Here is a 67887-nt window from a genome sequence, read left to right on the forward strand (position 1 = left end):
TTTAGTAGGTCCAGCTTCTCTCACTCTTTTAGCCCCATTTCCCTTAGCCTATTCAGGTGATGAGGTCATTTCCTGTCTGTGATGGTCAGTTTCATATGTCAACTTGGCTAAGCTAGAGTACCCAGTTATTCAATCACACTAGATTAGGTGCTGCTATGAAGGTATTCTGTTTATGTGATTATCAGCTGCAATCAGTTGACTTTTTGTAAAGGAGATTATCCTGGGTAATCTGGATAAACCTGATCCCATCAGTTTAAAAGGCCTTGAGAACAGAACTGTTTCCCTGAGAACAAAAAAGAGAAGAAATTCCATCTGTAGACTGCCTGATGGCCTGCCCTATGGATTTTAGGGACTTTCCTGGCTCAGACGGTAAAAGCATCTGCCTACAATGCAGGAGACCTGGGTTTGATCCCTGGGCCGGGAAGATCCCCTGGAGAAGGAAATGACAACCCACTCCAGTACTCTTGCCTGGAAAATCCTATGGACTGAGAAGCCTAGTGGGCTACAGTCTGTGGGGTCACAAAGAGTCAGACACGCCTGAGTGACTTCATTTTCACTTTCACATGGATTTTAGATTTGACTATCCAATCCCTACAGCCAATTTCTTTCCTATTGCTTTTTTTTTTTTTGACTGGTGGGACCCTGACTGATACACTATCCTTAAAATTAGAACAAAACAATACACTGCTTGTGTATTCTTGCCTTGAGAACCCCATGAACAGTATGAAAAGGCAAAAAGGTATGACAATGAAAGATGAACTCCCCAGTTGGTAAGTGCCCAATATGCTACTGAAGAAAAGTGGAAAAATAACTCCAGAAAGAATGAAGAGACAGACCCAAAGCAAAAACAATGCCCAGCTGTTGATGTGACTGGTGATGGAAGTAAAGTCTGATGCTGTAAAGAACAATATTGCATAGGAACCTGGAATGTTAGGTCCATGAATCAAGGTAAATCAGAAGTGGTCAAACAGGAGATGGCAAGAGTGAACATTAATTTTAGGAATCAGTAAACTAAGATGGACTAGAATGGGTGAATTTAACTCAGATGACCATTATATCTACTACTGTGGGCAAGAATCCCTTAGAAGAAAAGGAATAGCTCTTATAGTCAACAAAAGAGTCTGAAATACAGTTCTTGGGTGCACTCTCAAAAACAGCAGAATGATCTTGGCTCCTTTCCAAGGCAAACCATTCAATATCACAGTAATCCAAGCCTACGCCCCAACCAGTAATGCTGAAGAAGCTAAAGTTGAAAAGTTCTAGGAAAACATACAAGACTGTCTAGAACTATCACCCCCAAAAGATGTCCTTTTTATCATAGCGGACTGGAATGCAAAATAGGAAGTCAAGAGATACCTGGACTAACAGGCAAATTTGGCCCTAGGAGTACAAAATGAAGTAGGGAAAAGGCTAACAGAGTTTTGCACCGGTAAATGCACTGGTCGTAGTAAACACCCTCTTCCAACAACACAAGAGAAGACTCTACACAGATGGTCAATAGTGAAATCAGACTGATTATATTCTTTGCAGCCAAAGATGGAGAAGCTCTATACAGTCAGCAAAAATAAGACCAGGAGATGACTGTGGCTCAGATCATGAACTCCTTATTGCCAAATTCAGGCTTAAATTGAAGAAAGTAGGGAAAACCACTAGACCATTCAGGTATGACCTAAATAAAATCCTTTACGATTATACAGTAGAAGTGACAAATAGATTCAAGGGATTAGATCTGATAGACAGAGTGCCTGAAGAACTATGGATGGAGGTTCATGACATTGTACAGCAGGCAGGAATCAAGGCCATCCCCAAGAAAATGAAATGCAAAAAGGCAAAATGGTTGTCTGAGGAGGCCTTACAAATAACTGAAAAAAGAAGAGAAGTGAAAGGCAAAGGAGAAAAGGAAAGATATGCAGTTTGAATTTGAATGCAGAGTTTCAAAGAATAGCAAGGAGAGATAAGAAAGCCTTCAGTGATCAATGCAAAGAAATAGAGGAAAACAATAGAAAGACTAGAGATCTCTTCAAGAAAATTCAAGATACCGAGGGAACATTTCACACAAAGATGGGCACAATAAAGGACAGAAATGGTATGGACCTAGTAGAAACAGAAGATATTAAGAAGAGGTGGCAAGAATATACAGAACTATCCAAAAAGTTCTTTATGACCCAGATAACCATGATGGTGTGATAACCCACCTAGAGCCAGACATCCTGGAATGTGAAGTCAAGTGGGCCTTAGGAAGCATCACTATGAACAAAGCGAATGGAGGTGATGGAATTCCAGTTGACCTATTTCAAATCCTAAAAGATGATGCTGTGAAAGTGCTGCACTCAATATGCCAGCAAATATAAAAAACTCAGCAGTGGCCACAGGACTGGGAAAGGTGAGTTTTCATTCCAATACCCAAGAAAGGCAATGCCAAATAATGTTCAAACTACTGCACAATTGTATTCTTCTCACACACTAGCAAAGTAATGCTCAAAATTCTCCAAGCCAGGCTTCAACAGTATGTGAACCGTGAACTTCCAGATGTTCAAACTGGATTTAGAAAAGGCAGAGGAACCAGAGATCAAATTGCCAAAATCTGCTGGATCATCAAAAAAAGAGAGTTCCAGAAAAGCATCTTTTTTTTTTTCCAGAAAAGCATACTTCTGTTTTACTGAATATGCCAAAGACTTTGTGTGGATCACAATAAACTGTGGAAAATTCTGAAAGAGATGGGAATACCAGACCACCTAACCTGCCTCTTGAGAAATCTGTATGCAGGTCAAGAAGGAACAGTTAGAACTGGACACAGAAGAACAGATTGGTTCCAAATCGGGAAAGGAGTATGTCAAGGCTGTATATTGTCACCCTGCTTATTTAACTTATATGCAGAGTACATCATGAGAAATGCTGGCCTGCATGAAGCACAAGCTGGAATCAAGACTGCCAGGAAAAATATCAATAACCTCAGATACACAGATGACACCACCCTTACGGCAGAAAGCGAAGAAGAACTAAAGAGCTTCTTGATGAAAGTGAAAAAGTTGGTTTAAAACTCAACATTCAGAAAACTAAGATTACAGCATCCAGTCCTATGACTTCATGGCAAATAGACGGGGAAACAAAGGAAACAGTGAGAGACTTTATTTTTGGGGGGGGGGGCCTCCAAAATCACTGCGGACAGTGACTGCAGCCATGAAATTAAAATTTGCTTACTCCTTGGAGGAAAAGCTATGACCAACCTAGACAGCATATTAAAAAGCAGAGACATTACTTTGTCAACAAAGGTCTGTCTAGTCAAAGCTATGGTTTTTCCAGTAGTCATGTATGGATGTGAGAGTTAGACTGTGAAGAAAGCTGAGTGCTGAAGAATTGATGCTTTTGAACTGTGGTGCTGGAGAAGATTCTTGAGAGTCCCTTGGACTGCAAGGAGATCCAGCCATTCAATCCTAAAGGAAATGAACCCTGAATAAAGGAAATCAACCCTGAATATTCATTGGAAGGACCGTTGCTGAAGCTAAAGCTCCAATACTTTGGCCACCTGACGGGAAGAACTGACTCATTTGAAAAGACTCTGATGCTGGGAAAGATTGAAGGTGGGAGAAGGGGACGACAGAGGATGAGATGGTTCGATGGCATCACCGACTCAATGGACATGAGTTTGAGCAAGCTTCAGGAGTTGATGAAGGACAGGGAAGACTGGCATGCTGCAGTCTACAGGGTCACAAAGTGTCAGACATGACTGAGCGACTGAATTGAACTGAGTACACTGCTTGATCCTGCATCTCTCTTTTATTGTATAGACTCTGTCTTCCCTTCTAAGCTTCTAAAAACGTTATTCTATATTCATCATCTCTACTCCCTCCCTTAGAAATTACTCTTTGAGCTACAGTCCCATTTATTTAACTGGTGAATTGGACATACCCTGTGGGCAGCCCAATGGGCAATCTCAAACTCAGTGCATCACAAGTTATCTCATGATTCCTGCCACCTACTTAAAATGGTTCTTTTGGGTGCCACATCTCAAACTCAAACAGTTTGGAAGTCATACCAGATGTTTAATTACCCAAATACTAGATATCTAAATAAGTCATCCTGTCCATCTTCAGTCCCAGTGTTTGAATTCAGGCCTTAATCATGTCTTGCTGCAGCTTTTATAATAGATCACATTATTATGTCCCTTCCTCTAGTCTCATTTTCAAATCTGTTTCCCGAGTGCTGCTCCTCTGATGCAAAGTGACCAAAATTGCCAAGCCTAAGACTTAGTGTCCCCTTTGCACTTTCAACAAGGGATCCCTAATGCAGACCACCTTCACAGGGACCTTTTAAAAAGCATAGATTAGAATCTTACTCAGACCTAATGAATAAGAATTTCCAAAGTGGGGCCTGAAATTTTTCTATTTTTAAAAGACTAGCCAGGTTATTACAATCAGCCAGGTTTGGGAATCACCTGTCTCCAGGGTAAATCCAAATTCTGTCTGTGATCTGACACCCCTACTCCCAGGTTAATTTCTCAGAATGCATCATGTTCCAGCAATACTGATTCAGCAAGGACTAATGATTTTTCCAACTCGTGTTGTTTACCATTTCTCTATCAAGAATGTCTTCTCTTATCTGCTTGGGAAAGTTCTACTTGCCCTTCAAAAACTCTACTCAAGCATCATCTAGTGTCTTAGCCAGTAAATATCAACAAACTAGTAAAATTGTTTACGCAAAGTATGCACAGTTCTCTGTATATAAATTTTCACCTCAATAGAGCTGTTAAGAACTTACTGAGGTCCTACTAAACACCACACTCTGACCTAAGCATTGTGATAAGCTACAATGGTAGAACTACCTTCAGTAAGCTCACATGTCATTGGAGGAAACATACAAATATACAGTATAATGCAGTGAGGTAATTCTGTGAGTCTATGGTAGGCTTAATAATGCCCCTAACAAGATATCTGCATCCTAAGCCCCCAGATCCATGAATATGTTTGTTTACATCGCAAAATATTATGTAGATATTAAGTTAAAGATTATGAGATGAAGAGAATATCCTGGGTTATTTTGGTGGGCTCAATCTGATCACTAGAGTCCTTTTAAGATGAAGGCAGGTGGAAGGGTGAAAGGAGACTGGAAGATGCTATGCTACCAACTTTGAAAATGGAGGATGGAGACATGAGTCAAGGAATGCATATGGCCTCTAGAAGGTGAAAAAAGAAAATGAATTATCCAGTAGAGACTCCAGAAAGTTCCAGCCCTGCCAACTTTAGTCCAGTGAGATCCATTTTGGACTTCTGGTCTCCAGAAATGTAACTGTATTGTTTTAAGTGATCATATTTGTAGTCATTTGTTACAGCAGCAATAGGAGGCTAATAAAGAGGCCAACACAAGGCATATGTACATAAAGGAGTACATAAAGAGAGTCTCTGTATCAAGTTATGGAATGAGAATGGGATGTTCAGAAGAATTACCCAAAGGTAATGACATAAGATCTGAGGGAGATTGTGTTTCAAGGAAATGACACAGAGTAATAAGTACAGAGAGCATGCAAAGCATTTCAATTTGGCAAGGCTATTTAAACAGTAAAAATAATATTAATTTTTCTAAAAGTAAATACTGTTTGCATGCCAGGCACTCTTCTAAAGCACTTTTTTAACTGTGAGCACTTTACAAGTATCTTGATTTTACCTACAGGAATACTAAGATTTGGAGGAGTTAGTTTAACTACCCTGAGATCATAGAGCTAGCAAACGGCAGATCTAAAATCAGAAACTTGTTGGTTTGTCTTCACAACCCACTAACTACCTCTCTAATACATTATGGTGGGGTCCTTAAGTAAGGTGGCAACAGGGTGAAGTGAAGTGAAAGTCACTCAGTAGTGTCCAACTCTTTGTGACCACAAGGTCTATACAGTATAGAATACTGGAGTAGGTAGCCTTTCCCTTCTCCAGGGGATCTTCCCAATCCAGGGATCGAACCCAGGTCTCCCACATTGCAGGTGGATTCTTTACCAGCTGAGCCACAAGGGAAGCCCAAGAATATTGGAGTGGGTAGCCTTCCCTTCTCCAGTGGATCGTCTCAACCCAGGGACTGAACTGGGGTCTCCTGCATTGCAGGAGGAAACTTTACCAACTGAGCTTTCAGGCAACGGCATAGCTGAAGTAAATCAAGTATCAGAAAGATATTGAGGTGAGGATCAGCAGAGCTTGGAATATCGTCTTGTTTTGGACATTGACAAAAGATTGGGTTGATGGAGAGTCAAGCAGCCTCCAATTTTCTGTGATCATAGTTTTGTTACTGAAATGCAAATTCATGTGCCCAATGCATAGTGAGGCCAAACAATACCAAAACGTTGGAGTTTGGAGTAGAGAAAGGTTTATTGCAGGGCCATGCAAGGAGATGGTGGTTCATGCCATAACAATCCCAAACTCCCCAAAAGCTTTCAGCAAAACCCTTTTATAGAAAAGGAGGGGGAGGGCCATGGTTGGTTTCAAATTTCTTGGTGTCAGATCTTTTATTCTGGAGGTCAGTCATGGTCAGGTAAAGAGTCTCCTGTGAAAACCTCCACCAAACAAACATTACTCTCTGTTCTGACAATAAAGGGCAAAGTCTCAAGACTCAACCTTCACCCTCTGAGGTCCTGGCTAAGAGGAGGGGGTTCCTAGGCCTGGTGGTTACCCTGCCCAGGAGGGTTCGTCCAGTACCCAGTCTGGGTCCTCCCACCAGTGCTGAAGAGGTAGCTCTCAGCTAGTGGCTCCCTCAGGGCCAGGTCCCCAGATCCTGAACAGCGGTCATCACTGAGGGAGCCAGGCACCCAGGATACAACTGACCCTCAGACTCCTCAGGCCACACAAATGTCAGTTAGGGGGCCCAAATCCTGCAGAATGTAGCCCATGCAGATGGCTGCTGCTATTATATCACAGAGAGGAAGACAGGAAGACAGAGGTTCACCACCACCCTGAGGCCTGGGCCCCGCCACTGGGCGTAGTGAGGGCTCTGGAGCCCTGGGGGACACAATCCCCAGACTGTTCCCTGCCTGCTCCCTCCCCCAGTTCACCCACTGGCCCAAAGCAGGGTGAGCTGGACCAGCCCCCTGGAAGAACAGGATCCATCTCTTACCTCACTTTCTACCCAAGGACCACACTACACTGACCCTTGGCTAAATCCCCTACTAAGGGTCACTCATTGACGGTTATTTGTTGGTGGGGCTCAGTGCAACACCAACCAAAGGCCTAGCAAGATCACTAACGGTCACTCATTGATAGTTATTTACGGGAGAGGCCCACTATGGCACTAACCAGTGACTGAGCAGGGCCACCTACCACTGCACAGTGTAATGGCACACAGCAGCCCCGTGTGCTAAGGGCTCCACTCTGTTACGGTTTTGCTGCTGCTTCCTTGGCTAACGTCAATTCCAAGGTGGCTCTAGCGGTAAACAATCTGCCTACTCAGGCAGGAGACTCAAGAGATGTGGGTTCCATCACTGGGTTGGGAAGATCCCCTGGAGAAGGAAATGGCAACCCACTCCAGTATACTTAACTGGAAAGTTCCATGGAAAGGGGCCTGGCTGGTTGCAGTCAACGGGGACACAAAAAGAGGGACACGATCGAGCGACTAAATACACACACACACACACCCCATCCTTGACTAACTCTTAAGTTTTCTGTGTTGCAAACGTACATTTTGTATAAGGCTCTTTATTCCATTTCTTCCTTTTCTCCTAATGGCTGAGGTGGAGATGGGGGTGTATGCAACTCAACTACACGTCTTACTTTTCACGTCTGTAAAAGGCCTTGAAGTATTTCCCAAACTGGTTGCGTCTCAGAATCCCATGGGGAAGCATAAACACAAGGACAAAGCCTCAACCCGTCCCGAGATTCTGTTTGTTTAGTACTGGGATAGGGCGCCCCCCAAATCTCCCAGGTGACGCTGATACACGACCACGTGGTTCAGGTTCCCCATACTTAGTCCCCGGTTCCCTGAAAGACTCCGCCCAGGGCCCCGCCCCCGCCCCACCTTTGCCCTCTACCTCCCGGTGACGTCGGCTCATCTCCGCTCCTTCGGTGCCTCCACTCGGCCTCGCCTAGCTCCGCCCCTCCCACTCCGCCTCCTGCCTCCCAAGATGGCTACCCTGTTGCCAGGCCCGGAGCCGTGGAACCGGGTGAGGATCCCTAAGGCAGGGAGCCGTAGAGCAGTGACCGTACAGGACCCGGATACGGCGCTAGGTGAGTGAGGCGCCGGGCTAGGGGCGCAGGCTTTTCCGGAGGAGGCGTGGGGCCGGCGCACGTGCGCGCTGGGCGGGACTTCCGGAGCCCGCGGGACACTGGGAAGGGCCGAAGGGTCAGGAACTGGGGAATTTGCCAAGGAGTCTCGTGGGGGCATCTGGCTTTACCGTTGTTCCCTGGATCCACCGTGTCTATCGCAGGGCCTGGCAGGGGCACCGAAGCCTCGCGACCCAGCACCGCACCGAAATGGGGGAGAGGGGCGGACACAACTGGTGTCAGGGAAAAGTGCTGCCTGGGAGCTCTACGTTTCACTCAGCCACCAAGAGGCGTGGTTAGCCCTCCGTCTCTGCAGCGCTCAGCCTCTGAAAGGCTGCGGGTCGTCACTCAAGCACTCTGCGATTAAGCCTCAAATTTCCTGGGTCCCCCGTTCCTTATCTGTAAAATGGGGTTAGTTTCCCGGAGAAGGCAATGGCACCCCACTCCAGTACTCTTGCCTGGAAAATCCCATGGACAGAGGAGCCTGACAGGCTGTAGTCCATGGGGTCGCTAGGAGTCTGACACGACTGAGCGACTTCAGTTTCACTTTTCACTTTCATGCATTGGAGAAGGAAATGGCAACCCACTCCAGTGTTCTTGCCTGGAGAAGCCCAGGGATGGGGGAGCCTGGTGGGCTGCCGTCTCTGGGGTCGCACAGAGTCGGACACGACTGAAGCGACTTAGCAGTAGCAGCAGCTATCACCAGGTCTTTGGGAGGATCTAAATGATGTCATTTAGGAGAGCGTGCTCTATCAATACTGTTCATACTGTTTATGGGGCTCTATCAGTGTTTGAATGGCATTGCGATTATTAGGCAGTAGGGCAGTAAGGTGGCGCTAGTGGGAAAGAACCCACCTTTCTTTAGGTAGAAGTGAGAGGCACAGGTTCGATCCCTGGGTCGGGAAGATCCCCTGGAGGAGGGCATAGCAACGCACTCCAGTATTGCTTGGAAAAGCCCATGGACAGAGGAGCCTGGCAGGCCCTAGTTCATAGGGTCGTACAGAGTCGGACACGACTGAAGCGACTTGGCACGCACACAGGTCAGTAAGAACTGGGTTGAGGGACTGAATCCCGGCTCTTCCCTCTGCTGGAACTGGGTTGAGCAGTAGGGAATGTCTAACGTTTCCGGGCCTCAGCTTATTGTCAAACGGGAATAACAACAGTACTTTATTCATAGAGCAGTTCTGCTGAAAGTGAGTATTATAGAGTAATAGTATAAAGTATTATTAATATAAAATAAAGTGAATATTTGGAACAGTGCCTGATATAGTAAATAATGTTCAGTCCAGTCCAGTCGCTCAGTTGTGTCCGACTCTTTGCGACTCCATGGAACGCAGTAAACCAGGCTTCCCTGTCCATCACCAACTCCCGGAGCTTACTCAAACTCATGTCCATTGAGTCCGTGATGCCATCCAACCATCTCATCCTCTGTCCTCCCCTTCTCCTCCTGCCTTCACTCTTTCCCAGCATCAGGGTCTTTTCAAATGAGTCAGTTCTTTGCATCAGGTGACCAAAGTATTGGAGTTTCAGCTTCACCATCAGTCCTAACAAGGAATACTCAGGACTGATTTTCTTTAGGATGGACTGGTTGGATCTCCTTGCAGATGATAGCTGTTATTAAATATTTATAACTTATCATCACATTCCCCTCGCCATCCATCCATCCTGCCCCATTTACAGATTAACGTTACCCCTTCCTCTGTTCAGAAATACTTTTAACAGGATTCCTGTTGAGCATGGAAATTCACCAAGTCTCTCCCCACCCCCAAGGCAGCTCATTCTGGCCTCAAATAGTTGGGAGAGTAAGAACGTTCTCTGTGTTGTGTAAAGTTTGCCTTTGTGTTACTGTCACTTTGGATGCTACTGCTACCCTTAAGAGGCATAGAGAACACTGTTAACTCTTATATTCACAGGTTTTCAGACTAGGAGGCTGTTATCTTGTTTTGCTAAATAAGCACCCTGTGTTTAGTCAGATATTATATAATTTCCAGTTGTTATAGTGATTTCTCTTTTCTAAATATATTCTTAAAGTGGTATTAGAGAAGTATATAAAAGTGTCCCACCTTCAACATACTTAAAAGTGTTCCAGTTCAGTTCTGTTGCTCAGTTGTGTCTGACTCTTTGCGACCCCATGAACCGCAGCATACCAGGCCTGCCTGTCCATCACAAACTCCTGGAGTTTATCCAAACTCATGTCCATTGAGTCGGTGATACCATCTAAACATCTCATCCTTTGTCATCCCCTTCTCCTGCCTTCAATCTTTCCCAACATCAGGGTCTTTTCAAATAAGTCAGCTCTTCCCATCAAGTAGCCAAAATATTGGAGTTTCAGCTTCAACACCAGTCCTTCCAATGAACACCCAGGACTGATCTCCTTTAGGATGGACTGATTGGATCTCCTTGTAGTCCAAGGGACTCTCAAGAGTCTTCTTCAACACCACAGATCAAAGCATCAATTCTTTGGTGCTTAGCTTTCTTTATAGTCCAACTCTCACATCCATACATGACTACTGGAAAAACCATAGCCTTGACTAGATGGACCTTTGTTGGTCAAGTAATGTCTCTGCTTTTTATTATGCTGTCTAGGTTGGTCGTAACTTTCCTTCCAAGGAGTGGGCATCTTTTAATTTCATGGCTGCAGTCACCATCTGCAGTGATTTTGGAGCCCAGAAAAAATAAAGTCAGCCACTGTTTCCACTGTTTCCCCATCTATTTGCCATGAAGTGATGGGACCGGATGCCATGATCTTAGTTTTCTGAATGTTGAGCTTTAAGGCAACTCTTTCAGTCTCCTCTTTCACTTTCATCAAGAGGCTCTTTAGTTCTTCATTTTCTGCCATAAGGGTGGTGTCATCTGCATATCTGAGGTTATTGATATTTCTCCAGGCAATCTTGATTCCAGCTTGTGCTTCTTCCAGCCCAGCATTTCTCATGATGTACTCTGCATGTAAGTTAAATAAGTAGGGTGATAATATACAGCCTTGATGTACTCCAGTGTTCTTGCCTGGAGAATCCCAGGGATGGCAGAGCCTGGTGGGCTGCTGTCTATGGGGTCTCACAGAGTTGGACACGACTCAAGTGACTTAGCAGCAGTAGCAGCAACAACTGGAATTCCATCACCTCCACTAGCTTTGTTCGTAGTGGTATTTCCTAAGGCCCTCTTGACTTCACATTCCCGGATGTCTGGCTCTAGGTGAGTGATCACACCATCGTGATGATCTGGGTCATGAAGATCTTTTTTGTATAGTTCTTCTGTGTATTTTTGCCACCTCTTCTTAATATCTTCTGCTTCTGTTAGGTCCCTACCATTTCTGTCCTTTATTGGCCCATCTTTGCATGAAATGTTCCCTTGGTATCTCGAATTTTCTTGTCTATTAGGTAGATAAGAAAGACTATAGCTATTTATAGTCTTTCCTCTTCTATGGTTTTCCTCTATTTATTTGCCCTGATCGCTGAGGAAGGCCTTCTTATCTCTCTTTGCTATCCTTTGGAACTCTGCATTCAAGTGGGTATATCTTTCCTTTTCTCCTTTACTTTTCACTTCTCTTCTTTTCACAGCTGTTTGTAAGGCCTCCTCAGACAGCCATTTTGCTTTTTTGCATTTCTTTTTCTTAGGGATGGTCTTGATCCCTGTCATCTTTGCAATGTCACGAACCTCTGTCCATAATTCATCAGGCACTCTGTCTATCAGGTCTAGTCCCTTAAATCTATTTCACACTTCCACTGTATAATCAAAAGGGATTATATTTAGGTCATACCTGAATGGTCTAGTGGCTTTCCCCACTTTCTTAAAGTGTTTGGTGTACCCTAAATGACTCTGTAAAGTATTCATATGAAAGAATATTAAAATCACGATAAAATGTGATATGATATACATTCTAGTTTATAGATATTTTCTCAATGATTTCATGAACTTGATATCATCTGTCACCGTTTTCCTTCCTTCCTATGTCATTTCTTACATACTTAGAAATGTTTACTTACGTTCTTACAGGTGAAGCTGATTGTGTTGTTATTGATTTCTTTAAAACAGATAAGGAAAGATGCTTCTTTTAGTGTATTTTTTGTAATAATATACTTAATGTAGAAATGCATGTTAAGTCTTATTACTAAATATCTCTGCATTAGACCTTTGCATTGCAGCTATAATTAAAGAATGCTGTCGCATTACATTGTCACTGAAGAGCCGAACCTTAGATGCAGAGACAGATGTATTATGTGCAATCCTTTACAGCAATCACAACAGAATGGGCCGCCATAAGCCCCATTTGGCCCTCAGACAGGTAAGGCGAGAGCCCTGTATTTAAGATAAAACATTTTTACTTGGTGAAGATGGAGATCACACTGCCACTTAACTTTTGTTATTTATGGAAATGGAAGTAAATTACTTGTGATTTACTTGGGCTTTCCTGATAGCTCAATTGGTAAAGAATCCACCTACAATGCAGGAGACCTTGGTTTGATTCCTGGGTTGGGAAGATCCACTGGAGAAGGGATAGGCTACCCACTCCAGTATTCTTGGGCTTCCCTTGTGGCTCAGCTAGTGAAGTATCTGCCTGCAATGCGGGAGACCTGGGTTTGATCCCTGGGTTGGGAAGATCCCCTGGAGAAAAGAAAGGCTACCCACTCCAGTATTCAGGCCTGGAGAATTCTGTGGACTGTCCGTGGGGTCGCAAAGAGTTGGACACAACTGAGTGACTTTCACTTCACTTTCACTTGTGATTTTTAAGTGTTAAGCCCACAATCACATGTGAGCTTTCAGTTGTTTTTCCCTGAAAGCATTTCAAAAATCAGTCTGTATTAGAAAAGAACTATGTTTGATTCTTTCCCAGTCTTGTTTCTAGTAGGTAGATAATTATGAAAAAATTTCTTCATTATATACAATCTGTAACAAATTACCACTCCTTTGTCTACTTTAAAGATGGAGTGATTTGATCAAAACAAAATGTTGGATTAAGAAACAATTTTCCTGAGCATAATCAAAATCCCCAAATCATAAAAAGAACAAAGTTGCAATTTATTTATTGTGGTGGTAAACAGTCTAATTGGGAATATATTAAATGAGTATATAACAAGTTGTGTAAAGTGTTCTGTGTATCTTTTGAAGTTTAAGACAAAATTGGGTCCTTCTAGCTCAGGGATTACATACACACAGATTACATACACATACTTCTAAGTTCTGTATATGCTAATTTATTTGCTCATTCATTTTATTAATTCTCCAAGTATTTTTGAAACTTTCTATGTGCCAGGCACTGTGCTTTGAGCTAGGTGTATGGCATAATCTCCAACCTTAAACAGATTCATGTTCTTTGGTTAGTTTTCCATTCACATTACTTAAAGCAAAAAAGATGATTTCTTCACCAAAGAAAGATTTGCGATTATGGTTTTTCCTAAGTTTTCTTCTCTGGAGCAGGTTTTATCTCCTGAGTCTTTAACTCCAAAACCAAACTTTTATCTCAGATTGAATCTACATATTTCTCCTCCTGGCTTCCAGGTTGTCAATAAATATAGTCAGAAAAATTTGGTGTTCTGTTTTCTCTGCTCTCCCATCCGGTTAACTGATCAATTAACACTTTCTCTGAATCTAGTCTCTTTTAGTTCTGGCTAAATTTTAAAACCTTGTCAATTTTTTGTTGTCTTGTAATTCTGACTGATGTTTCCTCCTTCAGTCTTTCCTCTACTGTGGCATGTTCACATGTACCAAATCCAGGTTAATCATCCTAAAACACAGCCTAATTTTTAATGGTTCTCCATTGTCCCCTGAATAAAGAGCAGACCTCTTAGCTTAACTTAGCAGATCCTTGCTGATCTGGCCTCTTCAGTTTTCTTAGCTCAGGCTTCTCTGTGGTCTTCATCGTCATATATGTTGTATTACAAGCAGCCTGAACTCTTTTGAGTCTTCCTACTCACTCCTCTGAGCCTTTGCTTACCTGGTTCTGTATGTTTACAATGCCCAAGCCCTCCATCACTTGATCCTCATGTCTGCAGCACTTACGGACAGTGAAATTTAGTACTTAACAATTTACTATCTTGTTTTAATAGTTTCACTATTAGAATCATGTTACTTTCAGAAAAGTTTATTAATACAATCTTGAGAATAATCTTACATTTACTTTGGTCCTCTTTATAGCACCAAGCACATCCTGGAATATAGTAAGAAAGAAAGAAAGAAAATGAAGTTGCTCAATTGTGTCCAACTCTTTGCGACCCCATGGACTGTAGCCCGCCAGGCTCCTCCATCCATGGGATTCTCCAGGCAAGAGTACTGGAGTGGATTGCCATTTCCTTCTCCAGGGGATCTTCCCAACCCAGGGATCGAACCTGGGTCTCACGCATTGTAGGCAGACGCTTTACCATCTGAGCCACCAGGGAAATCCAGTCACTGGTCATAACCTGAGCATAATCAAAATCCCCAAATCATAAAAAGAACAAAGTTTCAATTTATTTATTGTGGTGGTAAATAATCTAATTGGGAATGTATTAAATGAGTATATAACAAGCTGTGTAAAGTGTTTTGTGTATCTTTTGAGGTTTAAGACAAAATCTGAGAAATTTATTTGGCTGCATAAATTTCAAATTTTTAACCAGAAGCAACTGCTTTGGGCTACAGGTTTCTTTACCCTAAAATATGGTATTCTGTGTATTTCTATACTTTGTATTCAGTGTATTACTATACTTTGAAATTTTGAATTTGTTTTCGTGTTCACATCGTGGCTTTGTCTCTATTACACATAAACATGTGAATTTGAGCTGGTCTTCCCCTTTCAGGTTGAACAGTGTTTAAAACGTTTGAAAAACATGAATTTGGAAGGTTCAATTCAAGATCTCTCAGAGTCATTTTCTTCTAAGTAAGTAGTCTAGTTGCTTTCTAATGGGCTTTGTGGTGGGCTGGAAACCTGGTGTCTTGCTGTGACCTCACTTTGGACTTCCTTCATTATTGTTTGAATATAACCAATTATACCTTAGCTGTACAAATTTTATTTTAATAAAGGACCCCTGGTATTTGTGGTAATCTCCCTCTGTTGGCTTGTGGGGAGGAATAGTGGGACACTGAAACCTGGGTGATGATAAGCTATTTTGAAACATAAGTGTCAGTTAACTTCAGTGAGTCATTATTAAACTTAACTACCTCAAATTGAGCTTAAAGCAATTCTGTACTTATTATATAAGTGTTTTAATATTTAAGAATGAAAGTAACATACTTTTCTATTTTTGTCAAGTGAAAATCAGCCTATAAATACCAAAGCATGTGTCATCCCCAGCCAACCGGTGGTGGAACTGGTGTTGATGAAGATTTTGGGAGCCTGCAAGTTGCTGCTTCGCCTGTTGGACTGTTGCTGCAAGACATTTCTGTATCCTTAAATCATCTAAAAAACGTTTTTCTGAACTTCAGTTGTTTGGATGTATTTAATGGGCTTCTCAGGTGGCTCAGTGGTAAAGAATCCACCTGCTAATGAAGGAGCCACAGGAGATGCAGGTTTGACCCCTGGGTCAGGAAGACCCCCTGAAGGAGGAAGTGGCAACCCACTCCAGTATTCTTGCCTGGGAAATCCCACGGACCAAGGAGCCTGTTGGGTTACAGTTCATGGGGTTGCAGAGTCAGACGTGACTGAGCATGCATACAGGGATGAATTTAGTAGTATTTCTGTTTGAAAGCTAGGGAGTATGTAGTCTCTCATATTTTCAAAGTAGGAATTATAATTTATGCAAGTTCTTAAAATTTTGCTCTTTGGTCTCCTCTTCCTGGGAAGTGCCTGAAATAGCCATTGCCAGGGATTTCTACCTCTATTTAATATGTATTATCCTAAAGGCATTGACAGTTAGAAATTCTTAATCTTAAAAGCTAATCCTTAGAAACCAAATTTATTAATGAAGCCTCTAGCAGAGTGTATATTACTTTTTTTAAAGCTTCAATGACTTAGAACATGTTTTAAGGCTTTAACTCCTTAAAATTATGCATTCTGTGTTTTTTTTTCCCCATAAATGTAACTTAACAAAACATAAATTCCTTTGATTCTGTTTTCCAACTTTAACTTGATTCTTCAGCTTGACTGTGAAACATCTAGGTTTGCAAGAATTCATTATTTTAAACCTTGTGATGGTTGGGCTCGTGAGCAGATTATGGTATGTATGTACATACCTTTGAAATCCTTCATTTCTTTTTCATTTCTCTAACTCAGACTAGGTTTCTTATTAGTAGTCTTCATATTTGCTTTTCCATGGGATGTTGAAGGTGCAGAAATTCTGTTTCTGCATTTGATCAGAGTTTATTTGGGATGGATTAGGAAGCTAAGTGTTGTTATTGGGAAGCTAAGTTATGTCAAAAGACTAGGCTTTGAATCTGAATCCATGAGATCACTTCCACATTAACTAAGCAAATGAATTCCTGGGATTAGCAGCTGGAATTTAAAAAAAAAGGTTCCTTTAATCATTCAGCTGAGCCATTTAAAATGAAGGTGTTCCTGGGCAGTCTGTATCATTTATTTGTTTCTGCCACTAGATTTCTAATACTTAATGGCAATGACCTTCCTTATGTTTTCTAAATTGCTTTCTTCCACATGAACCACTACTGCTTTTTCAGCCATAGCTATTGATGTAAAGAACACTGGTAATACTAGTTGCAAACCAAAGAGAATTTCCCTTGCATCTCACAATATATATTATGGAGCTTATCTGATGGATAAGATTCAAAATCTGCCCATTTGTGATTAGCTATAATTTGAATGGAAACAAAAAAAGAAAAAATTCTTTCTAATCCTTAATTTCTGTCTTAATCTGTTTATCTCAAGTACTATTTTCAATCCTATTTTTTTATTCTGCTTGTTTTTAGAGCTAACAATGTTAGAATTACTTACCATATGTTAGTATGATTATCATGTTAGTAATGTTAGAATTACTACTCAATGTCAAACCATATTATTCTTCCCTATAATGAAAATAGCTTTGATTTTTTAATTTTAATAATACATGTTTATTTGAAGAAACTTTTAAAAATAGAATTCAAAGAACCTGAAATTTCCGTAAAATCTTATCCTCTAGATAAAACCACATTTAAGATTTTGGTGCACATCCTTTGAAATATCTCTCCATATAGTACTGTATTTGGTTTTATATAACATTTTGTACTTGGATTTTTCTGTATAAGCTGGACTAAATCTAGCTCTTTGCAAGTATCCACTGTAGCATTTTTTTTTTTTTTAATCTATAGTGGCAGACTGATAGGTGTTATTTTCAGCTTTAAATCTGTTAGTTATTATGTAGTCTGCAAATTATAATTACTGGCTAATTCATGAGCTCTTACTTCTTTCCCTAGGGTTCTGTATAAAGATGTTTTAAAAAGGCTGGTTTCTTTATATGAACCATTGTTTGGATTACTTCAAGAGGTCTCCAGGATTCAACCATTGCCTTACTTCAAAGGTTTTACCTTTCCTTCTGATATTGTTGAATTTTTAGGAGAGCCCTATTTTGAAGTCTTTAAGAAAAAAATGCCTACAGCCTTTGTAGCTAAAGGAGTAACTAAACTGCTAAATAAACTATTTTTAACAAAAGAGCAATCACAGAGGTCAGGTGAAGAAACTTTACTTAGAATTTCTGAAAAAGCTAAGCAAATGAAGATCAATATACAGAATAACATCGATCTTGGACAACCAGTAAAGAGTAAGAAAATCTCAAAAGGTAATTTGCTTTGATCTGGCTTATACTCCTAAACTCTCTTAATTTTAACTCACATTATCTTTAGAGACGTGTGGTATTAATAATGTGTGTTTTCTAAGCTTGGGCATGTTATTTCTTTCTATTGTAGCTTCATAGTTCTTTGCTTGCTTAACTCCCTTTGTTGTCATGTACTTAAGAATTTATTGTTTTGAAAATAGTATGCCTAATTTTTTTATCTGTGCTCTATCTCCACAGAAAAGTCATCAGAATTTGATGTGAGAGCTTTCTGCAAACAGCTGAAACAAAAAGCTATTCAGGTTTGTCTGGCTTATTTTAATAGCTTATGATTTCTGCTAAGTGTAGGTGCCACTTACCAAGGACAGAGGCTGAGTCTCACTTCTGGTTTTATCCCCTGCTCTAGGCATAGTGCCATCTTAGTTCTCAGTCTGCATCTGAATGAGTAGAGGCATTTCCAAGGGATCTGAGTGCATCTAGTTAATTCAGTTAATAGAATGCCTTCAGAAACATTTGACTAAGGGTTTTGCTAGAATTTTAAAATGATCCTAGGATCCACCATAGGAGTGGATTATACTGCAGCTTAAGAATATGGGCTTCGAAGTCAGACAGATGGTTTGCGTCCTGGCTTTGGTTTGTAGTAATTTGTGAACTTATGTAAGTTTCTTGACCTGTCCCTACCTCCATTTTCTAGAAACAGTATACACTTCACAGGGCTGTGCCAGTTTTAGTACATGTAAAGTATTCAGCACAGTCTCAAGTGTGGTAAGCACTTACTTGATGTTAGATGTTGTCGGGTACTTCCATCGTCACTATCATCATCATCATCTTTTATCATGAGGCTTCTATTTCTGTCTTTCTGTCAGTGTTAGAGCTGATATCAGCATTTGACCTCTCCTCAGCCAGTGTCTGTAAACTCTGTTTGTTCTGGATCTGACACGGATAAGAAGTTCTTTTACTCTTTTCAAAGTTGTTTTCTTCATGGGCTATTTCTTCCATTCTATTCAAGAATTCTTTTCTAACAAGTCAGTACTTTCTTGAAGGTTTACAAGGATTCCAGCTTGCATTTATGTTTTGTCCAGTTTACAAGTTCTGGAGGAAGATGTCATCATCACCATAATACTTATACTGCATTTACTCTTTGTCGGGCATTGTTTGGAACTCTTTATATGTGTAAACTCATATAATCCTTGCAAAAGTCTTGTGAGGTAGGTGCTGTTCTTTCCATGTTTCAGATGAGAAAATTAAGCCAAAGAAAGGACAAGAAATTCGTCTAGGCCAGATAGCAAATATGGGGCAGAACTGGGATTTGAACCAGGCAGTTTGGTTTCAGTGTTTGTCATTTAATATTATTTGTTGTTCAGTCACTAAGTTGTGTCCGACCTTCTGCAACTCCATGGGCTGCAGCACACCAGGCTTCCATCTCGAAATAGTTTTATCAGCTCTCTCTTAATAACTACAGCTCTCTGTGACTCCTGAAACTTTCTGCAGTTCATCACTTGTTCTATGTGAGCTGGTTCCAGCATCCCTCTTATTTATGACCAATCACTATTTTATTTTTAGCATTTAGCACCAATATGCTTAGTGTGTTTTTAGGCCAAACTTTTATGGATCACCAACACAAAGATTGATAGGTCTCTACCTTCTACTACTATTACTTGTTCTTCTTGAGAATGAGAAATTTGCAAGAAATGAAGTTTTGAACAGAAGATGGAAGCAGACCTAGTAGGTGGCATATTTCAATAAACAGTAGTAGTTGATAAAATTCAAACTTGACTTCATGCAGAAAAATGAAGTTGAAGAGACAGAGGTGCCACATCAAAAGATGGTTGAATTGGAATTGGAAATATTGCTCAGTTAAGCATTTTTAGCATACATTCAGCAGTCATCTGCATTTCCACATTTATCAACAACATTTATGACCCTTCATTGAGGAGGTGATGAAAAACAAGCTGTGGTAGTCCAGTATTAGAGGAAAAGGGCTTTTCAGCGATTTTGTTTCCCACCAGATAGACTTTGATCAATACTTAATTATGTGGAGTTTTCTTCTTATGTGTAGGTTAAATGGGCTTCCCTGGTGGCTCAGCGGCTGAGAATCTACCTGCCAATGCAGGAGAGGCAAGATGGATCTGTGGGTGGGGCAGATCCCCGGAGAAGGAAATGGCCACTTCGGTATTCTTGCCTGGGAAATCCCATGGACAGAGGAGCCCGGCGGGCTGTAGTCCATGGGGTCACAAACACAACAGCAACACAGGTTAAATAAATATGTATGTAAATGTTTATATTGTTACTTGTGTACAACTGAATTTAGCTATAGATGGGATCTGTTGTAGCACAGAGGGGAAAAAATCGTATTAGGAACAGTGAATAAAAATTTTTTTAAGCAAAGGAAAGGAATTCCCTGGCAGTCTAGTTATTAGGACTCTGTATTTCCACTGCAAGGGGGCACCAGTCTGATCCCAGGGTTGAGGAACTAAGATCCCCAAAGCCAGGTGGCAGTCAAAAAAATTTAAAAAGACAAACGGAAAAACAGAAAGCATAGGGAACTGGAAAAAACTTTTCTCCTTCTTTTAAAAAGATGCATTTTCAAATGTTGATAGTGTGTGAGTCAACTTCTCTCTCTTGTTATATGTCAGTAACGGATCCAATATATTTTTCTCGTTCCATATTTCAGGAGAAGAGCTTTGAGTTTAAATGTTCTCCATCCAAACTAAAGGCAACCAAACATTCTTCTCAGAAAGCAATAGGAACTCCCTGTGTAAAAAGTCTTGTGCAAAGATTCCGAGAGGCTGAGACTTTCACACAACTTTCTGAAGAAATCCAAATGGCAATTCTGTGGTGTAGAAGCAAAAAACTGAAGGTTCAGACCACCTTTCTGGGTAACAAACTTCTTAAAAGTAACCGGCTTAAACATGTGGAAGCTCAAGGCTCTAGGTAGGTATATTATAAAAATTACATTCCTTTACTTCTTCTGTTATCTTTTAAGGCAAAAGTATACATAGTCAGCCTTTTTAATGTCCAGTACCCTGGGGACTAAAATTGCAGTTTTGTTAGCTACTTTTATTGGACAGAGCTAAATATATATATCATTGGGAGGAAGTAAATTTGGTCAGTTGGATTTACTCTTCACCATTCCATCCTTTTATTCAAAAAGTATCAGGTGTGTCTGTGGTATGCTAACCTGCAGATAGAACTATGTGTAAGACAGATTTAATCCTCATGGAGTTCTGCCTCTCTGGTAGGAGAGATGGCCAGTCTGTTTGCAGCTTCAGTGGGATGAGGGTGTGAGAGCAGAAGATGCTTCCTCCTACAAGGCCACACACCAGACTCAAGTCAGCGTCAAGTAGCTTCCATTCACAGGAGCTAGACTCTCCATGTATTGCTTCATCCTTTTGTGATGCTTACATTCATAGCACTGCTTAAGGATGGTTATCTTTGTGAGCCAATATTGCTTGAATGAAGTTAGATATTTTAGGGCTTTATGTTTTTATTGAACAAATAATAGATGCCTGTGGTAACAATTTGAGACACAAATGGCCATAAAGGTCCTCATTCCCCTTGACAGGGGCAATACTGACCACTTTTTGCATATCCTTCAAGAAACACTCTGTGCATCCACCATAATTTCTTACTATATTTATGGACATGTATCTATTCAGGGCTTTATAATGGTTTCCATGGATGTCACTTGGTCACAACTTGTTAAATTTTCTTTAAAAATTTATGGAAAAACAATACCTGTTTTAGTAAAAAAAAAATATGATATATACTGAAGGTTTTATAGCAAGTTTTGACTAAAAGCTGTGGGAGAAGTTAAGGGTTTTTACATTATACTCTAGAGTGGAAGCTCAATTTAAAATGGAGCTGTTCTGTTCAAGATTCTGTTTAAACTCAGGGGTAGATGAGGCAGAGATGCTAATTAAAAGTTAATCCAGAGGGTAACAAACTGGTGGTTATTTGATGAAGCCATTATTCTGCACCCCACAAAAATGCAGTGCTCTTTCATTCTGCCCTGTTTTGATGTTTCAGTAACACGTTATATTTGTACTACATTTTAAGTTTACTTAATGTCCACAATAACTGTGACACAGGTGGTGGTATTCACATTTTATGGATGAGTTAATAAGAGGATTTTACTCAGGGAATTAGAGCTGGAGATCTTGAACTCAGTGCAGATCCTCTGATTCTTCTGGGTTTTTTTTCATCTATTTCCATTTCAGTTGGGAAGTCCACCTACCCTCTCCTCACTTAAAAATTACCACTTATAGTAAGACAAAATGGTTTGGAAACAGAGGTCATGGATTACTGCGTTAAAATGGGCTTCCTCAAAGTTCTATATTGGTTTAAAAAGGAAGAGGGTACAGTAGGAGGCACAGACTCAGGCTAATCGTTTGCATTCTGACTATCAGCGTGAGGCAGTTAGCAGGTTACCAGTGCTCCTGTGGCAGTATATCCTACTCAGTATATCCTATATCCTAAATACCTAACACAACCAGCCATTTGAGTTCTGAGTCCCCAGATTTGAAGATAATATGAATGCTGTCATTTTGCCTATGCCGGCATCCCTGTCTTCTCATTTTACATAAACTCCCTCTTCACTTTTACTCCTTTTTTCTTGTTCATTTCCTGTTATTATAGTGAATATGAAGTTGTTACTCCAGAAATGGGAAGATGCATCCTAGTGACTTTTCTATTTGTAATTCATCTTTTCCCCAGTTCCATTCCTACTACATTATGAATAGATTAGCAATTATCAGGAAGTAGCTCTGGCACTGAAATATGGCACTATCTCACCATTCTGCTGCCTTGCTAGTTGAAGGAGCTACTTTACTGTGGAAATGTAATGGGGACACATTTGCCCACAGTCTAAATCAGAGGGAAGTTGTGCTCTGAAAACACAGACTGGATATGAAGCTCCTATTTCCATGTTTTTCCTTATGATTCTGGAAATTGTACAGAGGCATAGGACATATATTTTAATTGGAAGTTGGTAAAAAGACGAAGTTTTTGAGAATGTTTTTCTGCATCTTAACAATCTAATTTCTTCTGTCCTTTAAAGTTTGCCAAAGAAGCTACAGTGCATAAAAACATCTATTTGCAACTGCCTTCTTCATGGCTTAGGTATGAAAACTTCGAAGCATCACCTGAGACAAAGAAGACCACAGAATAAATTTTCACTGAAAGGAAGGAAACAGAGAAAGTTGCAGTCGACTCTTTTAAAGGAAATCCAGCAGCCCCCTCAAGGGACTCAGAGTGCTACGGATGTCATTAAAGGGAGACTCTCAGATTCTACTGTTCGTAGGACTGATCTGTACCCTAACAATAAGCAAGGGTTGAATAGGAGAGTTTCAAATCCTGTCGTACAAACTAAGGAGACACAAACTCATGAAAAGCTTACAGAAAGCAATGAAAATGAGGCGGATTCTTGGACAGTGATGCAAGGAAATAAACATAATACATCCGGAACCACTAAGGAGACAGACGACATTGATGATATTTTTGCTTTAATGGGAGTTTAGAGGCTCATATGTGAAACTTTTAACCAGTTGCTCCAGGGTTCTGCTGCTTTAAGTAGAACAGCTGAGATGTGGGAAGATCTCCAAGTATCACTCGGACTCAGAGGAGCTGCTTTAGTGCAACACTGTACAGCAGTTCATTTTAGTTCAGTAAACGCTTACCGTAGCTTTGTGTCATTTAACCGACAAATATTTGACTATTAGTCAGTTTTTTACTTAAGAGCTGAGTAATTAGGTTTGTAAAACTTATATTGTGCCTTAGGTAAATGGGATGCAGGGGTGGGGTGTAGCAGGAATCACCTAGAAGGCCACTTTGACCTTAATGGCTCCACTAGCTAAGTGCTCTTCTGAACACCAAGGTCTGTAGCTTTTAACAGCTGTACTGTCTGTCTTCTGTATGTTAGAACTGATCACCAGTCTTGCCACTAAGTGTATTAGCAGGCAATGGTTACAGCCATTATTTCACTTCATTTGTTAACCTTATCTCATTGGAGGGCATATTAAAATATTTTTGGAATTGTCCAAAAGTTTGTAGGGGAGCTTGATTTGGGTGCTAGTGATTGATTCCAAATAAATTTTTTCCAGAAAGGATATAGAGTGACTTACGGTTATACACAAAGTAGAACTAGGTGAGAAAGTTAAATGAAAAAGCTAAGGAAACACAATCAATCAACCTAGAGGCTAAAAATAGATTTATAATTGGTGCTGATGCTATCACCTGATATTTGTTATGTTGCTCATACAATTGCTCTGAGAAGGTAAATCCTACATATTTTCAAATGATGATGCGAAGTTTGAGGTTTCTTTCAAGTTTTATGTTTATATATAGTAATTTATACAGTGCCCTAGTATATCCTGCATCTTCCGCAGTCATCCTGCCATTTTTTAAGTTTCCTTTTTTTTCTTTATCTGGCCTTTTTCTTTCCTCGTCTGTTTTCTGTATATTTTCCACTTACTTACTATACCAGTGGTTCTCAAACTGTAGGGATGTCTTGAGAATCACTTGGTGGGGTTGTTTAAAATGCCAATTTTGAGTCCCTTCCAGAGATTGATAATCATAGCTAGGGGACAGGATCGGAAATCTGCATTTTAATACGGGGCTCAGGTGATTTTGATACAAGTAGCCCAAAATGCAGTTAGATAAACAACTGGTTTAGCTCCCTTCTTTCCTGAAGCCTTGCTAAGTCAATCTCTAGTCACTTTTTATTAGTTTATATTTCTCCTGGTTTCCTACCAAGTGGTACAGCTACTTGGTAGTTTAAAACATTGACAATACCGAGGACGTCTCCTTCATGACAAGTCTAGAAATAGCCACCAGCTTCTAAGTTCAAGACCCAGTCTTGCTTCTCTGTGCATGTGACACTAATCATGTGCAAACAGCAGGCTTCTCTGGGCTCAGTCCCTCCATCTGAGGTGGTATTACTGTCCAATAATCATAAACTTGTACAGCTGGAAGAGACTGTGGAGATCACCCTTCATTGTATACCACCCTTCATTGTATACAACAGAGTGGTTCAGTGAATTGTCTAAGGAGGTGAAACTGGATTAGACTATAAGCCTAGCATTTTTTTTTCCTATTAATGTTCCTTTGGAGTATGTTTATCTCCTTTTCCCATCTGTCCCTTAAAATTCTGGGAAAAACAGTGAAGAGTTTCATGTGTCCCTAAGTTGGTAAAAATAAGGAAATAGTATTCTATTTTTTTTTCCAAACAAATTCAAATGTTTTAAGTTTTAAAAGTGAAATCTTAAATTTACAAAACCATAACTTACCCAGTAAATTAGATTAGAAAATAACTGTTAGCATCATCATAGTAAATTCCAATTTAATCCCTTCTGGTGGCATTAACACACTCTGGTCATTTATAAGAGCAGTGTGGTAGACCTCTCATGTGTCATTTCAAATCTTCTTGGCCTCTTACTGCAGCCACTACTATGATAACCAGTCCCAAGCAGGACTGGACGACTACACCTTGCCTTCTCACCTCTGACAAGCTACAGGAACTGCTTGGCATTTGGGCATACACAACTTGCTATCCCTTCAAAGACAATTAAGAGGCACATTTCATAAGGTTCCACAGATCCCTCAAGATCAAGCCCTAGAGCTATGTTGTTTCCAACTCACTGCCTCCTTGATTGGCTTTCCTTCCATCTGTTTCATTTCCCCTTCATTCCTGTTCCCTGGAAACACATCCCCAATAAACTACTGGACACAAGCTTTTGTCTTAGACCTTCCTTTTAGAAGAACAAAAGCCAAGGCTAAGACAAGCTGTACAATAACACTGGCAGGCAGAAAGATGACTTTTAAGATAATTTTGTTGTTACTATCAATATATATATTACTTGGTGACTGCCCATATTAAAGTTCCCCCCCTTCTTAAAGTTTAAATCACTGCTAGTTAGAATAAACTAGTAGTATTAACTGTAAAACTGAAAACATATTCAGAACTGAATTTTCTAAAAGTCAAAAAGTTGTTTTATAGCATTAATTTTTTATCCAGTGCTATTGCTATAACATTTTAATATTCAGCCTCACTCTGAAAAGCTAAACCACTTGTATGACTAGGTCAGTAACACCTTCATAAAAATATTTTCCACTAACATTAGTCCAAAGTAAGGCTTTATCTTTCCATTCTGAATCCTAATGGGAAGATTCCATTTATAAACTGTCCCACCAACTTTTTTCTCTTGCCCTGTGCAAATCAACTTTCAGACCTAAAACTTTCTTCTTTGGTCTTAACCTAGATAAAATGTTACTTCCTCCGTGACAGGATGTATTCTGTGATAAATCTACCCATGAGTTTTGCTATATACTTGAATTGGTTTTGCTTTACAAACAGGTAGAATAAATAGATGTTCTTTTCACATTTTAATCTTCATAGCTTCTGAGGTAGAGTTACAAAAGAAGTTCAGAAACATCCAGTGTGTAATAAATATTAGAACTGGAACTTGAATTCTGGTCTTCTGATTCTGAATCCTGTGAAAGTGACTGACCTCAGCCTGAAATAAGTGGTATTTCCATTATGGACTGATTGAAATTTTATCAAGAATAATTTTTGTTATATTCAAATGAGGTCTCCAGAAAAATGATAAGTTATAGCCATACATATAAAGACCCTGATGCTGGGAAAGATTGAAGGTAAAAGGAGAAGAGGGCGGCAGAGGATGAGATGATCAGATAGCATCACTGACTCAATGGACATAAATTTGAACAAACTCTAGGAGATAGTGAAGGACAGGGAAGCCTGGTATGCTACAGTCCACGGTGTGGCAGTCAAGACACAACTTGGTGACTGAACAATAACATAAGACTTTACCTTCAACCCATCTATTGGTGCATAACAAAAAAGTAGCCCCTTTTTACCTAGTGCATTAAAAAAAATTGAGTAATAGATATTCCTTTAGAAGACAAAAACCCAATGAATGATATGGCAAACCATCATCTACACAGTAGGGGCTACCTTGATGGCTCAGACGATAAAGAATCTGCCTGCAATGCAGGAGACGTGACTTCAATCCCTGTGTCAGGAGGATCTCCTGGAGAAGGGAATGGCTACCCACTCCAGTATCCTTGCCTGGAAAATGCCATGGAGAGGAGCCTGGCAGGCTACAGTCCATAGGGTTACGAAGAGTCAGACATGACTGAGTAACTAACACTATCATCTACACGGTAGGAAATAGATTTTCATTTTATAGATTTCTGTATGGTCTTGTTTGTCAGTTTGTTAAAAACTGCTGGTATCTCTTCTAATGAACAGCATAACTCAATCATGTATAAACCTTTCTGCCCCTATAGGCACAAATTCATTCTTCCTTTGGAAATATGCAGGTTTTAAAGCTGAAGTGATCCTTCTGCAAGTTACAGATACACAACATTTAAAACAATGTTGAAATTCTGTCTTTAACTGCAGTTGGCACAGACAATTTTGAATCTTCAGCTAAATTGGAAGCCAGTAGTCTTAAGATTTCCTGTTATATCTGCTATAAAGCATCTCAGCAGATGGATTCCAGAATACGTCATGGCACTGTGGGGGGAGAAAAAAAAGATCATTTTCTTCCTTACTTCAGAGGTAGTAACAGATCTGAATTCACCTAACTTAAAATCTATTTATAAACAGGTGTGAAACAGGATATCTTAATTTGTCCTACCTTTCCTCTCTTCCTCAGCACCTCTTGTAATATTCTAAATCTGGTGATCCATATCATCTGATCTATTTCCTTCATGAGTCTAAAAACTTCATATCTACTATTTTGCTTTTTATTTTCCAGACCAAGTAATTATTATTGTGGTATAACTGACATACAACATTAGTTTCAGGGATACAATGATTCAATATTTGTACATATTGCAAAATGATCACAATAAGTCTAGTTACACCTGCCACCATTTATAGTAAACAATTTTTTTTTCTTGTGGTGAAAAAAAAGACTTTTACGGTCTACTCTCTTAGCAACTTTCAAATATGCAATACAGCATTACTAACTGTGGTAACTATATTGTATATTACACCATCCCCATGGTTTATTTTATAACTGGGAGTTTGTACCTTTTGACCTTCACCTATTTTTCTTACCCTCAACCTCTACCTCTGGCAACCATGAATCTCTTCTCATCTGAGCTTGTTTTTTAATATTCCACATGTAAGTGAAATCACACATTATTTGTCTTTCTCTGACTTATTTCACTTAGGATAATGCTCTCAAGGTCCATTCATGTCTTCTCAAATGGTAAGATTTCCTCCTTTGTGGTGGCTGAATTGTATTCCATTTGTGTATACAGGATGACCCTTGAAAACCATGGGTCTAATCTGTGTCTATCCACTTACATGTGGATGTTTTACAATGGTAAATACCACAGTGTTACATCCAGTTGGTTGAATCCAGGGATTTGGAAGAAATATGGCTATGGCAGGTCAACTATAAGTTACACTTGGATTTTTGACTAGGTAAGGGTCAGAACCCTTAACCCTTCACATTGTTCAAGGGTCAACTGTATAGTACCACATCTTCTCTGTCCATTCATCCACTGAGGGACACTTGTTTCCAAATTTTGGCTATTGAAAATAATGCTGTAATGAGCATGGAGGTACACATATCTTTTCAAATTAATGTTTTCATTTTCTTCAGATGTATATCCAGGAGTGTAATTCTTGGATCATATGGTAGTTCTATTTTTAGTTTTTTGAGGAATCAATACTGTTTTCTTTAGGGACTGCACCAATTTACATTCCTACCAACAGTACACAAGGATTCCCTTTTCTCTATATTCATGCCAATACTTATGTCTTATCTTTTTGATAATAGCACTCTAACAGGTGTGAGGTGATATCTCGTTGTGGTTTTGATTTGGATTTCAATGATAGTCTGAGTGACCTCCGGGAGATGGTGATGAACAGGGAGGCCTGGCGTGCTGCGATTCATGGGGTCACAAAGAGTCGGACACGACTGAGCGACTGAACTGAACTGAACTGAACTGATGATTAGGATCATTTGATGAGAATCAAATGATGTTGAGGATCATTTCATGTACCTGTTAGCTACCTGTATGTCTTTGGAAAAATGTCTATTCAGTTCCTGTGTCTATTTTTTAGTCCTTTTTTTTTTTTTTTTTTAACCATTGAGTTGTATGAGTTCTTTATATATTTTGGATATGAACCCCTATTTTAGATATATGACTTGCAAATAGCTTCTTCCATTGATTAGGCTGACTTTTCATTTTGTTGATAATTTTCTTTGCTGTGCAGAAACTTTTAGTTTAATATAGTCCCACTTACTTTTGGAGTCAGATCCAAATACTCACGACTTAAAAGTGATGTCAAAGAGCTTACAGTGTCTTTTCTTCTAGGAATTTTATGGTTTCATGTCTTACATTCAAGTACTTTTCCATTTTGAGTTAATTTTCGTGTATGGTGTAAAACAGTAACCTAGTTTCATTCTTTTGCATGTGGTTGTCCAATTTTTCCACCACCATTTATTGAAGAGACTGTCCTTTCCCCATTGTATTTTCTTGACTCCTTTGAAAGTTAACCACTCATATTGCATGGGTTTATTTCTGCACTCTATTCTGTTCCACTGACCTATATATCTGTTTTTATGCCAATACCATACTGTTTCATTACTACAGCTTTTGTGACACAGTTTGAAATCAGGAAGTGTGATACCTCCAGCTTTGTTCTTTCTTAAGATTGCTTTGGCTATCCAGGGTCACCTGTGGTTCCACATAGTTTTTCAGACTATTCTATTTCTGTGAAAAATGCCATTGGAATATCTTTTATTTTGCTTTTTATTTCCTAGACTAAAATTCTGATCTCTTTAATTTGTTCTTTTTGTGACAAAGATTAAATTACCATGATAATACAGACTTTTCATGATTTTTAAAAAAAAATCACTGTCACCATTATTGTGTCTATTATTGATCTGTCTTATTGTATCTATCCATATCTGTTCATCCATTTGTCAGCATGGAAGTGAACACATGGTTTCTTGGGATACACAGACTTTTATGAAGACACTATGACTTTTATGGATGCAGGTATGGTGTATATGGGGGCTTCCCTGGTGGCTCAGAGGTTAAAGCGTCTGCCTCCAGTGTGGGAGACCGGGTTTGATCCCTGGGTCGGGAAGATCCCCTGGAGAAGGAAATGGTAACCGACTCCAGTATTCTTGCCTGGAGAATCCCATGGATGGAGAAGCCTGGTAGGCTACAGTCCACGGGGTTGCAAAGAACAGTCCACGGGGTCGCAAAGAGTCGGACACGACTGAGCGACCTTCACTCACATGGTGTATATGTGTATATAAAACAGGTAAAATATTCTCTGCTGTGTTGCTAATTCTCTTTGATAAAGCTGCCTCCATACTGATTCTCAACTAGAACTGAAGTTACACATGTATGGTTTAAAGAAGAGATAAAGTTGGATAGTCTACATACTAGCTATGGCACCATGAACTCATTTGCAACATTTTTGTCAATTCATGATTTTCTTTGTCCTAAGAATCAGTTCTCATTTGCATGAAAATCATAGAAGCAATTATATTGTGCCTACTTATATATTTCTTCCATACCAGTTATAAAAACAGATTGATCCCAGCATCAAACTTTAGGGGCCTTTCGTCAGTTTTACTTCTCTAACTCAGCTGGGGTAGAGTTCAGACATGAAGGTGAGCACTTAAACTTTTGCCAACAGGCTTAAAGGCCAAACCTTGCTGGACTACATGTCTACCCACACTTCCACCTTTCTCCTACCAAGATCATACAGGAAGAGGAGGAAATAAAACCTGTCTTATTTTATAATAATTATCCTATGACTAGGTCAAATTTCCTTTTGGAGGATGTATTGGGGTGTGGTCAAGCAAATAAAAGCAAGGAGTATAAATAACTCTACTATCTGAACTGGGTTTTGAGAACTACAGTCTGACAACTTCCTGTATGTGGTCACTGTGGTATCCTGAACGTTGAAGTTCCTGAAAGCTAGCACCTCCTGTGTGTGTCTCAATTCGTAAGACTGAGTACCGTGTGGCTTCTGCAGTACCTTAGACACTTAGTATGGCGGCACAGTGATTCAAAGGCCATGCAGCAGAAAATGCCAGCCTATCTGAAGAAGGGAACACCTCTAAAAAGTACTGAGAATCCGTTAGTTCAGGTTGTTGGCCTGATCTTGCCACTGACTGACTTTTGGGAAGGAAAGAAACTAATTTATTATGTGGCTAATATGTATGTATCAGTCGCAATATATTTTATTTAATCCTTCTAACCATCACATTTTTCCTCAAAAAATGAAATAAGTTGCTTTAAAAGCTATTGCCAAGAAGCAGAGGAACCATGCAAAACCATGGTTGTCTGACCCTTGAGGTCCATGCTCTTTCTATATCAGCAAATGCTTCTCTGAAACTCCCTTCACTTCTCTGACCTGTAATGTATCTGTGAAACAGAGATGCTTACTTTGTCGATCAATTAAGTGTTTAGAATGATCGAGTGACATAACCTCCCCCAAGACCATCTGTTTTCAGATAGCTCTAGTTGTTCTTAATGTCAAGCCACAGCAGAACTTGACTGAACTGATAGTATATAGCTTAAAGCAGTGTGAGACTACTGTTTGATCACTCCTTTGTTTTGAACACTATAATTCTAACACTGTAGCTCAAGACAACCTTGTCAGTTTTTCCCCAGCCTCATTATATTATTAAACTCAGCCTACAGTCAACTAAAACTTTTTCCCCCCCCAATAAATGCAGCTGTTAGGCCAAATTTGCCCATCTTGTGTTTATTTTACCATTTTAGCTGAAGTCTCATTTCCTTGTTATTAAACATTTAAAAGAAAGCAATTATTTTTCTGAGACAATGCTCAGGGCTCTAAGAAAAAACAGGATTTCATTCCTGCCCATAGGAGTTTCCACTGTATCTATCAGACACAGACAAATGAACAGGATAAATACTTAAATATAAGTCAAGGGGAAAAAGAATTTTGTAGAAATGAATGAAGACAGACTTCGACTGCATATTCATACAGACAATTGTGATCTGGATTGGTAGGAACTAGAATCACTGCTTAGAGGACAGTTTCATGTAATTTCTTGTAGGAACTATCCTGGTGCCTTCCACAAAGAAGTCAGAGTCAGAACATCACACAGGAGTGGCACTGTATTTCTGCTATAATACAGGTTACTTACTGTATCCAAAGTGTACACTGAAAGTAAAAACTCATGTTTCATTGCTAAACCACATCTAACAAAAATTGCTGGCTCAGGAAATAACCATCCTGTCTGCTACCAATGCTTAATTCTAGCTTATATGAAGCATTTCTTCCTTACATATGGTCCTTTAAAAGGAAAATTCTTATCCTTTACAGCTTGATGTGGTCTAGGGTTGAAATAGGCTGAAGTAGAAAGATCATGAAGATACTACAGGGAAGATTCATCAAGAATCTGCAGACAGAAGAAAGAATAGAGGGGAGGGAAAAAAAGTGTTGATAAAATAAAAGCCAATAAGTTGTGGCTAAGTGCAGAGTCTTCCAAACTCCCCTAATCTTAAAAGGATACCTCAATTTCAGAAACACTGATTTAATGCTAAAGGTTGTTAGCACATAAAGTTATATGTTAGTACATAAAGACAATTCAACTCTTACCTTACAGGGAACAACTGAGGAAAACATCCTTGTGTTTTAGTGTCAACAAATTTCTGGATCTGAAGCACTTGTTTTAAAAGATGTCCTTTGGAAGATTTGTCAATTTTTGTTAATACCATCTGTAGGAAAACAAATAATTAAACAATAGAAATAAAGTACAGTTGACCCTTGAGCAACATGGGATTAAACTGCAAAGGTGCACTTATATGCAGATATTTTCCACAGTAAATACCACAATATTACTTGACCTGTGGTTGATTAAATCCATGGATATGGAGCTGCCAATATGGAGGAACCATCAATACAGAAGGACCTTGAATAGGAAGGACTGGCTGTAAGTTAAACTTGGATTTGTGACTTAAAGGAGGGTGGGCGCCCCTAACTCCCATACTGTTCAAGGGTCAACTGTTATTTCTTAATATACAGTTTTATACATTTTAGTTACAAAATTTCAACAACAACTAGGTGACCTATGCAAGTTTCTTAATCTCTCTGTACTTGTTTCCTCATCTATAAAATAAAAGCAATACCTTCTAAAGGAGCTGCTGTAAAGATTAAACAAATTAATATACGCAATATATAAAGCATACACTATGTGTTTGCTGTTTAACCACACAGGGCCATAATATCTTGGATTCAAGACCAGTGAAAAAAACCCTAGGGCCATACTTGCCATTGCTATACACCAAATGTTTCATGTGATCACTATTTATTTTGTGGTCAAAGATACAGAAGTAGTATTAGGTTGATACACATAAAACTGCTGATTTATAATCATTTTTGAAATACTGAATTGTTCAACTTTATATGTTAAATTTAAAGGAAAAATTACAAATCAGGCTATTGGTAGGTTGTAGCCACTGTAGTTATATTCCAACTTAAATAAGTTAGACTCCAAGTAACCCTAAAATTTACTAGGGTTAACAGCAAATGTAATACTTTAAATAATTTACTTACTCAAAGACAATTATATACTAGAAAAAGGTCAAGGCGTGATGATTACAAAATTAATTAAAAAATAAAAACTTTGATGTATTTTTCAGAAGTTTTCCTAGGAAAATTCTATAAAATTAAATTTCTTGACTAATCATTTATGCTTTTCAGTTATAAAAATATATAAATGATTAAAATAAAATATAGTGATTATAAATCAACTATAAAGCATAAAAAATATTAATGGCAGAAGGAGTGAGAAGCAGAAAGTAGAAGTCTTTCTTCATAAAGAGAGATATGCTGATACCTAATTCCTCTATCACGACTTCTTTTACAAAGAAAAAGGCTAATATTTTCTTAAAGTTAAAACTGAGGAAAATATATGATTTCACAAAATGATATCTATGATATCGAATTAGGAGTAAATTATCAAATTATCAATAAAACTGGTTGGGGAAAATTTGGGCTTTTTTTGTTTTTTTTTTTACTATGTAGACTATGTTTATCAATCCTTTGGCTCCTCATAACTATAAATTATCTCTAATGTTTCAAAGGGCATTTGCAAACCCCAAGAATTCCATAACTCCACGAATACAAACAGCTTTTTGACTGGTAACATGGTTTGATTTGCATTAAACTGCAAAACCACTACATTTTAGTGGCTTTCTGACATTTTTTGAAACCAAATTATAGTCAAGTTGCTCAGAGAGGAACTTGAAGATTGCCATTTAATCTGAAAAACATACAAAACAAAATTGGTAGGATACCAACCTACCAATCTGTATTCTATTCTAGGGTAAACAACAGAAAGCACTGGTAAGATATTCTCATAAGAAATTTTCTTTCCCTTAAGAATATAAACATCCTACCTTTGTGTGCTAGAGCCTACTAAATTTTTGTGATGTTCTTAAATTCCAAACTAGTTTAGCAAATTTTTCAGTTGTAGTTTCATTTATATTCTGATAAGTACTATCTGTCAAGCTGCTGTTAAAGAGCTACTAAGGAGTTTTAGCAAATATTTATAGTCATTTAAAAAAGAAAAAAAAAAAAACAGGAAAAACATTTATAATCACTAGATGAATAGAAAACTTTGACCATAATTTTGAGAATTTAAAAGCTAGGAGAAGGAAAGGGAATAAAAGTACCACAGAACTTATTTTAATATTAATGGCTAATAATTCAAAAGACATTTTAAAAGGTACTCCTTTCACTTTTGAGGAGGAGACCTACTCATTTATTAAACAGACAGACACACAGGGAACTCATATTTCTGAGTACAACCATGAGTCAAAAGAAATACTTACCACATAAGGTAATGCAAATTCTTCACACATTTCTATGGCAATATTGTCTGCTTTTTGAATTCCAACACCACTATCCACTAATAAAAACGTTCTCATCAAACTGTAGGAATGCAGAAATGAAGATTAACAGCAAGAAAAATATACTTATTCATTTCCCTCACCCCGACCTTCACTATACTCAGAAACTGTCTTTTGAAAAATTATCAGATCAAAATTTAAAAATTTCTTTAGGCAAAAGGAATTCTCAATTTACCATGAAGTCCATTCTAGTTCCAATAGGTCTCAGTGTTGGTTATGTTCAATAGCTAGATTCATTAATATTATTTCAATAGCATATATAGAACATATAAGTTACCATAAGTGTCTAAGTCTTCAAATATTACTTTAAGACTAGCAGATAACAAAACCAAACACATTATATTTTGTATTTTCTTGTGTAAGTATTTTACCTTTGCTTCTATGTAAAGATACAACAAGCAAATTACTTATGAACATTTTTTTATACTTCAAAAGTTTAACATTAATTTTTCCATATATTCTGCAATGCTTGAAACAGAGACCTGCTACCTGGCTACCTATGGAGACAAATAAAAGTAGTATTTATCAAGGCTGTGATGTCAGAAGTATTTTAGGAATAACCAGAATTTACTGAAGTTTACTTAAATCTGGTAAACACCACATTAACCAACAAATTTCATTTTTAAAAATAGCCAGCTAAGAGTTTGGTATAAAAAATTAATAAAGTCTGCTGATGTACTACTTATAGTCTCAATATAGGAAAACAATTGAATTTAAGTTTAACCTAATTTACAGGAAAAAAAAACTAAGCAGACAGTATATACCTTCCTCCAAAATAGTTCAGAATATTATGAGAATAAAGTACACTTTCTAGAAAAGTTGTTCGATAAAACTGAAGGATTCATCATGTGTAGAATGTTCTATTCATGAAAACATGTTTAGGGGTTAAATATAACAATTATAAGAAAAAAAAGCTTCTTACTTCTTTCGTTCTTTTAGGTAGGTTTCTACCATGTCAACGAAATCTTCAGGTGCTCTATAGCCATAACCTGGCATGTCCACCAATGTAAAGTATTTTCCAACTTTATAAAAATTAATTTTTTTTGTATGGCCCTGATAAATGTAAAAATAAGTTTCTTAAAATATGTCCTTTGTATATTTCATGACTCAAAATATTTTCTGTTCAATCAATAATCACTTATTAAAAGCATAAAAGTATTCTGTATATAACCCTATGCAGATGACGATACAGGAAAAAGGAACAGAAGACAAGTGGCTGGATATAAGCTTAGATAATCCTACTTCCTCCTTCCATTTTTTTTTTTTAAAGAGAATCTGTATGATTTAAGAACTTCAAATCCATATTAGAAATACGCAGGCAAAATATTTTCAAGTTTTCCTACTTCATTAGTTCTCTCTTAGTGAAAGAGAACTGGTCTAAATAGTATGGCTGCATTGGTCGATATTCTCTGATGAAAAATATATTTCCACTTTAAAGAATTATCTCCACTTTAAATGAATTATGGCACAAACAGGATAAATTAAATGCTTACTGTCAGTCATACAAGTTTTCATAAAAACCAGATGCAAAGTTTGATACTGTAGCTAGACTATTACTTGCCTAAAATCAATTTGCGTGTTTTATTAGATGGGTTTGGTGCTTTCATTAAGCCATTTTTTAAAAAAAGCATGTACAACTGTAAAGTACCTGTGCAACTACAATTAATGTAAAGATGATCAAAATAGTTTATTCATGTGGTTTTCTGTCCACGGACATTTATTAATCAGAAAAGGAAAAATTATGACAAACAATTTTAAAAGTCAATTGTTCAGAACTCAGGAAGGTTTCATAAATGATGCTTAGGTTCCCAGGCAGCTTATGTGTCTATCTATAGGAAAATAACTTCAGAATTACAGATTAGAAATGTCAAGAATACAGTTCTTCCATTGTCTTCTCACAGCACCCTACCTAGAAAGGAAACACCCTACCTAGAAATCAGAGTTGAACTACGACATTTGATGAGGCAGGGCACAAGGGAGTAAGCATAGGAGGGTTAACAAATGACTACAATCATCAGGGGTAGTATCAGGGAATCAACTTGTGAAGAAACTGGGAGCAAGAAAACATTAGTGAAGCCTCAGGGAAGGGTTCTATTGTTAGGAAATAGGGGCAGTGAGCCCTGGGTTGCTAGGAACATTTTGCCAAGGATAGTTAATAAGGTGAGGGGAACTGGGGTGAGAAGAGGGTTCCTTAAATATTGGTAGAGTCTGTATTATGGAAAAGGAAGCAGAGGAAATGAGAAAATGACAAAAAGCTACTACAGCAGACTGGGATATTAGGCATGTCAGTTTGGCCCTGGGTAAACTGGGAAGTGCCTGATTCGTGTATATATATATATGAGTTAGCTAGGTATAAAAGATTATAGGAGGAAAAAAATACACTTGAAAGCTGTTTCCTTCAAAAATCAGTGTAGAACTAGATGAGCATTCTCATAGAGGCAAATATAGAATGACAATGGAATAACTCTTGAGAAAAGACTGGACCAAGGAAAATCTCAACATACTGGCCAGGTTACTACAATAACTTCCGTTTTCTTCAGAGAAATACGCAGGCATTAATGAAATGTCTTATATTAGCACTTGTTTGAAAGAAATCACTTTTCTAGGAACTTAGCAATTATGGTTTCTAACCTCCTCCCCCCCATATTTATTATTTATCTTAGTCAATTCAGAGGTAGTTCAGATATGTTTTAAATTTTGACATACCGGTTTTTTGGAGACTCTAACTTCAACCTCTGGGGCAAGTGAAAACAAGGCCTTTATTAGAGAGGATTTTCCAACATTGCTTCTGCCTATAAAACACACCTTATACAAGCAGAAAGAAGAGAACTGAGTACTAGTTTATATATATAGATAATCATATACTATATTGGGTTGGCCAAAAAGTTCATTTGGGTTTTACTGTACCAGCTTACAGAAAAACCCAAATGAACTTTTTGGCCAACCCACTATTAGCTGTAAAAATCTGTAAATACTATTCAGTCTTGATTAACCATAAAAAAGTAGCTTATGGTTAGTCAACCTTCAAATTCTAATATACAGTTGTTATATATTAAATGATTTCAACGTGGCAGGTACTGTTTTAAAAGCACTTGTTATTTTCTTATTTACTCTTTACAATATCCCTATGAGACAGATAATATTATAAATTATCTGTCTCATAAACTGTAGAAGTTTTCTCACTTTACAGGTGATAAAACCAGAGGCAAAGAGAGGCTCAATATCTGGCCCCAAATTATACAGCTAGAAAGTGAAGAAGCTGGAAACGGAACTCTAGACATCTGTATCTGTACCCGTGCTTTTAATTACATATGCCACGAAGAACATCTGCACCATTTATTAAGAATTCAATATTTTCAAAACTTTTTGAAGTTAACAACTACATGCGTTTCAACAAAACTGGCTCTAAAGTCACTCCTGTTTGAAACCACATTTCCCCACAAACTCTCAAAGTACACTATTACAACATTATAATTATTTCTTTCTCTTGACCTTTCTTGTTCCAGTTAAGCTTTTCTTCTTTAGTGTGAATGTAGAAAGCAACAAAATATTTCTGAGACTAACCATTAATACACATGGCAATCAGTGCTTCTAAATGAGGGCAGTAGCGCCCCCTGGGGGTGTTTTTGAAATTTGTAAGGGCATTTTTTATGATTAATAAGAGGGCATTTTTGGTTATTAATATAACTGGGTGGCATTTAGTGAGCAGTAGCCAGCAGTGCTATATATTTTGTAAAACTGTGGTCAGTCCTTCAAAATAAACTGATTTGGATGCTGTATAAATTTCAAATGTCCTACCAGATTAAATCGAATAATATAGATTAAAAAAACTAAATTAAAAAGAAATTACACAAAAGTCCAGAATTTAAAAATGGAAAAGCAATGCTGTCTCCAAATCATTAAGTGATTTATGTACTCTTAAATTACTGTAGAGTTCGAGTGGAAAAGTTCCAGCACAATGGTGCCATTATCACAAATAATGGAGGTCTGAGAAAGAGAAAGGAATACCAGACCACTTGACCTGCCTCTTGAGAAACCTGTATGCAGGTCAGGAAACAACAGTTAGAACTGCACATGGAAGAACACACTGGTTCCAAATAGGAAAAGGAGTACGTCAAGGCTGTATATTGTCACCCTGCTTATTTAACTTATATGCAGAGTACATCATGAGAAACGCTGGGCTGGAAGAAGCACAAGCTGGAATCAAGACTGCCGGGAGAAATATCAATCACCTCAGATATGCAGATGACACCACCCTTATGGCAGAAAATGAAGAGGAACTAAAAAGCCTCTTGATGAAAGTGAAAGAGGAGAGTGAAAAAGTTGGCTCAAAGCTCAACTTTCAGAAAATGACGATCATGGCATCTGGTCCCATCACTTCATGGAAAATAGATGAGGAAACAGGCTCCAAAATCACTGCAGATGGTGACTGCAGCTATGAAATTAAAAGACGCTTACTCCTTGGAAGAAAAGTTATGACCAACCTAGAGAGCATATTGAAAAGCAAAGACATTACTCTGCCAACAAAGATCCTTTTAGTCAAGGCTATGGTTTTTCTAGTGGTCATGTATGGATGCGTGAGTTGGACTGTGAAGAAAGCTGAGAGCCAAAGAATTGATGCTTTTGAACTGTGTGTTGGAGAAGACTCTTGAGAGTCCTTTGGACTGCAAGGGGATCCAACCAGTCCATTCTAAAGGAGATCAGTCCTGGGTGTTCTTTGGAAGAAATGATGATAAGCTGGAACTCCAGTACTTTGGCCACCTCAGGCAAAGAGTTGACTCATTGGAAAAGACTCTGATGCTGGGAGGGATTGGGGGCAGGAGGAAAAGGGGACGACGGAGGATGAGATGGCTGGATGGCATCACCGACTTGATGGAGGTGAGTTTGAGAGAACTCCGGGAGATGGTGATGGACAGGGAGGCCTGGCGTGCTGCGATTCATGGGTCGCAGAGTTGGACACGACTGAGCGACTGAACTGAGCCTTCTTTTAACAGAACAAAATATTAAACTGCAGGACATGCATAAAATGGACACTCACTGAATTCCACTGAAGCTGTTTTGGAAAATCTTACAGATTATTGCCATCTATATATGATTTTTTTGGCACATGATAGTAAATTCAGATTGAGTGAAAATTATGTATTGATAAGGATCACTTCATTTGTAAAACTACTCTACTTTTTGTATTCTTCACTTTTTCCAGTTTGTCTCGGCATGTTTTCCCTACTTCAATTAAAAACAAAAATGATAAATGTTTTAATCACCTTCTAAAGTCTTTCATATTCACTACCAAAATAACCCTGGGATTTCTTTAGAAGGAATGATGCTAAAGCTGAAACTCCAGTACTTTGGCCACCTCATGCGAAGAGTTGACTCATTGGAGAAGACTTTGATGCTGGGAGGGACTGGGGGCAGGAGGAGAAGGGGACGACTGAGGATGAGATGGCTGGATGGCATCACTGACTAGATGGACGCGACTCTGAGTGAACTCCGGGAGTTGGTGATGGACAGGGAGGCCTGGCGTGCTGCGATTCATGGGGTCGCAAAGAGTCAGACACGACTGAGCGACTGAACTGAACTGAACTGTGGCTCAGCTTGTAAAGAATCCGCCTGCAATGCGGGAGACCTGGGTTCAATCCCTGGGTTGGGAAGATCCCCTGGAGAAGGGAATGGCTACCTACTCCAGTATTCTGGCCTGGAGCATTCCATGGTCTGTATAGTCCACGGTGTCGCAAAGAGTCGGACACGACTGAGTGACTTTCACTCACTTATTCACCAAAATAATTAAACCCATATCTGCTTACGTTGTTACAATAATGATATCGCGTCCATACAAAGGTAGTAAATCTCTCTGGTTTGCTGATAAGGCAGGCAGGCATGCTAAGTTGCTTCAGTCGTGTCCGACTCTGTGTGACCCTATGGACTTCAGCCTGTCAGGCTCCTCTGTCCAAGGGATTCTCCAGGCATGAATACTGGAGTGGCCTGCCATGCCCTCCGCCACGGGATCTTCCCGACCCAGGGATCGAACCTGTGTCTTTTATGTCTACCTGCATCGGCAGGAGGGTTCTTTACCACTAGCATCGCTAGTTGATAATAGGTTACAGCAAAATCACAGCCCAAGCCCTCAGTACCCGCAGGCGGCTGCGGCGCTCACCTCCGGGCGGCGAAGGTCCGGGGCGTGGTCGAGACGCACCGCCGAGGTGAGGTACTCTATGCGGTTCCGGGCAGAGGCCGTGAAGAAGCTCTCCGCCCGCGCGATGTCCTCCAGGCTCGGGTGGAAGATATTCAGGTGAAGGTCTGGCCTCGAGTCCGGGACGAAATGCCCATGGAGTTCTTGCAGCGGGAAGACCAGCTTCGTCAGCTGCTTGCTCGGCAGCCGTAGAACCTCCGTGAAGGCCTGGAACGCGCTGTAAGCTCGTCTTCCGCTCCCCAGCTGTGGTCCCATCGCAAACAGCCTGCCCACGCTCGGCCGCAGCCGGTGCGCTGCCATTTTCCTCTTTTAGGAGTCCCACCTCGGCACCTCATTCCCAGGATCTGAAATGCGCGTGCGTGACCCGGCTCCCGCTAAGCCTGCTGGGAATTGTAGTTTCCAATGGCCTCTTTGGTTCCCGCAGAGATTCTTTGTGTTCCAAGAGCTGGAGACAGGTGTTACCCGCAGCGGGGGAAAAAGTGGTTGGGTACTTTTCACATCCTGGCCCTGACAACTGTGCTTTTGACTTGTATGTCGCTTTTGGGAGGTTGTTTAACTGTTTTTCAGAGCTGAAAAAACATATCTAGCTGTGTGAGCCCTGAGGCTCAAGTGAAGAAAACGTGCGAAGCTCTGGTGGATTTCAGAGCGGTTTACTCTTCACACTTTCTGGTTGTTGCAAAAACACTTGCGCAGAAATGAAAAGGGCGGGTGAGAAATGTCGTTCAAAAAGCACCTGGTTTTCAGGGTGCAGACAGTTCGTACTTCATTCCGCCTTCTCTAGAGCTGCAGGAAATGCCATTAAAATTTAGAGATTTCTTACAGAGTAAAACAAAACAAAACAGTTTACACAGGTGTTCACGAGTTGTTTCATTGAAGTTGCGTAACGACATCTTATTTCAGAAGTTTCTTAAAGCCATCCATACTCATCAGTGCTGGAAAGGGAGATAGAGCGACCGTGATAAAATGACTATCTGAAAGATATTTCTACCTAAAAGACGATGGGTCTTCTAAAACCTTAGCAGCAAACAGCGTAGCAAGGTTAGCTCATGATCTCTTGAGCGATTCCTCAGGTTGTTCATTGACTATTCAGAGCAGTTCTTGAGTTAATGTCACACAAAAATTAGTGAACAAGATCAACAACTTTGACTTTGTTGTTTCAGGCAACAAAGTAGCCTGAAATTGCTGCCCGCTTAATTTTTGGTTGATCTTTGCATTAGGCTTTAAGGCTTGCCTCCATCCCCTAGTCTCACGCCTCTATAAGAAAACGCTTTATTGTAAATATCCAGACGTTTTGGATAATAAGTTACCATGTTTGTAATTTAACTCAAAATACTGTTCTAAAGCCTTAAATTTTTTTAAACAATGTATTTGAAAGTCTTTCTGTATCAATACATGCTTAACATAAATGATTGTTTTTAATGGAGGCATATTATTCCATTTATTTCCCCCATGTCTTATTGATCACTAATTAGGTTTTGTTGTTACAACAGTGCTATAATAAGCCCTCATAAAGAGATATTTGTTCACACTTGTGGAAGTAGGACATATCCCTAGAAGTGGACTTGATTGGTGAATAAGTTGTGTGCATTTCTATTTTTCATATTTCTGTGGAAAAATTATCTTTTAAAGAAATTGCAACAGAAGTGAAGTCTCTCAGTCGTGTTCAACTCTTTGCAACCCCGTGGACTGTAGCCTACCAGGCTCCTCTGTCCATGGGATTTTCCAGGCAAGAATACTGGAGTGGGTTGTCATTTCCTTCTCTGGACTACTTCCTAATAACAAAATATTATAGCATCAAAGTAGGCATTATAAAAGCAGGCTATTTTTTTAGTTCATATATTCTGGATTATTAAAGAGAATAAATATACTTTGTAAAAATCATGTTTTATATTAGGTTATTCACTTTAAAATGATTTATAATAACTGTTTAGTTATTGAGAACATTGACCTTTTATCTGTCATGTTTTTAAAATATTTTCCCCAACTTTTTAACTTTTGACTTTTTAATAGGATTTTGATTGTAGATTTTTAATTTGTAAGTGGTCAAACTGAATAGTCTCTTAAACATTCTAAGCTTTGTGTTATGTTTAGAAAAATTTTCTAGGATTATAAACAAATTAACATCTTTTATTCTAGTGGTTTAAGTTTTTTCACAATTAAATGTTTCATACAATTGGAGTTTGTTTTAATAAAAAGAGTCTGCTAGGAATTCAGCTTTATTTTTTTCCAAATGGTCAACCAGTTGTCTCAACAATACTTATTAAATAGTCCATCTTTTTTTCACTGAATATGTATGTTGGTACATTTGCAGACAACTCTGAACTTTGAGGGTTTCCCTGGTGGCTCAGTGGTAAAGAATCCACCTGCAGTGTGGGAGAACTGAGTTCAATCCCTGGGTTAGGAAGATCCCTTGGAGAAGGGAATGGCTTTGCATTACAGTCTTCTTGCGTAGAGAATTCCATGGACAAAGGAGCCTGGTAGGTTACCGTTGATGGGGTCACAAAGAATTGTACATGACTGAGCAACTAACACTTTCAACACTGTTGGGATCCCAGGTGTGGAAATAAGCCCAAGCATGAAAGACTTTTGCTAATTCTTATAAGGGTTTGAGAGGTATTCTAGGAAGCCTGCATGAGGCATTCATTGCCATTGAGGCCTGCTAGTCAGAGAGGGAAAGCTAGAAACAGGAGGAATTGGCATAAAGAAAATAATTCCATTGTGGAGCTGCAATGGAAATCTTAGGGTACACAAGGAATTGTTAGGGGAAACACTGACTGAAACCGCTGCCTGACCAGGCACCAGAGTAACTATTTGCATCAGTTATTTTATGATAGGAGAGCCTGATAAGGAACATGGAACTAACAAGCCACCATCAATTGGAAGAATTCGGGTAAAGTCAAAAGCCAATAGGAGGCATATACACTATCCATATGTACTATCCTCCCAGGAGCCTTCTCAGTGAAATCCATCTTGGCTGGGTGATGCATGGGCCACCAGGAACAACCCTGAGTCAGAATGATTGGCCAGAGACAATCTAGAAACTAATCTCATCACCATAAAACCCGAGATTGTGAGCCACGTGACAGAACAGTCCTCCTAGCTTCACTTGCCCTTCTGCTCTCCACTGGGTGCGCCTTCCCAATAAAATCTCTCCCCCAAAAATCTCTTGCTTTGTCAGCATATGTGTCTCCTCAGACAATTCATTTCTGAGTATTTGACAAGAGCCCACCCTTAGGCCCTGAAAGGGGTCCTCTTTCCTTGCAACAGAATTCTCAAAGTCCAGGAATGTCAGACCAAATCAATATTGATGGGGATCCAGTCTGGCAGATGGATGTTGCAACAGTATTCCCTGTTTTCTGGCAACATTCTGTCTCTGACTGTGGGTGGCACCTTGCCAGGTGGTCTGTCTGGCTGAAGTAGTACCCTGGCTAACAGTTTTGAATTGGGAGTCAGAATCAAACCTCCTGGCTAGGCAGGGTGTCCTATGATTCAGAAGAGGATTTAAGTCCTTGTGGGGAAAAGGAGTGTGGATTAAGAAACCAAGCAGCTCCTTAGTCAGCAGATTGCAGAGACATAACTAGGATCTGAGAAAGGGCTTGAATTGACCTAGAGGCATCCCAGAGAACTGTGGAAAACCCACCCTTGATCTAGTTCCACAGCACAGAGGTCAAGACATACTCACTAAACTGTGGTAGCCCAGCAAAAGAGAAGTCAAAATGTTAGTTCCTTAGTCATGTCTGACTCTTTGCAATCCCATGGACTGTAGCCCACCAGGTTCCTCTGTCCATGGAGTTCTCCAGGCAAGAATACTGGGGTAGGGAGTGATTCCCTTCTCCAGGGGATCTTCCTGACCCAGGGATTGAACCCAGGTCTCTTGCCTTGGGCATGGATTCTTTACCATCTGAGCCACCAGGGAAGCTCATGGTAGCCCAGGGAAGTTGATAAATGAGGCCTGTATTCATGGACTGTACTGTTCTATACTCTTTCCTGTGTAATACTGTAGTGTAAATTATTTGACACTGAGAGTGATAAGGCACCCCTGCTCAATTCCATCATTTGTTCATTCATCAAATATTCATGCTAAGCACTGTACTAAGTACTGGAGATATAAGACAAAGTAAATGAAACAGAACAGTTTCTGTTCTCATATGCTATGATCTTGAGATAGTAAGATAAGTAAATACAGGGTATATTGTTGTTGTTTAGTGGCTAAAGGCACCCTACTCCAGTACTCTTGCCTGGAAAATCCCCTGGACAGAGGAGCCTGGTAGGCTGCAGTCCATGGGGTTGCTAAGAGTTGGACATGCCTGAGCGACTTCACTTTCACTTTTCACTTTCACGTATTGGAAAAGGAAATGGCAACCCACTCCAGTGTTCTTGCCTGGAGAATCCCAGGGATGTGGGAGCCTGGTGGGCTGCCATCTATGGGGTCACATAGAGTCAGACATGACTGAAGTGACTTAACAGTAGCAGTAGCAGTGGCTAAATCATGTCCAGCTCTTTTGCAACCCCATGGACTGTCCCACCAAACTCCTCTGTCCATGAGATTTCCCAGACAAGAATACTGGAGTGGGTTGCCATTTCCTTTTCCAGGGGGATCTTCCCAACCGAGGGATCGAACCCTTGTCTTTTTCATTGCAGGTGGATTCTTTAAGCCACCAGGGAAGCTTACAGGGTATATTCAGTTCAGTTCAGTTCAGTTGCTCAGTTGTGTCCAACTCTTTGCGACCCCATGAGTCGCAGCACACCAGGCCTCCCTGTCCATCACCAACTCCCGGAGTTCCCTCAGACTCATGTGCATCAAGTCAGTGATGCCATCCAGCCATCTCATCCTCTGTTGTCCCCTTCTCCTGCCTTCAATCCCTCCCAGCATCAGAGTCTTTTCCAATGAGTCAACTCTTCACATGATGTGGCCAAAGTACTGGAGTTTCAGCTTCAGCATCATTCCCTCCAAAGAAATCCCAGGGCTGATCTCCTTCAGAATGGACTGATTGGATCTCCTTGCAGTCCAAGGGACTCTCAAGAGTCTTCTCCAACACCACAGTTCAAAAGCATCAATTCTTCGGTGCTCAGCTTTCTTCACAGTCCAACTCTCACATCTATACATGACCACTGGATAAACCATAGCCTTGACGAGATGGACCTTTGTTGGCAAAGTAATGTCTCTGCTTTTCAGTATGCTATCTAGATTGGTCCTAACTTTTCTTCCAAGGAGTAAGCATCTTTTAATTTCATGGCTGCAGTCACGATCTGCAGTGATTTTGGAGCCCCCCCAAATAAAGTCAGCTACTGTTTCCACTGTTTCCCCATCTATTTCCCATGAAGTGATGGGACCAGATGCCATGATCTTCGTTTTCTGAATGTTGAGCTTTCAGCCAACTTTTTCACTCTCCACTTTCACTTTCATCAAGAGGCTTTTTAGTTCCTCTTCACTTATTCAGTTCAGTTCAGTTCAGTTCAGTCGCTCAGTCGTGTCCGACTCTTTGCGACCCCATGAATCACAGCACGCCAGGCCTCCCTGTCCATCACCATCTCCCGGAGTTCACTCAGACTCACCTCCATCGAGTCCGTGATGCCATCCATCCATCTCATCCTCTGTTGTCCCCTTCTCCTCCTGCCCCCAATCCCTCCCAGCATCAGAGTCTTTTCCAATGAGTCAACTCTTCACATGAGGTGGCCAAAGTACTGGAGCTTCAGCTTTAGCATCATTCCTTCCAAAGAAATCCCAGGACTCCTTCAAAATGGACTGGCTGGATCTCCTTGCAGTCCAAGGGACTCTCAACAGTCTTCTCCAAGACCATAGTTCAAAAGCATCAATTCTTCGGTGCTCAGCCTTCTTCACAGTCCAACTCTCACATCCATACATGACCACAGGAAAAATCATAGCCTTCACTAGGTGGACCTTAGTTGGCAAAGTAACGTCTCTGCTTTTGAATATATTATCTAGGTTGGTCGTAACTTTTCTTCCAAGGAGTAAGCGTCTTTTAATTTCATGGCTGCAGTCGATAATGCTTAGGAAAAAGCTAAAGCTGAGTAGGGAGGTTAGATGTGTATGTGTGTAGAGGCATAAGAATATTGCCATTTTAATGTGATCTTCACTGAGAAGGTGATGTTTGAACACTGATGTTAAGGAAGTAAGGAGATAACCATGTGATTTCTTGGGGGAAGTATTCCAAGTGAACGTATGAAGGTTCAGAGGCAGGAGTGTGTATGACTTGTTTAGAACAGCAAGGGGGCCAATGTGGCCAGGATGTAGTGAAAAGATGATGCTGGCAGTGACTCTAGCTATTATTTTCAAACTTTGGCTTTGATACAGAGAGTTAAAGTGAATGTATGCATAAGAAACTTTAGCTGGTTGGCATCCCTTGTGTAGAGAGGAAACATCCACATCCATTCTGTGTGGCTCTAATGGGGTTATCACTAACAACTCCACACTTCTGATCACAGGAGGTGGGATTTGGCCATACATACACTGTGTGTGTTATGACAATAATGATTATTTGAGTAATGTACAAGCAATCCCAACTGAGCCAGTCATTATGTTAAAGTTGGACAGGCAGCTGGCTCTGCCCTTGAGCCTCGTGTTATAATGCTGGAACTGAGGCCAACACTCATGATGGGTGCTCTTCACTGCTATGTGAAAGATGCCTATAGTGCTTTAAGACAGAATGAAGCTGACACAGAAAGAAAAGCAGTACTGAGAGATGGAGATGGGAGGCGGCATGACTCCTGATGACCTATGCTGAATATCATGTTCTCTGTCCCTCTGCTCTCCAATCACACAAGTCAATACGTTCCTCTCCTTGTTTTTACTGAAACTGATTTGACTTGGATGTATTGGCAGCCATGAGTCCTGTTTAACAGAGTATTTTAAGATGATATCTGGTTCCTTGTGTAAATCCAGAGCCATCAGACTACCATGCATGATAGTTTGCGTGCTCTATGTAAATTTCAATCTATTCTAGAGGAGTCATGACGAAGCTTTAGGCTTAGAGTGCCTGTGCCTACCTACAGGTTAACTCAGTTCAGTCACTTAGTCATGTCCGACTCTTTGCAGCCCCAAGGACTGCAGCACTCCAGGCTTCCCTGTCCATCACCAACTCTCAGAGGTGACTGTGCAGGTGAAACAGGCCAAACTACAGGCCAAACTATTACCCTCCCTTGAAGTAACAGCTGAACTTTAGGAGTCTTTAGAATCTCCCTTCCACTCAGGGTATTTCCTCATCCAGTGGTTACTTATGATCTTTGGTAAAGGTCAGTAATCTGGTTATGTTGTGAAAATTAACAGAGTTCAGGATGTGTTTATGGTCATCCTGAAAAAAAAGTACCTTCTGTTTGACAGTTTAAGAGGTAGTTCACCACAAAGTTAACAAGATTTTACTATTTAATATGACTTGGGAAGGTAGTACATACTTAACACACACTCCTTAGAATCAGCCTTTATTACTGAAACCAGTCTGACTGAAATGCTATCATGTTTATCTAATAAGAATGGAGAGAACACAGGCAGAACAGTGGGGGGATCTTACCATTAGGACAGGATTGTCTCAATTGTTCCTTCAGGATATCTGTCTATAATGAATGGCCATTGGATCCAGAGTGATCTCAATTTATGTCCAAGTCCTGTAAGTGTTAAGTTTAGGGAATCCATCCAAGATATGAAGAAGGCAAACACTGTAGGCAGAATCTGTGACATCAGAGAGTTAGTAAGCATAGAATATATACATAGGTTAACTCTTATTCTAGGCTAGAAATGGTTTGAAAGCTCTAGCAGAAGCAAGGGCAGTGATTCTAGAAAAACTTCTAAACATGCACAGAGAGAACGGATTAGGTTGCAGTGTCCAATTTACACGAGACCTTTCCCCACCATACTTCTCCCCTTGTTTTAAACAATGGTAATTAACATTTATGGTTTGACTGTCATGCCAGGAATTGATCTAGGTGCCAGGAATCAAATAGAAAAACATGCTTACAATCTAATTTGGATCTCAAACTCTTGTATAAGGAAGATGTTATTTTATGATGTTATACTCTCATTATATGAATGAGAGTAACATAGAAGAACTTTCCACATGTAACTTAAGTTGGTTGAATTATAATAACTACTGTCTGAGTGAATGCTATAAGTTAAAAATGCATTTAATTATTTAAATAATATTTATGTGTAACAGCTGATTAAAAAATTAAATTAGATATTATCAAATATGTTGACAAAAATTTATGGCACACATACGTAACATGATGTATGATTTGCCCACCTAATTTCCTAAAGGAAAGGAAAGTGAAGTTGCTCAGTCACGTCCAACTCTTTGCAACCCATGGATTGCAGCCTACCAGGCTCCTTCATCCATGGAATTTTCCAGGCAAGAGTATTGGAGTGGGCTTTCCTTCTCCAGGGGATCTTCCTGACCCAGGGATCGAACCCAGGTCTCCTGCATTGCAGGCAGATGCTTTACCTTCTGAGTCATCAGGGAATCCCTCAAAGCATAACCTAATTTCCTAATTAGGTTATAAATTGTTATTTTTGAAATTTATTATTTGACCATCATTCAAGAAACATACTTTCTATAGTCCTTTTCTTTGGGAGCTCATCAAATCATTTAGTTTCAGTTTGTATTCCATTAATATATCACTAGAGAATGCTTCTAACAGAGATAGATATTTTTTTCCTTCAGAGAAGCTTTTTGAGCTTTTTTTTTTTTTTATTAGGGTTTTGCCTATTGTACTCACAGATTTCTCTAGAGAGATTTGTAGATTAAATATCAGACCATGATCATGTGTAGGAGGTGAGTTCTTAGAATGATTTGGGTTTGGAGGAGGAGAAGTATAGAGCTTCACTTCCTTCAAGGTTGTTTTTTTCAATAAAAACAGTTATTTTAGGTAGTTAATTGTTCTCACTTGTAACTTTGTGTTTGATCTCTCTGCCATACTAGTGCTTTTAAAATATATTAGAACTCTATCAACTTGTGTTTTTATATTATTCAGTTTTTGTTGTTGGAAAAAAGCATTTTGCTGTTCTCACAGATTATTGAATATGTTTTAAACCTTATTACCTATTAGGCAAGATCATTTTGATGGGCAAGTTTACATTGTAGTATACCTCTAATTATATTTTCGTTGTCTTACTGGAAGTAAATGGTGTGTTCTCTGGCATCCTGAGTAGATTAGAAGCCTTTCAAGAGGCAGAGATGTTGAGAGAGATTCAGATAGTTTAATTCACTCTCAGGTAGATTGTGTCCGGGGTCTCCAAGACTACTCCCCAGATTTGATGATTCACTAGATAGGCTCATGGGACTCAGCATATAGATGTACTCACGGCTATGATTTATCCCAGTGAAAGAATATGAAGCAAAACTGGCAAAGAGAAAGGCACTCAAGGTGAAATCTGGAGGAAACCAGTCATAAGTTTCTACAAGTCCTCTCCCAGGGGAGTTGCACAGGATGCAATTAATTCTGCCAGCAGTGAGCCATAAAACACGTGTGAACCGTCCACCAGGAACATTCACCTGAGCCTCGGACTCCAGTGTTTTATGCTGGGCCGGTCGTACTGGCACATAGTGCTCATGTGACTGTGGTCACTGAAATTCCAGACTCACAGAAGGAAAGCAGATCTTCAGCATAAACCATATTGTTTTTACAATCAGTTTAGGTATAGTGAGCTCTTATCATTCAGGGAAATTTTCTGAATCCATTTCTCAGATGCCATATAATAAAGCCTTTTTAAGGACAGCAGTCATAACCTCCTATTTTAACTCTTTTCTGCACATAAATTAAAAGGTAAAGTTTTTTTTTTAAGTGAGGATTTTCTTATCTGTGCTTATGAGATTGTATGCTTGTAGAAAAGCTATACTCCAGGTTCTGCTCTAAATACAAATTATTTTTCTGGAGATTTTTGAGGAAGGTGGGATAAACGTGCTCTAGCCAATTTAGTGAAACATAGCAAAACTAGAACTCTTTATACTGAAGGAGGTTATAATCAACATTGCTGTGCCATCTACTTGTCATGAAGTATGGGGACCCTAAGAGCAGTGCAGTGAACATTAGTAATTGAATTAGTGATTGAACAGCAGAGGCTAGGGTGACTGAATGAATCCTGGGGTATTTAGCTGCAGTTGAGTGCAATTAGGTTCTGGACTAGTCCCTCTAACCTCCTTACTCTCCTTCATAAGCTGGACAATAAGTTGAAAAAAAAAAAAGTTTTGTGATTATTTTTAGAAGGATGCTTGGGATAAAGGTATGAGGCAGTTACCTGATAGGCAGATCTCATGAATGGAGGGCATAGAAGGAATGGCTGAGCCTAGAATGTAATGCAAGATGGTTTTATACTGTGGGGTGCCCCTTTACTGCCCAAACTACTGCAAGCTAGGGCCTAGTTCACTCTTCTCCCCCTGTATCTGTTATTTGCCAATGTAACTAACTGATTTTACCATGATAATATGAGCTTACAAACTTGCATTACAAACCCACAAGCCAAAAAAAAAAAAAAAAAGATAAGAGTAAAAAACAAATTATCTTAATCAGTGAACATATCTGGTGGACAAAGAATTTAAAATAAAACCAGTAAATATTCACAGAGAGATAAGGAAGAACATGAAAAATATGAAACAGGAAGCTTCAAAGAAGAATCAATTGGAGATATGGGATGTTATCGCTGTTTAGTCACCAAGTTGTGTCTGACTCTTTGCCACCCCGTGGACTGCAGCATGCCAGGCCTCCCTGTCCTTCACGGATCACTCCTCACCCTTCATGGACCACTGTCTTGTCATGATGAAGGGGCTTGCATAACTCAGTTGAAGCCATGAGCCATGCTGTGTAGGGCCACCCAAGGCGGATGGGTCATAGTGGAGAGTTCTGACAAAACATGGTCCACTGGAGGCAGGAATGGCAAACCACTCCAATATTCTTGCTGTGAGAACCCCATTAACTGTATAAAAAGGAAAATAGAGATACTGGATAGGAATTTATTATTTTCAAGTAAAGATATCAATGGATAGACTTGATAATGAGTAGCAGAATGAAAAGAAACTTCCCCACCCCCCCGCCCAAAATGGTGAGCTGGATAATCAAGTTAAAGAAGAGTCTAGGAAAGCACTGGAAAAAGACAATAAAATGAAACAGAAAAATTAAGAGGTAAGGCAGGATAGAAGAGGAAATGCTGGTATCAATATTATTGGAGTGACTGTAAAATAAATGGAGGAAATTTAGTATTTTAAAAAATAACCATTGAAAACCTTCCAGAATGAAAGATGTAAAACCTCTGTTTGAAAGGGCTCAAATAACAGAATAGATGAAAGAAATGGTATACTTAGTCATATTAAGTTTATATTTTAGAGCACTGAGTGCAAAAAACAAATGTTAGAAATTTCCAGAGGATAAATGCAGGTCAACTGCCAAGTCATAAGAGAGGGACTAAATTTTCTGAGTAGCAGCATTTTTAAGAAAATAATAAAGTAGCATTTTTAAAGCATTGGGGAAAATTAACATCAAGCTCAGTATGTTTTATTGTTGACTAAATAAGCAATGACCCACAAGAGCATATTTTAACCACTCAAAGCTAAAACTAGTCTAGATTACTTCATCTTGAAGTGCAGGTCCAAGAAGAGTTTGTTATCCACTGGAGGAGACAAAAAGCATGTGCAGGAATGTAAATGAATACATTGCTTCTTTTTTTATTTGAATAAAATCTTGTTAGACAAAAAAGAAAAAAAAAAGGAAGCTGTGCTAAACTGTATGCTTAGTAATGCAGATGATTTACACTCTGGCACAAAGTTCCTTTTTAAACATATCAAAACTGGTATCAAACAGTTTGTCGACTAGTGCTAGTTCAGGGACCATATTTTGAGTAGCCTGCTTGCAGATGATATTATGGAGTGGGTGTTGGGTGGAAGTGCATAAGACCGTTGGAAAATGAACAGAGGCTTGGATATTTGTCTTGGCTTTGTGGGGAGAGAAGTTTTAGATATTGATAAACTTTAAAACTTTATAGAAAAAATAAGCATAAATATGAATCTTGTTAAGTTGGGTTATCTACTATAAGAATAAAAATAGAATGTAGATTTTTCAAAATGGAATAAGAAAATTGAATTTTTCTAATGGAAGTATTAGAAAAAGATAAATAAAATTTAAAGGTATAGTAAATCAATAACTAGAAATAAGATGGCTGAAATAAGATCTAATATCACAGCAATATAATAAAAGTAAATAGTTTAAACTAGCTCATAAAGGATGCTCATATTGGTAAACAACAAAAAACAAATGCAATAAAAATGCAAGGTTCAAATTCATTAGATAATTCTGTATGTTGTCTTTGAAACAAAGTTTAAAATAAAATACGTAGCATTTTAACTTCTTTTAAACTATTGGAAGCAGCAGATGGGGTGGGGCCAAGCCAGGAGGCAGCTGAGGTGATTAATATCTTGAATATGAGGAACTTAGGTATATCAACAAAGAATATAGTTAACTCAAGTAGAAAGAGAAAAGATTAGGCAAAGCATATAAACCGTAAGTTTTCAGTTCAGTCATTCATTCTTGTCTGACTCTTTGCGACCTGATAGACTGCAGCATGCCAGGCCTCCCTGTCTATCACCAACTCCTGGAGTTTACTCAAACTCCTGTCCATTCAGTCGGTGATGCCACCCAACCATCTCATCCTCGGTCTTCCCCTTCTCCCGCCTTCAATCTTTCCCAGCATCGGGGTCTTTTCAAATGAGTCAGTTCTTTGCATGAGGTGGTCAAAGTATTGGAGTTTTAGCTTCAGCATCAGTCCTTCCAATGAATATTCAGGACTGATTTCCTTTAGGATGGACTGGTTGGATCTCCTTGCAGTCCAAGGGACTCTCGAGAGTCTTCTCCAACATCACATTGCAAAAACATCAATTCTTTGGCGCTCAGCTTTCTTTATAGTCTAACTCTCATAGCCATACGTGACTACTGGAAAAACCATAGCTTTGACTAGATGGACCTTACTGAGGGGGAAAACTGAACTGTATGGAAATGAGAAAAGGGTTTATGACATAATTACACAATGGCTTATGAATTACATAAGTTTTCTGACTCTTATAAACATACATAGACTGGCAAGAGAAGATTCAGACTTACATAATAGTAATTGAATTTGACCATCTCTGATATTTTACCAACATTTGCCCTTATACAAATCATAGGTTTAGAGTTAAACTTTAAAAAAATTATTGTTTATTTATTTGTTGTTGCACTGGTCCTTTATTGCTGTGCACAGGCTTTCTCCAGCTTCCGCGAGCCGGGGCTACTCTTCATTGCAGTGCCTGGGCTTCTACTGCAGGAGCTTCTCTTGTTGCAGAGCACAGACTATGGTGCACAGACTTCAGCAGTTGCAGCATGAGGGCTCTAGAGCACAGGCTCAGTTGTTGAGGTGTGCGGGCTTAGTTACTCCGCAGCACGCAGGATCTTCCCAGACCGGGGATGGAACCCGTCTCCCCTGCACTGGCAGGTGGACTCTTATGCCCTGTACCACCACAGGGAAGTCCAAAAAGCTTTTTTTGTTTGTTTGTTTTGAAGTTCTACTTGTTAAGGTAGGAGGATAGAACATACTTCATTTAACAATTTCTTACCTTAATTTATAACTTCAAAATATTTAGACATGTGCTATGTAAGCCTCCATCTGTACTGTAATGGGAGCCCCCCCAGATATTAGAAGTGGACATAATCAAGGAGGAAGAATATCTGTTATGGAAGATTATACAAGCATCAGTTCAGTTCAGTTCAGTCGCTCAGTCGTGTCCGACTCTTTGCGACCCCATGAATTGCAGCTCGCCAGGCCTCCCTGTCCATCACCAACTCTCGGAGTTCACTCAGACTCACGTCCATTGAGTCAGTGATGCCATCCAGCCATCTCATCCTCGGTTGTCCCCTTCTCCTCCTGCCCCCAATCCCTCCCAGCATCAGAGTCTTTTCCAATGAATCAACTCTTCTCATGAGGTGGCCAAAGTACTGGAGTTTCAGCTTTAGCATCATTCCCTCCAAAGAACACCCAGGACTGATCTCCTTCAGAATGGATTGGTTGAATCTCCTTGCAGTCCAAGGGACTCTCAAGAGTCTTCTCCAACACCAGAGTTCCAAAGTATCAATTCTTTGGCGCTCAGCTTTCTTCACAGTCCAACTCTCACATCCATACATGACCACTGGAAAAACCATAGCCTTGACTCGACAGACCCTAGTCGGCAAAGTGATGTCTCTGCTTTTGAATGTACTATCTAGATTGGTCCTAACTTTTCTTCCAAGGAGTAAGCATCCTTTAATTTCATGGCTGCAGTCACCATCTGCAGTGATTTTGGAGCCCCCAAAAATAAAGTCTGACACTGTTTCCACTGTTTCCCCATCTATTTCCCATGAAGTGATGGGACCAGATGCCATGATCATCGTTTTCTGAATGTTGAGCTTTCAGCCAATTTTTCACTCTCCACTTTCACTTTCATCAAGAGGCTTTTTAGTTCCTCTTCACTTTCTGCCATGAGTGGTGTCATCTGCATATCTGAGGTTATTGATATTTCTCCTGGCAATCTTGATTCCAGCTTGTGTTTCTTCCAGCCCAGCGTTTCTCATGATGTACTCTGCATATAAGTTAAATAAGCAGGGTGACAATATACAGCCTTGACATACTCCTTTTTCTTTTTGGAACCAGTCTGTTGTTCCATGTCCAGTTCTAACTGCTGCTTCCTGACCTGCATTCAGATTTCTCAAGAGGCAGGTCAGGTGGTCTGGTATTCCCATCTCTTTCAGAATTTTCCACAGTTTATTGTGATCCACACAGTCAAGGCTTTGGCATAGTCAATAAAGCAGAAACAGATGTTTTTCTGGAACTCTCTTGCATAGTGGTGGTTAAATGATATGTTAATTTTCTACTTCTCCTGTAACAAAATACCACACACTTTGTGGCTTAAAACAATTTTTGTCTTACAAATTTATTACCTTACAATTCTCAAAGTCAGATATCTGAAATGGCTTTAACTGGGCTGAAATCAAGGTGTCAGCAAGGCTGTGTTCCTTCTAGAAGGTCCAGAGGAGAATCTGCCTCTTTGTCTTGCCCAGTTTCTAGAGGCAACCAACAATCCTTGGCTTTCATCTCCTTTCTCCATCTTCAAAGCCAGCAGAGTAACGTCTTTCATCTCTCTGACACTGACTTGCTTCCCTCCTTTCTCTTATAAGGATACTTGTGATTATATTGAACCCAACTAGATAATCCAAAATAATTTCCTCATTTTAAACTCATTAACTTAATCACATTAGCCATGTTCTTTTTGCCATAAGAAACTTATTCACATGCCCTAAGGATTAGGATGGACCTGTTGGCGTGGGGGGCAGGGGTGTGTGTGCATTTCTCTGTCTATAACAAATGAAGAGTGGGAAGGGGAAGACAGGTAGAAATGGAAGCACTTGAAGGAACAGTTTCACTTTTTACTTTATATAATTTTGTACTACTGTTTAAGTTGCTTTAGTAAAGAAGATATTACTTTTATGGCCTTCCCTGATAGCTCAGTTGGTAAAGAATCCACCTGCAATGCAGGAGACCCCTGGTTCAATTCCTTGGTTGGGAAGATCCGCTGGATAAGGGACAGGCTACCCACTCCAGTATTCTTGGGCATGCCTTGTGGCTCAGCTGGTAAAGAATCTGCCTGTAATGCAGGAGACCTGGGTTTGATCCCTGGGTTGGGAAGATCCCCTGGAGAAGGGAAAGGCTACCCACTCCAGTATTCTGGCATGGAGAATTCCATGGAGAAGTCAATGGGGTTGCAAAGACCGAGTGACTTTCACTTCACTTTTTACTTTTATAATGATAACCATTAAAAATATATTTTGCTCCCTCTTCCATTTTTTGTTTCTTTTTATAGAAAGTATATTTTATATTATGTATCTCTTTGACTTGTAGAAGCATTATTTCAAAAGACCTCTTAAAATCATTGTGTTTCAGTTCCGTTCAGTTCCGTCGCTCAGTCGTGTCCGACTCTTTGCGACCCCATGAATCGCAGCACGCCAGGCCTCCCTGTCCATCACCAACTCCCAGAGTTCACTCAGACTCACGTCCATTGAGTCAGTGATGCCATCCAGCCATCTCATCCTCTGTCATCCCCTTCTCTTCCTGCCCCCAATCCCTCCCAGCATCAGAGTCTTTTCCAATGAGTCAACTCTTCGCATGATGTGGCCAAAGTCCTGGAGTTTCAGCTTCAGCATCATTCCCTCCAAGGAAATCCCATGGCTGATCTCCTTCAGAATGGACTGGTTGGATCTCCTTGCAGTCCAAGGGACTCTCAAGAGTCTTCTCCAACACCACAGTTCAAAAGCATCAATTCTTTGGTGCTCAGCTTTCTTCACAGTCCAACTCTCACATCCATACATGACTACTGGAAAAACCATAGCCTTGACTAGACGGACCTTTGTTGGCAAAGTAATGTCTCTGCTTTTGAATATGCTATCTAGGTTGGTCATAACTTTTCTTCCAAGGAGTAAGCATCTTTTAATATCGTGGCTGCAGTCACCATCTGCAGTGATTTTGGAGCCCCAAAAAGTAAAGTCTGACACTGTTTCCACTGTTTCCCCATCTATTTCCCATGAAGTGATGGGACCGGATGCCATGATCTTCGTTTTCTGAATGTTGAGCTTTCAGCCAACTTTTTCACTCTCCACTTTTACTTTCATCAAGAGGCTTTTTAGTTCCTCTTCACTTTCTGCCATAACGGTGGTGTCATCTGCATATCTGAGCTTATTGATATTGCTCCTGGCAATCTTGATTCCAGCTTGTGTTTCTTCCAGTCCAGCGTTTCTCATGATGTACTCTGCATATAAGTTAAATAAGCAGGGTGACAATATAGAGATATAAACTGGTATACATAAAGCATAACTGAGAGACCTAAATATTTGTACTTGAATAAAGGGACAATCTTTTGGAAGAATAATAACAATGGAGTAAGAGACTATATATGATTTTTAAAAAGATGTCTTTCAACATATCACTTCCCTCAAACGAGTTCCAATCTGTGTATTGAGTCTTATTCTCAATAACACTGACATCCCAGGGGTCAAGGAGTTGATATTTGCTTCCAAATGCATCCAAGATAAAATTTAAGTAAACTGTTGTTGTTCAGTCGCCAGATTACCCAAGGACATTTTTCTGGAAAAGCTTAACTTTTTTAGCAGTAGTAATATGTACATGCTAAGTCATTTCAGCCCATGTCTGACTCTGTGCCCCGCTAAGGACTGCAACCCGCCAGGCTCCTCTGTCCATGGGATTCCCCAGGCAAGAATACTGGAGTGGGTTGCTATGCCCTCCTCCAGGGGATCTTCCCCACCCAGGGATCTAACCTGTGTCTCTTAAGTGTCCTCTATTGGCGGGCGGATTCTTTACCATTAGCTCCACCTGGAAAGCCCAGTGGTAGTAATAGCGTCTCTTTTTGTCCTCATCCTCTCACGTCAGCAAAACAAATTTCATCAGTCATAAAATGTGTTATTAAAAGACAGATTAATTGGGACAAAGATAAAAGCAGCCTGCCCTTCACATCTCTGCCCACCTCCCTTCTCTCAAGAGTATCAATATCCTCCAAGATGTTCTAATGACCAGGGTTTCCTCTCTCTGAATGGAGGTGTCTTAGGATAGATATTGTGATGATCATTTATTCCAGAAGATGGAAGCATGGCTGCTATGTTCCCACTGCCGTTGGTTCTGAGTTTCTCGTTTTGAAAAAGCAGGGTTTAGCTCATTCCTGACTCATTCAAGATTGGTGCATCACCAGCAGGAATTCAGTCATAATTGGCTTAGGACAAATTTGTTAGAACCAGGGCTCCATTTCTTATAGGTTTGATTGGTTTATCATATTCAGCGAAGTAAAATATAGAGACACTAAACCAAAAAGATCATATCTACTTCCTTGTTTCAATACAGAGCATTCAACACCTAAACAGTCTCATAATCTTTTTTCCACCCTAAAGGTGAGATGATCATAAAATCTTCAGAAAATCCCCCTAGACATACTTTCAAATCATTTCAAAATTATTGGCAGCATATTAAATAAGATTACTTAAAGCATACAAGAAAGAAATGTCACTTGTAGGAAAATAATCACAGAAACATAATTTAGACAGATGTTAATTTAAGATGAATTATTTCCAGGAAAAATAATGTAGGTCTTATGTCTTAAAATTCTTAAATTTGATGTATGGAATACTGAGCTTTTATGTTTCATTAACATATTTTTACAAGTGACCCAAATAAACAAAAATTTTAATAGAGCAGATTGCAGAAAGTTGTGATAAAATAGGGCAGTTTCCACATACAAGGGTTCTTCAGCTTCAGGTGTCTATTTATATTTTTGCTGCTGCCCACATGTTAAATTAAAGCAAAACCCCCACATTTTTGAATTAAGAACTTTAGCCTCTGTCTCTCTTTTTCTGATACAATGCAGTGGAGATTGGTGGGATGGCCAAGTTAGAAAATATTTTAAAGGAGGAACCAAAAAGATGTGTTAATGGATTGTGAGAGATAAGGAAAAGTTAATAATCAAAGGATGGGACTTCTGTATCAGGTAATGGCAGACAGAAATTTAGACTGACCTTCCCACTGGAGACAAGCAGAAAAGCCAGAAGTGATAATATCTGTTGGAAGGCATCAGGGAACTCACAAGGTGATGAAGAATTACCTGGTCAAGATCCCCAAAAGAAAGAAATACAGATTATTGAGGCTAGCACTCCTAACTACTTTTACCTTGGTGATATTTGTTGATCTTGAAGAGCTGGCTGAAAAGTTAAGTAGTATTGTGATGGTTTCTTGGGGAAGGAGAGGTAGGGAGACAGGAGGAAATAAAACCAATCCTCACATAGGTTGCAACCCAGGTTTCAGGCACCCAGTGGACTAGAGAATCTGTCCTTAACATTGGGTTAAGATGATGCCAGATTGCTAATGTCCAGATTCCTTGGGAGAAGCAAATGAGAATCTACTCTAGAGAAAGGTAAAATTGTACAGGGTCTCAAGTTATTTCTACAGTTTGGAAAACAAAACTCAATGCTTGGCACATGAGGTAACCCAACATCACAGAAAGAAACAATAGAAGCAATAGATGATAGAGATATACTCATACCCACCCTGGGGCTTCCCAGGCGGCTCAGTGATTAAAGACTCTGCCTGCAATGAAGGACATGCAAGAAATGAGGGTTAGAGGGTCCATCCCTGGGTTGGGAAGATCTGGAGTAGGAAATGGCAACCCACTCTTGTATTCTTGCCTGGAGAATAACATGGACAGAGGAGCCTGGCGGGTTACAGTCCATAGAGTCACAAAGAGTAGACATGACTGAGCACACACTCGTATAGCCACTCTAACATTGGCATTCTCAGTTACTTTATTCTTCTTACACTCAAAGAGACAAAAGATAAAATCAAAAGTTTGGTGGAAAACTAGAAATTTTTAAAAAATGACAGTAGATTTGAAGAAAAAGAATCCAATAGACATTTCAGAACAGGAAGAAAAATGCAGCAACCAAAAACTAAGCAGCAGAACTGAAGTCTGAACCCAGGAAATTCAATTTTAGCGGCAAGAATCGTAGCAACTACTCTCAAAATTAGGAGAAAAGTTGTTAACATTCTTAAACTCCCAAATTTAACGAGAGTTTAACTAACTGAAACTACTTTCTGATTAATCATTGAAAACATATCATCTTATAAAAGATAAGCAATATGGTCAAATATGTGGTTTCAGAATACAAATTTTAAGCCACTGATATAATAAACTATGATCAACAGAACATTTGTTATTTTCTTAGAAACGTTTCCCTGAAAATTGAATGAAATTGTAGACAGTTACCAGCTTCTATGATTGATACACTTTTCATATTTTATATTGTTCAGCTTCCCTGGTGGCTCAGATGGTAAAGCATCTGCCTGCAATGTGGGAGACCTGGGTTCAATCCCTGGGTCGGGAAGATCCCCTGGAGAAGAAAATGGCAACCCACTTCAGTACTCTTGCCTGGAAAATTCCATGGACCGAGGAGCCTGGTGGGCTACAGTCCATGGGGTCTCAAAGAATGGGACACGACTGAGTGACTTCACTTTCACTTTTACCAGAAAGTTGTCCTGAAGTGATTTATTAATTTAATACTATCTAGAACATTTAAGGTGACCCCATTTGGCTCAGTCTAGAGATTTTACTTTTAAAATTTCCTGATTCTTCTCAGAACTTGTAGACCCTTTGATCTACTTCACTATATTGTTTATTCAACAAATTAATAGAGACAAATAATAACATTTGTAATATCTTCCAATAAATAATAATTTCAAAGGCCCACTTCAAGCAACAACTGACCAAATCTTTAATTTGTCTTCCCTTTTCTTTTCTGGGGCTTCCCTGGTGGCTCAGATGGTAAAGAATCCGCCTGCAACGTCGGAAACCTGGGTTTGATCTCTGGGTTGGGAAGATCCCCTGGAGAAGGGGACGGCTATCCAGTATTTGTGCCTGGAGAATTCTATGGACAGAGGAGCCTGGTGGGCTACAGTCCATGGGATCACAAAGAGTCAGACAAGACTGAGCGACTAACACTTTCACTTTTCTTTTTCTGGGAGTCAACTTAAAATTCTCCTGCCTAGAAGTTCAAATAGCTCTGCACCAGAAACATTGTGTTCCCCGCTGAAGATCCACTCTTTTCATTTTCTGGTCCTTTGGCCCTGCCAGAGACCACATCCATGGGGTCCATTATTTTTTGATTCGCTCTCAGGCCCCACCAGTGTGGAGGCCAACAGATCTGTGGGAGCCAGAGAATTAGATGAGGACATTTGTCTCCTTAATCTCTGTCTTCCTGGTCCTGTCTGACCAGCTGCCACCTCCAACGAAAGGTCCAGCTTCAGGCATCAGGGGCTCTCAGATCTGACCAGTAAAATACACGTGTGTAAGAGACTGATTATGCCAACCCTGCGGTGTTTCTCCAGCCAAACTTTTGACTGTTTCCAGGGATCAAATCTTGACCTGACAATGAATTTTAGTTTTCAAAAATGCCCCAGTCTGGTGATTAGGGTAAATGGCAAAGCTGTAAGAGGTAGTTATAAAATAAAGAGACTAATTCTCTTTTAGGATCCCTAACTTTGAAGTCAGTGCCTCTGAAAGAGTTCCAAATGTGTTGTGAGTAGGGGGAAGAGGGTTAGAATGCATGCCTTAGATCAAAGGGGCAAATTTGAGTAATGGTAATAATTTGACAAAACAGAACCTTGTGAAAATAAAGTTAATTGTTGAATATGAGAAAACGTTCCTGTTCCTTTTTGACTCTAATAATTAGGGCACTTTGGAGACCAGATAAAATACTTTGCCTGGATGTTGGGTTTATTTTTATATTTACTTTTGGGGGCTTTTCTCTAGTTTTGGCAGGTGGCGGCTACTCTCTGGTTTTGGTGCATGGGCTTCTCACTGGAGCGGCCTCTCTCGTTGCAGAGCATGGTTTCTAGGATGCGCAGGCTTCAGCAGGTGCTGCTCATGCGCTCAGCGGTGGCGGTTCCTGAGCTCTAGAGCACAAGCTCAATAGTTGTGGCACACGGGCTTAGTTAGTCCATGGCATGTGGGATCTTCCCTGATCAGGGATCAAACCCATATCTCCTGCATTTGTAGGCAGATTCTTTACCACTAAGCCACCAGAGAAGCCCCTGGATATTGGTTTTTAGACAAAGTATGACTCAACTTTTCTTTCTTTTCTGTTCATTTCTGTATTCTTCTGGACTTCCCCTTCTCAGTTGTCACGCATAGATGAAAATAATACAACTTCCTCTAAGTGTCAGACTTTATTTTTTTGGGCTGCAAAATCACTGTAGATGGTGACTGCAGCCATGAAATTAAAAGACGCTTACTCCTTGGAAGAAAAGTTATGACCAACCTAGATAGCATATTCAAAAGCAGAGACATTACTTTGCCAACAAAGGTCCGTCTAGTCAAGGCTATGGTTTTTCCTGTGGTCATGTATGGATTGAGAGTTGGACTGTGAAGAAAGCTGAGTGCCGAAGAATTGATGCTTTTGAACTGTGGTGTTGGAGAAGACTCTTGAGAGTCCCTTGGACTGCAAGGAGATCCAACCAGTCCATTCTGAAGGAGATCAGCCATGGGATTTCTTTGGAGGGAATGATGCTGAAGCTGAAACTCCAGTACTTTGGCCACCTCATGCGAAGAGTTGACTCATTGGAAAAGACTCTGATGCTGCGAGGGGTTGGGGGCAGGAGGAGAAGGGGAAGACAGACGATGAGATGGCTGGATGGCATCACTGACTCGATGGACGTGAGTCTGAGTGAACTCTGGGAGTTGGTGATGGTCAGGGAGGCCTGGTGTGCTGTGATTCATGGGGTCGCAAAGAGTCGGACATGACTGAGCGACTGAATTGAACTGAAAGGTTTTTGGCTTCTCTGAGAATTGTCAGGTACACAGAAATTGCCAAAATCATCACCAAAGATTCATCAAAGGGTGCATGAGGGGAGTTAGGAGAGGCAAACGCTGGCCAAGGGGCTGGTCAGGAGTTTGAAAGGACAGGAAAATGGGTTGAGCTGTCCCTTCCCTTTCTAATGCCACAGGAAGGGGATATTTCTCTGGCCAGCACTTCTCCCCTTGCCCCATGTCCAGTTTCTCCTTGGGAAGTGGAGTAACATGTTAGCATGTTAATATACTTCATAATCAAAATTTCAAAGTGTAATGTTCCTGAATTTGCTGCTGCTGCTGCTGCTGCTAAGTCGCTTCAGTCGTGTCCGACTCTTTGCGACCCCATAAACGGCAGCCCATCAGGCTCCATGGTCCCTGGGATTCTCCAGGCAAGAACACTGGAGTGGGTTGCCATTTCCTTCTCCAATGCATGAAAGTGAAAAGTGAAAGTGAAGTCGCTCAGTCGTGTCCGACTCTTAGCGACCCCATGGACTGCAGCCCACCAGGCTCCTCCGTCCATGGGATTTTTCAGGCAAGAGTACTGGAGTGGGGTGCCATTGCCTTGCTAGTAAGTTTATAAAAACATTAGTTTCAGTTTTACCACCAGGGGGCAGCAGAGAGTGATCTTACTGCAAATAGTGATTAGAGACAGCAAGTTCTCTCTCTCCTCTGTCTCTCTCCCTCCCTCCCTCCCTTGCTCCATAAGTCCATCTTTCTCTCTCTCTCTCTCCAAAACAGACAATCTGTGAAGTTGTAGAGCACCCAAATGAAGAAAGAGTGAGTGAACAGATGAACAGATTTAGGAAGTGTGACAAGCATGGGAGATGTATTAGAGTTAAGACAGAGTCAAAAAATAGGTAGTAAAGTAATTTGCTGCATAATTAAAAGACAGATTTGGAGTGAGATTTCTTGGGCTTGAATTCTATTTCCATCACTTATTAGCTGTGTGACTGGGCATTTTATTTAGCCTCCCTGGCTCTAGTTTCCCCAACTGTTAAATGGGGATAATAATGATTTTACTTCATAGGTCTGTTGAGATGGTTAAATGAGGCCATATTATAAAATGCTTAGAACAGGACCATGACTATTTACTATGGACATGACCAGTGAGGTCTAGCATTTATATTTTAACAAAATATAAGAATATAAGATATGATTATTAATTTCTCTGTTCTGGTTTTACTTGTTTATTTGATATCACATACAATTTATTTTCAAATATTATTTCTAATTTTTTTTGACAATTTATGAACTTATTTTGAAAAATAATAATTAACTCTTATCTATGTTTTGTCTAACTTTTAAAGGAGAATTATGGAGGTAGAGCATCAACTTTATGGTGGAAGTGAAATTTTCAAGGTAAATATTTATGACATAGTCAAATGTAAAAAATAGAAATACATGTTTTGTTAGGCTCTTTTAAGTTACTCATTAGTAATGATTTAGTGATTATGCATGGAAGAAGATCCAGGACTTCAGATAGGTTTTCAGAGCAGGATCGGGGAAGATTGCAGAGAAGCGAATTAGAGAATAGGGAAATAATATGTGGCTAGGAGAACAGCCATTTTATGCGATCATACATTGAATTATAATGCCTCTGTCATAACCATGAGAGCAGGGAGGAAATAAAACAAGCAGTGGAGTGTGGTAGAGTTTGAATTATTTTAAATCCTTCACGTTGGGTATTGTTCTTTATACTCCATGAAATAGTTATTTTAGCACTTGGTAGTGGTAGGACAGGGTAAACTGAGGGACTTGGGACTAAGTGTTTAGTAGCACATGTGGGTTTGTGTGTGCACGTGTATACACACATCCAAAGGGAAGGGCAAATCAGCCCACATATCTAAGCCAGAATGTTCACAGAGAGTAAAAATGACAAGGCAAGTAGATATTGGCCCATTTCTGCAAGGATGCACATCCAGAAAATTCAGCTAAGGAAGGAAGGGCAGGCAGGGACTTCAATTCTAGGCAGTCAAGACTCAAATCCAGGAGGCAAAAAAGTGGGCAATGGAGAACAGGTGTCAGAAATAAAAGGCTATTAGAATCTGTGCAGTAAATATTCAAGATCCATGCAAAGCCATTATATAATGGACAGGGGTACTAAGGGCAAGATGACAACATCATCTTAACTGGTTTTAGTTGTGGGCTAAGCATGACTCTAACATTGGAGACAAAGAGATATACACCTTCCTAGAAGAAGTTTACTTCAAAAGCATTTATAGGCAGATGAATCATTTTTTAAATAAATCAATAGTACAAATTTGGGGGCATTATGTCTTAAAGCAGCTTTAACTTGCCAAAGCTTACTAGGCCTTTTGTTTTGGCCACTGCAACATTAACCAGCATGACATTGTTCTGTTTGTCTGTTGTGTGCTCTGATTCATAGTTAGTAGTATTAAAGAGGAGTTGGAAGACTGCTGGAGTAAAAGGTTTGAGTTTCTGGCTTGAGGGGTATGTTTTTCTTGATCTGTCTATCTTTTGCTCTGCTTTTTGGGACCCCAGGGGCACACCTAATGAGAATCTGTGTCCTTTATATTTTTCAGAGACGTGCATATACTAGACAAGCACATATTTCTCTTATTCTATTGATTTTCATGGCATATCTTTAGCGCATGGTTGTGCTAACAAGCTCTTGGTCTCTTTATTGCTTTGCATAAGAGGTCAAGGTGGGACCTGGGGGGTTAGGGGAATGGGATTTTGGGATGGAAGGGATATAAGAGTGGGGAGAGAGGGTCTCATCCCTCCAAATCTATTCTGAGAATTCTATGCCTTTTCACACCACTCACTTGACTTTTAAAACGCTGATTGTACATTGTGGTCAGATCTGAGATGAGTGCATCTTTAAAGTTGTTGCCTGAAATTTCAAACCAGAGGAGTTAAAGTGGAAAGAATGGAGGGCTGGCAAACATGAACTGAGTTTTACTCCCCGCTGTGTCACCAAGTCAGTTTGGGGACTCAGGCAGATCATGTAACCCTTTTGTGTTCTGGTTTTGGCTGTGTCATCGAAAAGGCATTAAAATGAATGATCATCAAGAATTTTTGCTGACCCGAGAAAAGGCGCATGCCTATATAATATTAAATGGGAAAGGAAGGTAATAGACTCGATTAAGAAACTTGCCTAGTGTCATCCAGCCGAGATTCAATAAAATGCCTCTTCTAGTATTCCAAGTTTGCAAACACCTGATTTCATTGCCTTAATCAAACTGACTCACTGGAAGAAAAGCTTAAGAAGGGGCCGAGAGGAAATATATATATATATATATTTTTATATATATTTATATTATATATATATATTACTGTTTGGCAAGAGGCAAGATGGAACTGCTAGCTTTAAAAAAAATGCATGTTGTTTAATTTTTTCCTGTTTGCAATGGTTTCTTCCCCTTCCTGGAGAGTTTTGCCTTGCGGTCGGACACTACTGAAGCAACTTAGTAGCAGCAGCAGCAGCAGCAGCAGGGAACTCTTAGCACAGAGAAGAGTCTTTCCCTCCTAACCGTAATCTAAATATGAATAGTAACATTAAGACAGCTTTCATTTGTATTTTTTTGGCAAATCTAAATTTTTAGATCTAAATCTAAATCTAATTTAGTTCTGTGGCAACTAAAGATGAGTATTTATTTGTAGTTTGATTCATATGACACATTCTAGCTCTTCAAACATGAAAGTGAACGGAAATAAGTACCAAATTGTGACAGACAAAATAATGCCCCCCTACAAGATATCCCTCATAGCTTAGTTGCTAAAGAATCTGCCTACAATGCAGGACACCTGGGCTCGATTCCTGAGTTGGGAAGATCCCCTGGAGAAGGAAATGGCAATCCACTCAGTATTCTTGCCTGGAAAATCCTATGGACAGAGGAGCCTGGCAGGCTAGAGTCCATGGGGTCGCAAGAGTTGAACATGACTTAGCGGCTTCACCACCACCACCACACTAAACCACCACTGCAAGATATCCATGTCCTAACCTCTGAAACTTGTAAATGTGTAGCCTTACACAGGAAATGGGACTTTGCAGATGTGGTTAAGTTAAGGATTTTGAGATAGGGAGGTGATCGTGGATTACCTGGAGGGTCCAATATAATCACAAAGGTCTCTATAAAAGGGAGGCAGGAGAGTTTCCATCCGAAAGATGTAACAAAGAACACTGGTGGGAATTATGCAGCCACGAGACTCAGAGTCTAAGTGGCCCCTAGGCAAAGGACAGACTCTATCAGGTGTCTAGAAAGAATGCAGCCTTGCCAATACCTAGATATTAGCTCTATGGGACCTATTTTGAACTTTAGACCTCTAGAACTGTAAGGTGATTAATTTGTGTTGTTTTAAGCCACTCAGTTTGTGGTAACTTATTACAGTAGTAATAGGAAAGTAATTCATTTATGATGCTTCCAGAGTTGTGTGTGACTCCCAAAATCACACAAGAATTTTCAAGCAAAAATCTT

General features: G+C 39.8%; 2 protein-coding genes across 11 annotated transcripts; one reads left to right on the forward strand and one right to left on the reverse strand.

Moving 5' to 3' along the window:
- The first annotated feature begins 7995 nt into the window (after nt 1-7995).
- Nucleotides 7996-24012, forward strand: NEPRO (nucleolus and neural progenitor protein). Of its 9 annotated transcripts, none has more exons than XM_040224405.1 (9): nt 7996-8198; nt 12362-12516; nt 15005-15084; nt 15457-15588; nt 16283-16360; nt 17550-17911; nt 18146-18207; nt 20580-20839; nt 22965-24012. In XM_040224405.1, exons 1-9 carry the CDS (start codon nt 8096-8098, stop codon nt 23422-23424), a joined length of 1692 nt encoding a protein of 563 aa, XP_040080339.1. In that variant the 5' UTR covers nt 7996-8095; the 3' UTR covers nt 23425-24012. The 9 variants fall into 9 exon arrangements, with proteins under 9 accessions (XP_040080339.1, XP_040080367.1, XP_040080349.1 ...); XM_040224415.1 differs by having other exon boundaries at nt 8035-8198; nt 17550-17893; nt 22965-23611; XM_040224450.1 differs by having other exon boundaries at nt 8106-8198; nt 16283-16368; nt 22965-23598.
- A 353-nt stretch (nt 24013-24365) lies between these two features.
- GTPBP8 (GTP binding protein 8 (putative)) lies at nt 24366-41411 on the reverse strand. 2 transcript variants are annotated; one of them, XM_040224657.1, is made up of 6 exons: nt 41010-41411; nt 37562-37660; nt 35778-35908; nt 34778-34877; nt 32541-32659; nt 24366-27443 (listed from the first exon to the last, which is right to left on the reverse strand). In XM_040224657.1, the coding sequence occupies exons 1-6, from the start codon at nt 41343-41345 to the stop codon at nt 27353-27355; spliced, it is 876 nt and encodes a 291-aa protein (XP_040080591.1). In that variant the 5' UTR covers nt 41346-41411; the 3' UTR covers nt 24366-27352. The 2 variants fall into 2 exon arrangements, with proteins under 2 accessions (XP_040080591.1, XP_040080601.1); XM_040224667.1 differs by lacking the exon at nt 24366-27443 and adding an exon at nt 31532-32340 and having other exon boundaries at nt 41010-41402.
- Nucleotides 41412-67887: the final 26476 nt, after the last annotated feature.

Source organism: Oryx dammah, unplaced genomic scaffold (genome assembly GCF_014754425.2).
Source record: "Oryx dammah isolate SB20612 unplaced genomic scaffold, SCBI_Odam_1.1 HiC_scaffold_2, whole genome shotgun sequence".
Classification (NCBI taxonomy): domain Eukaryota; kingdom Metazoa; phylum Chordata; class Mammalia; order Artiodactyla; family Bovidae; genus Oryx; species Oryx dammah.

Excerpts from the sequence above, each read along its gene's own strand:
- NEPRO (XM_040224405.1), top strand. The coding sequence starts at position 8,096 with ATGGCTACCCTGTTGCCAGGCCCGGAGCCGTGGAACCGGGTGAGGATC. Across the intron at positions 8,199-12,361 it reads GGACCCGGATACGGCGCTAG|ACCTTTGCATTGCAGCTATA; the intron begins GTGAGTGAGGCG and ends TCTCTGCATTAG. Across the intron at positions 17,912-18,145 it reads GAGTAAGAAAATCTCAAAAG|AAAAGTCATCAGAATTTGAT; the intron begins GTAATTTGCTTT and ends CTATCTCCACAG.
- GTPBP8 (XM_040224657.1), bottom strand. The coding sequence starts at position 41,345 with ATGGCAGCGCACCGGCTGCGGCCGAGCGTGGGCAGGCTGTTTGCGATG. Across the intron at positions 37,661-41,009 it reads CGGACCTTCGCCGCCCGGAG|GTGTGTTTTATAGGCAGAAG; the intron begins GTGAGCGCCGCA and ends TGCTTGTATAAG. Across the intron at positions 32,660-34,777 it reads AATTTGCATTACCTTATGTG|ATGGTATTAACAAAAATTGA; the intron begins GTAAGTATTTCT and ends GTTTTCCTACAG.